Genomic DNA, 55,786 nt, shown 5'->3' with positions numbered 1-55,786 from the left:
TATTTACTTTTAGACAGAGGGGAAGGGAGATAGAAAGAAAGGGAGAGAAACATCAATGTGTAGTTGTCTCTTGTGTGCCCCCTACTGGGGACCTGACCCAAAACCCAGGCATGTGGCCTGACTGGGAATCCAACCTGTGAACCTTTGGTTTGCAGGCCAGCCCTCAATTCACTGAGCCACACCAGCCAGGGTGATCCCCACTCTTAAAGCAACCTCCAAGCCATATCCTCTCACAGAACCCCATTCTTGTGGCTTTTCATGTAGTTTGTCATGATCTATTTATGATTTACTTGTTCACTGTCTTTCCCACAATTTTATTCACTGCTAGACCTTTAGCACTTAGAACTGTGTCTGGCACAAAGCAAAGCTTGCTTACATATTTGAGGAGGAACAAATGGACAGATGGCTCCTTTCCCATAAAGCACTGGGGGTGGGGGCTTGTTTGCACAGGCAGGCACCTTCACCTGCAGGGCCAGTTGACACACAGCTGTGATCAAGATTTAGGGGTGTAGGGATTTGGGCCAGGAAGGAGTCATCATCTCAGAGAGAGGTGTGGAAGCAAGAAGGGGCACAATGGCATAACCTCTTCCCCAAACCTCCATGAGTACTCAGTTTGCTAAGCACCTGTCATGGGACAGGCTGAGGGCGAGGCCTTCCTGCTTGGATGGCCTAGGAGAGGTGGAACTGAAACTAAACTGGGTGTACATATAGATGGGCAGATTTCAATCAACCAAGGCCAGAAAAAGGTAGTAATTAAACAAAGGGGGACAAATTTTATATGTATCATCAGGGCAGGGGGAGACCACACAAATAAAACCAAGACTTAAAAGGGACTGACTTTGTACAACTTTACAATAATAAATATGCAAAGCTCGATGAAATTAAAATATTTCTTAGAGAATATAAAGGATTAAAACTGGTACAAAAAGAAATGGCAAATCTGAGTAGGACAATAACATGAAACAGAGAGTTAAGCCCTCTCCTCCCCAAGACTGATTAAGATCCTGATTTTATGGCAAGATCTGCCAAAGCGTTGGGAGCAAGTATTTCCCAGTTCATAGGAAGTGCAGCAGATCCTAACCAGAGCTGGAAAGCCTATGGCAGCTCCTGTCCAAAGAGGCTCTTGGACAGCACATGTGCTCAGGGGCCCCGTGGATTGGCAAGCACACTGTGGTACCTTCATGGCAAACTTCTTAGGAGTGCTTTGGGGGAGCTGTGATGGCTCAGTGACTAAAAGCTCCTTGAGGACAGCAGCACAGCCACTGTTACCAAAACCAGCAGAGGATGGCAGAGAATCACAGAGAAAGATGCCAAAGTTCTGAACCCAACAGTGGCCAATGGGAATGGAGCACCAAGGAGGTGGACAGAGGCTGACAGATACGGTAGGATGGGGCAGACAAGGGTGGAAAGAGAAATGGAGAAATTGTACCTGTCGACCTCAGGGAGGATTAGGATTCTGGAACTCCCCACCCAGCAATCTCCCTGCATGGGAAACTCCCTGATGTAGGCACTGGACAGAGCAGAAAAGCCACACCTGAGGTTGCCCAGGGACTTGGCTTTGTCCCTGGAGCGTGAAACTAGGAAACAGATTTGATGAGCTGAAGTGTAGAGAGGTGGTACAATTACTCACCCTCTACAGACAGCCCAGAGAAGGCAGAAGCTCCTGGGCCTCTGGGTCTGGGATGCCTGGTTCTGGGTAAAGCCAAGTGTTCAGGATCTAGGTGGAACTCTGGGTCCTCCAAGGGGAGTGGGCCTTGTTGTCCTTGTTTGAGCAAAGCCTGAAAACACGTGCAGTTTCTCACCACACCTTGGCACCCACACACATAACTCTGCCACCTCTACTTGCTCACACCCTGCACATTCTTTCCTGCCTGGCCTTCCCACTAGCAATCCCACCTCCACCCCCTCTCTCAGTCTCTCCCCTTGGCACCAAAACCCAAATATCTTTCACCCCTGCGCCCAACTGTACCCACCCACTGGTTCTTGTCCTTCTGGTGTGTGCATCCCTCTAAACTAGCTCCAGATAGGTATTCTGCCACAGATCCACCATCCACCACCTGCCCTTCCTCCTGATACACCTCTTCATACCTAGCTCAAACTCCCAGCTGTTTCCCCCTCCAACCCATGCTGCCATTTCAATACTAGGCTTCAGGTGGGCACTAATGAGTCTCCAGGGAGAGGCAGTGAGGAAGAATGAGATCCTGGCCCCCAGCCCAGGTTCTGGCTGACAGTTTCCTGTTGCTCTGGGTCTTCAGCTCCTCCCCATGGCTGCCTCAACCGGCTTTTCAGGAGACACTGCGTCCTGTCCCAGCTCATGGCAATCGGCCCCCTGCCCTTGCCCAAGGGCTGGGAGGCAGGAGTCTAAGGTTCTGTGATGAGAATGTGATCCTGGCCTCACAACCTGCAACTCTCCCCCTAGTACCCTCTGAGGACCCAGGCACCCTCTCCCCCCTCCCTGGCACCCTCTGAGACTCAGGCCCAGGCCTAGCCTCTCTTTCCTTGGTTTCTTCTAATCCATTCATTTGCTCAATCTGTAAATATTTACTGAACTCCAGGCAATGTGGTAGAAATTGGTGATATAGCAGCAACCAACAGACAAAGGCCCTGTCCTCTGGACATTTATAAGCTTATAGGTCAGACAGATAATAAAAAGGTAATTTTTGACTGTGGTAAGTGCTATAAAAACCAAAGGATATTACAGAGTATAATTGGGGACAACTGGGGAAGGTTTTTTGAGAAGGTGACATTTGAGCCAAAGACAGAATGATGAAACTGCCATGCGAAGGTCTGAATTCTACATATCAGACAGAGGACAGTAAGTGCAAATGTCATGAGGAAAGAATGAGCTTGGTGTATTTGAGGATAAGGGAGAAATCCTAAGTAGCTGGATCATTCTAAATAGTAGGGGAATCAAGAAGAATAATAAATACAAGATCTGATGATTCCCTCAACTCCCTGAAAGTGCTCCCTTCCCCTGACTACACCTCCCATCTTTCTAGAATCTTAGTGCTTGGAATCTGGATCCTTGATTCCATGAGAGTGAAGATGCTGAGGAACCAGGGATGGGGGTGGGGGAGGTGGGATTGGGAGAGAGGAGACATGGCTAGTGGGTGAGGAATGAAAAGAGGAGGTGGTTGGAAGGGCAGACATCTAGGCTCTGGGGTGGAGGGCCCGAGCTGGGCAAAGAGCAAAGATGCCATGTGAGTATTCTTCATTCATGACTCACCCTCTCTTCCTCCTCCTTTCCATTGCTCAACCCCAAATCTCCCTGGGAAATACCTCCCTGACTGGGGACCAAGTCAGTGCCTCACGGAGGTAACTGAGTCATGAGGGGTGGAGAAGAGGGAGGGAGGCAGAGGATAAATAGCAGCCTGGCTTTGCTGGTTCCTCTCTGCATCTTCTCTACCCTCCTAACAATATGCATCTTGCCAGTTTGGTCAGTTCCTGCTCCCTCCTACTGCTATTGGGGGCCCTGCCTGGATGGGCAGCCAGTAATGACCCCCTTGAGAAGGTCATTGAAGGGATCAACCGAGGGCTGAGCAATGCAGAGAGAGAGGTGGGCAAGGCCCTGGAAGGCATCAACAATGGAATCACTCAAGCTGGAAGGGAAGTGGAGAAAGTTCTTAATGGACTTAGCAACATGGGGAGCCAGGCCGGCAAGGAGCTGGACAAGGGCGTCCAGGGGCTCAACCACGGCTTGGACAAGGTAGCCCATGGGATCAACAATGGCGTCGGACAAGCAGGAAAGGAAGCAGAGAAGCTTACCCATGGCGTGAACAATGCTGCTGGACAGGTTGGGAAGGAGACAGACAAAGTGATTCAGGGGGTCCATCATGGGGTCAACCAGGCGGGAAGTGAGGCAGGAAGGTTTGGCCAGGGGGTCCACCATGCTGCTGGGCAGGCTGGGAATGAGGCGGGGAGGTTTGGCCAGGGGGTTCACCATGGCGTTAATGAGGCCTGGAAGGAAGCAGAGAAGTATGGTCAGGGGGTCCATCATGCTGCTGGGCAGGCTGGGAAGGAGGCAGAAAAGTTTGGTCACGGGATTCACCATGGCATTAATGAGGGTTGGAAAGAAGCAGAGAAGTTTGGTCAGGGGGTCCACCATGCTGCAGGGCAGGCTGGGAAGGAGGCAGAAAAGTTTGGTCACGGGATTCACCATGGCATTAATGAGGGTTGGAAAGAAGCAGAGAAGTTTGGTCAAGGGGTCCACCATGCTGCAGGGCAGGCTGGGAATGAGGCAGGGAGGTTTGGCCAGGGGGTTCACCATGGCATTAATGAGGGTTGGAAAGAAGCAGAGAAGTTTGGCCAGGGGGTCCACCATGCTGCAGGGCAGGCTGGGAAGGAGGCAGGGAGGTTTGGCCAGGGGGTTCACCATGGCATTAATGAGGGTTGGAAAGAAGCAGAGAAGTTTGGCCAGGGGGTCCACCATGCTGCAGGGCAGGCTGGGAATGAGGCAGGGAGGTTTGGCCAGGGGGTTCACCATGGCATTAATGAGGGTTGGAAAGAAGCAGAGAAGTTTGGCCAGGGGGTCCACCATGCTGCAGGGCAGGCTGGGAATGAGGCAGGGAGGTTTGGCCAGGGGGTTCACCATGGCATTAATGAGGGTTGGAAAGAAGCAGAGAAGTTTGGCCAGGGCGTCCACCATGCTGCAGGGCAGGCTGGGAATGAGGCAGGGAGGTTTGGCCAGGGGGTTCACCATGGCATTAATGAGGGTTGGAAAGAAGCAGAGAAGTTTGGCCAGGGGGTCCACCATGCTGCTGGGCAGGCTGGGAAAGAGGGGGACAAAATAGTCCAAGGAGTCCATCCTGGGGTCAGCCAGGCTGGGAAGGAGGTAGAGCAGTTTGGCCATGGGGTCCACTATGGGGTTAATGAGGCCTGGAAGGAGGCAGAGAAGTTTGGTCAGGGGGTCCACCATGCTGCTGGGCAGGCTGGGAAAGAGGGGGACAAAATAGTCCAAGGAGTCCATCCTGGGGTCAGCCAGGCTGGGAAGGAGGTAGAGCAGTTTGGCCACGGGGTCCACCATGGGGTTAATGAGGCCTGGAAGGAGGCAGAGAAGTTTGGCCAGGGAGTCCACCATGCTGCAGGGCAGGCTGGGAAAGAGGGGGAAAAAGTGGTTCAAGGGGTCCACAATGGAGTCAACCAGGCTGGGAAGGCGGAGGAGCATTTTGGCCAGGGAGTTCACCATGCCGTTGAACAGGCTGGAAAGGAAGCAGACAAAGTGGTCCAAGGGTTCTACGATGGGGCCAACCAGGCTGGGAAGGAGGCAGAGAAGTTTGGCCAAGGGGTCAACCACGCTGCTGGCCAGGCTGGAAAGGAAGCGGAGAAACTTGGCCAAGGTGTCCACCATGCTGCTGGCCAGGCTGGAAAGGAGGTGGACAGGTTGCAGCAGAATGTTCATAATGGGGTCAACCAAGACGGCAAGGAGGCCAACCAGCTGCTGAATGTAGGTGAACAGGGGCAGGGGAAAGGGGAAAAGGGGATTGGGGAGGGAGAGGTTAAACCCTTGAGTTATTTGGGGAGCCCAGGTAGCTTTTACAGGGTGAAAGAAGCTTAGGCAGATGTATAATTGTGTCCTCCTTCTTCCTCTCCTTCTTTACAAAGAAGCTGGTGGTTAGCTGGTCAGATGGATCAAGCCATCTTATCTGAAAGCTTTATACTAGACAGTATGAATGTCACCCAGCCCCAATTTCAGGGAGCTGCCCTCCTAGTTAAGGAGTTCTACAGGGAGAAACATGAAGCCTCTGCTGGGGAACAGGACACAGTTGCTGAACCAAGATCTATTACAGTGGGAGCAGAATGAGTGTTGAGAAAATGCAGAATATCGGAGTGTGAGCATGAGGAATAGCTTCAGAGATAAGCCCTTTTCTGTTTAATTTGAGGTAGTCAAGGTAAGGAGGTTGACGCGATTCCCTAATTTTCAGATAAGGACACCTGAGCTCAGTGAAGTTTAAGGGGATTTGCCAAGGTCATATGGCTAGCACACATCTTTGGCAAATCTCAGGTCCAGGCTTTCTCTTCCTCCATACTGGCCCATCAGAGCAGGTCTTGTGAAGGATTTCTGATCCCTAATTATGTAGAGGGAACAGACACTGGAGGGCAGAAGAAGTAAGCAGCACCATGCACAGCTGAACAGGCACCAAGGAGGGGGCATGGCTATAAAAGGCTGAATCCTGCCTGCCTCAATTCTCTCCTTTTCAATCTTCATGACGACTCTTTGGGACACCCTCTTGAGGACTGGCCCAGGCCTCAAAGCCCATAGCCACACTGGCTGCCAGGCAGTGAGCCAAGAATGGTGGGTGGGGAGGAAGGGAGTATGTCACAGGTGGCAAACGCAAGGCCTGTGGGCCGAATCCTGCCCTCCACCTTGTTTTATCTGGCCTTGCACCTTGTTTCTACCCGGTGGCAGTGCCAAGCTCTCACTTAACTGTTAAGGAGTAGTTACATTTATACAGTCCTAAAATTACATTTGGCCCTTTGAAGGCAACCGTGAGGTTGATGTAGCCCCCAGTGGAAATGAGTTTGACACCCCTGGACTATGTAGAAAGTGTGTATGAAGGGGGAAATGGCTCTGAGACAGATGGCAGGAGAGGGAGGTTTGTGATAGGACTCTGGGTTGCAGTACTGCTGAGTGTCTGGGATAGGATTAAAGATTGGGATCAACCCAAGTTAGGGATCAGGCTCATGTATATGTAGAAAGGGTAGAGTTGAGGTCAGGGCTGAAGTTAATTATGGTCCTGGTATTTGCATGGGTCCTCTGGGTTCCCTTTCTAGCCAGGCCTCTTCTCAATGATTAAGAGCCTCTCAAATAAAATAAAAGGGAATTGGGGAAAGATTAGTCAGTAGGGAAAGATGTCCTTCCTGGCTTTTCTCCCCATCTCTCACAGAATTACCATGGTAACAGGGCCTTTGGGTTTCTTTCTGGACAGTGAGGGGGTAGGAGGTTAGTTATCCTAGAGGGCAGTAGGTAACTGGGGAAAAGGAACTTAGGAGACCTTCAATGGCTGAGGGGTTGTAATGATGGTCTGGGTTTTGTCCACAGGGCGGTCATCCAGGCGGATCTACCGTCCATCACGGAGGGGGCGCAACCACAACATTAACATCTGGAGTAAGTCTCCCAAGCAAAGCATGGACTTGGAGGCGGGGCAGTGGACGCCCTCCTAGGATGGTGGTGGGATGGATGCTGGGTACTGACTCTTGTCCTTGAATTTTAGGCTTCAGTCAACAAGCCCTTCATCAACTTTCCAGCTCTGTGGCAGGTGAGTGCCCATATGGTTTCAGCTTTCTGCTCTATCTTGGGAGATATTTGTACACCCTCTTTTGCATTGCTTATTATTCATGGACAACTTCACTGTGGACAGACTCTCAGCCTTTCAGAGATCATCCAACACATTCTCCAGCTCTGCTTTTCCCTTTCTTCATTTATTCCTTGCCCTTCACATCCTGATTTCATCTTTTGGATACTTTTAATTCCCACTGAGGCAAACATAGGCTGGCAGAAAAGACCTCCAGGGGTGTGTGTATATCTGTGAGCCAGGGAAAGAGGGGAGATTGAAACCATCCCCTCCATGTGCCCACCATCTGTCCTCATCCTCTCTCCTATGAATCCTGGCTCCCCATTCTTTCTTAATCTAGGTGCTACCTTCCTTAAGATATTCCCCAGAACATAGGCAATTTCTTGGCCAAGGTAGCCAGCTTCCCTCTTGTTTCCCAGAGGGGTGGGGAGATGTGAGAGCAGAGATTTCAGTGCCTCCATGACTGCACACCCTGCATTCACTCCCTATCTCCTTCTCTCTTCCAGAGCGTCGCCAACATCATTCCCTAAACTGATGCCTGGCCTTGCTGAGCAGACTGATGTTCCTGTTGTCATAGCTGAAATGACTTGAAGAAGCTGGGGATAGGGGTTGGGGTAGATTTTGGGAGTCCCTTATGGGAATGGTACTGAGATTTGTGAATAAATAAGACACAACCTACTCTCATCATGGTCCACATGCTCCCTAAGGAGGGCTGTGAGTGGGGAGGCTTGTCTTTTCTCTTCTTCCTTCTTTGCTGAAGGAGCTGGGAGTGTGATGTACAGGATGGGTTAAGCTGGAGATTTGGAGGCTGATCAGATCTGGGAAAGCGGTTACCGGAAAAACCATGTTTCATTAGTGTGCCAGGTTCATGGTGAACACTGGGAGGAGTGTCACACAGGGAAAGCCACTCAGGCCAGTGGTGGGGCAGAGACACCAGGGGAGAGAGGTCAGGAACCCAGGGAGAGTCAAATGGGGCAGCATTCTCATTTAGGAGATGTTGCACCAAAGGAATAACAATGATCACTTGGATTTATTATACAATTTAGTCCTGTTAGGCTCTCTGACAAGTACTTTATATGCATGACATTGCTGAAGCCTCCCAACCACCCATGAGGTAAGAGGTACTGTTATTGAGAAGCATGTGGAGGCTTGCACAGGTTAAGAAACATGACCAAGGTCACATAGTCAGTATTTGGAGGGAGAAACAGCCTAAGGGGTACAAGGGATATTCTGCAAACAAAGGGGTCTTTCCTTGTTTAGCATCAGTAGCTATGGGAATCACTGAATAAAGAGAGAGAACAGAGATACATTCGGGAGACCCTCTCACAGGGAGGACCAAAAGCTCAGAGGGAAGGCACGCTGATGGCAGGAGGAAGAGCTTCTTTATAAGGACAAGAATAGTGGCTCAGGAGGCCCAGTTTTCAGATCTGTGGATGACTCAAAGACCGGTGGAATCATCATAGCAGCTACTATACTGAGCACTTACTAGGTCCTAGGTCCTGTGAGAAAAGCTGTTCATGCTCTGTAACCATTTAAACCTCCCCCAACCCAAAGGCAGAGTTCTTTTATGATCCCTATCATATGGATGAGGAAACAGGCTCAGAGGGACCAGGACACTTGCCCAGAGTAACCCACAAGAAAGCAGCAGGTGTTTCTAGTGCCAGAACCTAACCTTTCACAGCTGCCTATAAAGTCTCTAGAACACTTGCCAAGCACTGGCCCTGCTGCTGGGACACCTGCATTCCAATCAGGACTGTGTGCCTGTAGGCAGGTTATTTCCCTTGTAGGGGCCACGGTTTCCTCCTATATAAAGCAGGGACCTTGTGTCTGCAGGAGAAGATTATAAATACACCTTCCAGCTTCAAAATTTCATCAATTGTGGGACCAAAAATAAGAGACAGTGTTCTTGCTTCTGGGGAATTCATAGACTTCTTGAGGAGACAAGACACATGAACAGAATATGAAAACAAATACAAGGCAATGCAGCAGTAAGAACTAAACGATACGATGGAGGGGGGTAAAAGTGATGTTCCTGGAACTTTATATTCATTACATTTTTCCTTACTTATAGAATACCATCATTTTATCACTTATATTCCTTCTTTTCTCCTGCAATAATTATTTTGAAAATATTTCAAAGTTAGCACAAAGGTGAAGAGCTTCAGTGCGGATACCTGCAAATCCACTATTTAGATTCCATCACTAACATTTTACTATGCTTGCTTCACCACACATCCAACCAGCATACACATCTCTGGATCTAGCCATGTGTCAAAACATTTTTGATGCATTTCAAAGTAAATTTCAGACATCTCTTTCCTGCATTAAAAAAAAGCATTCATTCATAGCACACATTGAAGTCTACTCTGTGCTAGATATCATTTCACATGGATTGGAGGGCTCCCTTCTGAAATGGGAATATTCAAGAGAATCATTCTTTCATAAAAAGTAAAAGCTTTCATTGATTTTCATCTATATGCACATTTTCTTGCTGGGTTTGTCAAAGAGATATGGAATAAATCAATATTTACTGGAGTCAATCCTGGGAAGCTTCTGGAAAAGAAGAGCTTAGCTGGTTTTGAAGAGTAGAATAGGCACAACACGTTCTTGCCTTGAGTCATTGCATGCTGTTTCCTGTGCTAGAAATATTCTCTATATGCCCTCCATTTTAATTAAAGTATGATGGACAATTTGGGACAACATGGATGGACCTAAAGAGCATTATGCTAAGTGAAGTGTCAGAAAGAGAAAAATAAATACTGTATGATTTTACTACATATGGAATCTAAAAAGCAAAACAAACAAAACAGAAACATGCGTAGAAACAAATAATAAATTGATGGTTGCTAGAGGGGGGAGGGGTGGGGCGCAGGTAGAAAAGGTAAAGGGGAATTAGAGGTACAAACCACCATGTCCCTTTTGTCCCTTGTGTTGGCTTCTCCTCACCCTTCAGGTTTTAGCAATCTTGCCCACCCAATCTGAACAAAGGGCTACCTTTGTTATTCTTTCATGGCACACTGATATTTTTTCTTCATAGCACTTATGACAATGTGTAGTTGTATATTTACTTGTTCCATACCCATTTTCTCTCTAGATTAAGAGATTCAAAAGGTGAGCTCAAGGCCAGGCACAAATGGCTGGCAACTGGTAGTGGAGAGGCTTGAGCAGACCTGGGAAAGGCCTTGGGTAAGTGTGAGCAAGAATGAGGCAGCTGAGACAGATAGGTGGAGTTGAGCTAGGGAGTAATGAAGATGGGAGGGGCCAGTTTCTGCAGACGCAGAACAGGGAGAGGGGTTTGGGCTGGACCACACAGCCATTTTTGTTGGGTGCTTACTATGTCTTTGCTAAGCACTTACAGACATGATTCATGCCATTCTCACAACCTCCCTGTGAGGCAGGTACCATGATTATCCCCCTTACAGAGGATAAAGTTGAAGCTCAGAGAAGGGAGAGAGTTGCCTGATAATCTAGGAAGTGGTGATAGTGGGACTCTCTCAAGAGCACTTCCCTGTTGGTGATCTCTGCTAGTGACGTGGCATGCTTCCCTGGGGCTCTTGGGGAGTGGGCTGCTTCAAAACAAGTCCTCTTTAAAAACAAGTTTCTGCATTTGGCCTTTTCAGGAGGTGTGTGTGTATGTCTCAAAATTAATCAACTGCCGAGAAAGCCTTCCAACAACATTAATGTGCCCAACACTAGCAAGAACATATATTGAGTGCCCTGTGTTGCAGGTACTGCTCTAAGCTCTCTTCATAATTACCTCATTTAACCTTCACATTCACCCCTCTTATAGATAAGGAAACTGTTGTACATATGAATTAAGATCATGGCTAGTAAATAGTGAAGATAGAATTTCAACCTAGACTCCAGAACAGGCACTGTGGACAAGGTAAGACAGTAGATGTCACTTTGAGACCCAGACCCCATAGGAGGGAGCAGAGACATTGCCCATATGCAAGGCCTCATCTCTTCTCTATACTTGAGTCCAGCCTCCACACCTGCCCCAAGTCTCCTCCCTGATCTCTGTACTCCCCTCTTCCCATAACGGTGTGTTCCCTACAGGAATCCTGTTAACACCCCAGTCAGATCACAACTTCCCTCAGTTTCAAGCCCTTGGCTGGTTCCACTTCATTCAGAGTAAAAGTCAGTCTTCACAATGGCTACCTCTTTTTGAAATATATCAAGAACTGATACAACTCAACACCAAACAAAAAATCCAATTAAAAAATGGGCAGAGGACCTGAACAGACACCTCTCCCAAGAGGACATACAAATGGTGAACAGATATATGAAAAGATGTTCAATTTCACTAGCTATTAGGGAAATGCAAATCAAAACTACAACCCTCACACCTGTTAGGATGGTAATTATCAATAAGACAGGTAAATAATATGTGTTGGAGAGGTTGCAGAGAAAACAGGATTCCTCCTTAACTGCTGGTGGGAAAGTAAACTGGTATAGCCACTATGAAAAACAGTCTGGCAATTCCTCAAAAAATTAAGAATAGAGTTATCATATGACCCAGCAATCCCTTTTCTGGATATCTACCCCAAAAACTCAAAAACATGAGTTCACTTGCAAGGATATATACACTGCTATATTCATTGCAGCATTATTCATGGTGGCTAAGACATAGAAACAGCCAAAGTGTCTTTCAATAGAGGGCTGGATAAAGAGGGTGTGATACATATATATACATGCAATACTACTCAGCCATAAGGAAAGATGAAATACTGCCATTTGTGACAGGATGGATGGACCTTGAGAATATTATTCCAAGCAAAATAAATTAGAACAAGCTAAGAATCATAAGATTTCATTCATATGTGGGATATAAACTGAAACGCATAGACACAGACAACAGCATGGTGGTTACCAGAGGGAAGGGGGTGGGAGAATAGTCAAAGGTAAAGGGGGCCAAATACATGGTGACAAAAGGTGATTTGACTTTGGGTGGTGAGCACACACTGTAATATATAGATCTAATATCATGTAAATGCACACTTGGAATCTATATGATCTTGTTAACCAATGTCACCCCAATAAATTTGATTAAAAAGTGATTACCTCTTCAATTTCAACTGCCACTTTCTCTGTGCTCCAGCCTCAGAGCCTTTGCACTACTGTTCCCTCTGTTGGAATACTCTATCCCTAGATATCCTCATGGCTCAGGCTCTCACTTTTTGGGGGTCTCAGTTCATAAATCACATCTTAAAGAGCCCTTCCTGACCACCTGGTTTAAAATTTCTTCCATATTATGCATGCTTCCCCTATCACTTTGGGGTCTCTACCTGCCTCTTCCTATACCCTTCTCTGGCTCCTCTCTTCTCTGTTCCTTCACTCCACTGTGTTTTTCTTCACAATGCTAATCACCACCTGGTATGTTTACTGTCCAACTAAACCCACGATGAATGTGAGTTCCCTAAGGAAAAAGATTTTGATGAACTTGTTCCATGTGGTATCTATCCCCTGTGCCTCGAACAGGCATGACACAGGGTAGATATTCAGTAAATATTTGTTGAATAAATAAAGAAGTAAATTAGAGAGATAAGCTAAAACCAGAAGGTCTTGCACATGATGTAGGCATGTCAGATTTGTGGATGCTAAAACAAGGGAGGCTTGGTGATGTAGGAAAAAAGCTGTTTGGAGTCAGACAGACTTGGGTCAAATTCTGACAACTCCATTTTACCATAATCTTTTTTACATATGATTTTGTGTATGCACTTAACACTCTAGGCCTCAGTTACCTCATCTGTAAAATGGAAATAATATCCACCTCAGGTTATAGTGAGGATTAAATGAGATCATGAATGTGAAAGCACCCCATCTTTTATGGGGTTCATGATGGATACTTAATAACTGCGCCTTAAGACTGATTTCAGGTGACTCCTCAGGTCCAGAGATGTCTGAGGGCAGTTTTTCTCCAAAGGTAGAACATGGGACTGCTGGTGGCAAAGGAGAATTTAGGTGGTCTGTAAACGTAGTCTGAACCATGCAGTGAGAAACTCTTTTCTCCATTTTTTTTTTAAATCTTCTGACTATGTTAAAAAAGAAGACTCAATTTCCATGCTAGCGTGCCTTGAATATCTCTCTCATACTTGCTAATTTCCCTTTTTTAACAAAGAGGATGCAGGAACTGCAGCCATGTATAATGTAATACCATTTGTTTCTCACTATGTTTTCCCGGTATTTTCTATTTATGGGCAAGTGATTCTGGCTTTCCACTTTCAGCAGCAATATAAAATATTCTTAAAATATATTAAGAAAGTAAGCTAGCTTAAAGAAAAATATTAGTAATAGAGGAGGGAGAGGGCAGCTACATGCCATTGTGGAGGTGTCCCGTGAGGGAAGTGTGGGAAGGAGTCTTAGCAAGCGGTCTGCCTGCTGCCTGCAGTCCTGTCCTGGGGAAGTGGGAATAGGTCTAGTGTCTCCATCACCAATTCTGGAGCCCCCAGATATACTTTTCCCTCCTCTTCCCGCCCTGCAACAAGGTGTGGTGCAAAACCAAAACTGATTCTATCCAAAGAAGAATGAGGGCTTTGAAAAGCAGGGGGAGGTCTGAGACATGGAGGTGACAGAAAATACTGGAGGTCAGGGCTTAGACATGAAGGCAGGCTGGGCTTGGGCTTTGGCCCCACCGCACATTCACATGTGCTCTCTGAACCTCAAGTTCTCCATCTCTAAACAGGGTAAGAAGACTGATCTCCAGGGCTGAGAGAGCTTTAAAGTGCTTAAACTCCTGTGCTGGACACATAGAAAGCCTTTTACAGACTGGAGCTGCAATTTATTATTATTATTATTATTATTATTATTACCATCACCATTTATTATCATCATTAGAGTCAGAAATAACAGGGAGGTAGGAGCAGCTGAGGACAGACAGGGATTTTGTTTACATGGTAAGAGGTATTGAATGTTACAAGTTGGGGTGTGGGTGTTGGGGCGGAGAGAGAGACTGACTGGGAGACATTGAGAAAGGCAGATGGAAACTGGCCCCTCCTAACTGAGTGATGTATCACAGTGATACAAAACAGTGGCAAGTGGGAGGGCCTGGGACTCCTGGGAGTATAGAGGCAGCCATGCTTGCTAAGCAGGGATGAGACCTGGGGAGGATGCCTGAGTTCTACATCCTGAGCTGAGACCCAGGAGAGTATTATGTTGCTGACCTAGGGCTCCTGCCCTTGAGCTAACTCCTCTTCCCTTGCCAGTGCCCTCCTGGCCCCTGGGGGAGGCTGGGGGTTGGGTGGGGTGAGCTGGTACCATCCCAGCCCTCCCAGAAGGCCATGAACTCACAAACATGTCCCCTCCATTATGGATAAACAGGATGGCTGCCTGGGTCAACCACTCCCTCTCTAGGTCTTTCCCTCCTACTCATTCCCTGGGGGTGGCTGGCCCGCCCAGCTCCACTGCTCCACACCCAGCTTCCTCAGCTAAGAGCCACCAGGATGCTAACTAAGACACCCTGATGACCACTCTCAGAGGTGTGACCACTTCCTTCCCAGATGTTTGGGGTCCTTACTGGGAACTGAGACCAATCTCACAGCTCCCAGGCTCTCTGTAGACTAGAAGGTATTGAAGAGGGTGAGGGCCTCTTCCACACCTTTAGGAGAGAGCATGGGAGAGGAGAGAAATGGGAGAGGCAAAGGCCAGCTGAAACTGAGAGAAAGGCCAAGAAAGGGCCCCTGACCTAGGCTGGCTTACACCTAGGGTGGGCCCTGTTCTACTTGGTTCCCTATCCTTGCCCGGCTGGCAGGGCCCAGCTTGTGACTCCCTTCCACCTGCTGCCTGTAGGAGACACCAACAGCCTATCTCTTCAGATGCCCCCATCCCCACCCTGTGCCCCAAATTCCTGGGATTGGGAAATTGGAACACTTTTGCACCCATCTCATTCCATTTCTCCCTCCCTCCCTCCTGATGCACAAGCTCCCTCTCTGTTTCAACACAGACTCTTGAGACTCACAATTACAGCTCATTACCTTATCGGTGGCTGGCCCTGAGTCAGTGCGGGGAGGGACTCTGGGCTGCCCAGCCCTGTCACCTTCTCCCAAGCTATGTTATAAGGAGTAGTGGCAGGGTGGAGGACTCTGGGAAGGCAGGGGAGTTGGGGAAAGGAGAGAGAAGGCTGCAGACCTAGAGGGAGGGAAAATAAGAAGTCAGAAGGAAGAAGAAAACGGAGGAGGGCACACATACTCAGAGGAAGAAAAAGGGCCAACAGAAAGAAACTTGGGTGGGAAGTGAGGCAGAGATGAAGTTACAGGGGTCCCTGGCCTGCCTCCTGCTGGCCTTGTATCTGGGCAGTGGGGAGGCTGGCCCACTGCTAAGTGGAGGGGCAAATGCTGGAACAGGTATTGGGGAGGCCATTGGCCAAGGGGTTGGAGAGGCAGCCAGCTCTGGAATCAAGGAGGCCATGGGCCCAGGGATGGGCGATGCCTTCGGCCACAGGGTGGGTGAGGCCATCCGCCAGGGTGTTGAAGCAGCAGCCCATGCTTTTGGAGACACTGGGAGTGAGGCTGGCAGACAGACTGAGAATATTATTCGACATGGAATAGATGCTGCCCACAGCTCCTGGCAAGGGATGCCCAGCAACAATGGTGCTTGGGTGAGTGGCTGAAAGGAAGCTGGGTGTGGAAATGGGAGGCTGTGTGCAGCTGGGTTGAGAATCTTGGGGATCAGTTGAAAGGAGGAAGGAGTCTCTTATTTGTGACTGTCTGGGGCAGTTTTCTTCCATATTATGCATGCTTCCTCTATCACTTTGGGGTCTCTACCTGCCTCTCCCTATACCCTTCTCTGGCTCCTCTCTTAATTTCTCTGCCTGGCTCCCACCCTACTCCCATCACAGAGTGAGAAAGTCACATACACTAAGCGCATGCATGTTGTCCTTGCAGGGAACCAATGGTCAGCCTCCATCCAGAGGCCATGGCATCTTTGGTTCTCAGGGTGGCCTGGGATCCCACAGCCAGGGCAATCCTGAAGGTCCAGGGACTCCCTGGGGCCATGGACACTCTGGAAGCTCAGATGGCAACTTTGGAACCAACTCTCAGGGAAGTTCCTGGGGCCAGGGAGGCAATGGAGGGCCATACGACTTGGGGACCAATGCTCAGGTAAAGCACCCCAGCCCGGATCCTGCAGCCTCCCTCCCTCAAGCCCACACTCTCCACCCCTCCCTCAATCTTTGGACCCCACACTCAGTCTCACCCTCCCTGCAGGGAGCTGTGGCTCAACCCGGTTATGATTCAGTGAGGGGAAACAGCAACCCAAATATGGAGGTAAGAAGAAGAGTCTGGGGAAGAAGAGGGTGTCTGGGTGTGTGTGACAGAAAGTGGGAGAGACAAAAAGGAAAGAAAGATGGGGAAGGCAGAGCTTGAGGTAAGAGGCAAGACTGGCCAGGAAAGAGATGCACGTGAGCAAGAGACAAGGCAGAGAGGGATATAAATCAGATGGGGATGGGGGAGATACGCGTGAGGAAAGAAAGTAAAGCTGTAAGAAGGAGAGCCTGGCCTGTGGCAACAGCTCTAACTGAAATCTTAAAACTCACCTGCCCCATTTCCTCTGCAGTGCACCAACGCCCCGCCCTCTGGTTCAGATGCAAGCTCTAGCAACTCTTGGGTAAGAGGATGGGCAACCCGAGGCATTTGGCACAGGGAGAAAACAGAAACTCTGCGTCCCTCAGACTGGGCGGGGATTATGCCAAGCAGGAGCGCAAGGGGAGGGAGGAAAGCGGTGCTGGCGTTCTCATTCTTAGTCCTCGCTCTGGTCTGTTCCTGCCCCTCAGGGGAGCAGCAGCAGTGGTAGCAGCAGTGGTAGCAGCAGCGGCGGTAACGGTGGTGGCAGCAGCGGCGGTAGCGGCGGCGGCGGCGGCGGCAGCGGTAGCAGCAGCGGTGGCAGCAGCGGTGGCGGCAGCGGTGGCAGCAGCGGTGGCGGCAGCGGTGGCGGCAACGGCGGCAGCGGCGGCGGCGGCAGCGGCAGCGGCGGCGGCGGCAGCGGCGGCGGCAGCAGCGGCGGCAGTGGTAACGGCGGCGGTGGTGGCAACGGCGGCGGCGGTGGCCGCGGCGGCAGCAGCAGTTCCGGGGGCAACTGGGTGAGTTCTGCTCCTTTGTTGAAGGATAGATGGGGCTGAGGCCCCTGGTGGTCCCTGCTGAGGAGATGCGCTCCAAGGTCTTCCTGAAAGCTGCCAGCCTGGGCGTGGGTGGCGCGGGTAACGTCACTGGCAGTTGTCATCCTGTGGCTCCTTCAGCTTCTGTTCCCCACCTACCCAGCCCCACCAAGCAGGGTTCCTTAGATATGCACTCTACTCTTTCCAGAAGAGGTATCTTCCCTCCTTTCCCTCACTCTGTCCCTTATCTCTGCTCCATCATGGAGGAGACTATTTCCTGTCACCCTATTCCTGAAGTCGGGGCAACTTGGCAACTCTGACTACAGCTGGGGGTGACAAATGGAAGAACAGAAGTGGGCACAGAAACATACGATACTTGTTAGGGAAGTTCCCCGAAGAATGGGGGCAGGCCCACACTGGTGGAGACTTAAGGACATTTACAGAGCTATGGCATGGATGAACTAATAAATATAGAATGCACACATGAAGCCTTGCCACCACAGACAAAAGGGCCAGGAGGGGGCCACAACCTGGCAGCCGAATTAGGGGGCAGGTCCAAGAGGGGCCCTGCAGAGAGAGCATTGCTGGCTTCCTTAGGGGTCTGAGAAGGGTGTCATGCAAGAGGAGGGAAACTACTAGAACAAGCCAGGTAACATAAGCTGCTTTAATATACTGCTCCTTGTGCTACCTGCTTTTACTCCATCTAAGAGTGACCCTTCGAAAATTCTAGGAAGTTTGATCAGGCTCTCTTCTAGTGGCCCTCCCTCTTCCTAGGTCCAGGAGAGGGTGAGAAGAGAGGAAAGACAGGGGCAAGGCAGAATAGGCCCCAGCCTGCCCTCTGGTCTCAGTGTCACGGCTTCTGTGCAGTTAGGCTCCAGGGGCCTTTTCACCCTTGGCATGTGGTGAGAAGTGGGGAGCTCAGAGTTGGCAAATTATCCCCCATTTCCATGTATACTTGGCCACACCTGGCCTTCTCTGTGCTCCCAAAAACTTCCCTCAGTGAACAACTGGCTGAAGATGGGAAGGAATGGAGGTTGGGAAGAGGGGGGTTAAACACACACACACGCAAGCACACACAACGTGGCTGGATCTCTTCGGTTCCTTCCAAGTGGTTCTAAGACACAAGCTGGACTCCTTGTTTTCTCTTACAGGAACATGATACGAGCTCTTCCTCAGGTAGCAGCGGAGGAAGTGGAAATAAACCTGGCGTGAGTTCTAGTGTTCACACCTGCACAGATCCTCCTCAGACCATGGGAAGGAAAATAAGGGGCCCCTCAAATGATGGGACAGTGACAGCTGGGACTGAGAATGGGGGGTGGACTGCTGCTGAGGTGGGGCTGATGTGGGTTAGCCTTGGCGTTAAACAGCTGCAGTTCGAAGGCCGGAATTGGTGTCTGGGTAGGGACTGAGAGTAAGTCTCCTTCTCCCTCCCACAGTGTGACAACCCAGGGAATGAAGTCCGAGTATCTGGAGGATCTGGGGGTCAGGTGAGAGTCAAACTTGTGGTTACTATAGTTCACAGGTGGCAAACACAAGGCCCTCAGGTTGAATCCGGCCCTCTACCTTGTTTTATCCGGCCCAGCACCTAGTTTCTACCCCAAGGCAGCACGAAGCTCCTTGCCCCTAGTTAAGGAGCAGTCACATTATACAGTCCTAAAATTACATTCGGCCCTTTGAAAGCAACCGCAAGGATGATGTGGCCCCTGGTGAAAATGAGTTTGACACCCCTGCTATAATAGTTCATCACGGCAGCTGCCCACTCCTCCTAACTCAACTCTGCTCAGCCCCACTCCTAACACTAACCTCCATCCCAGCCCCAATTTACAATTTAGGGGGAGAAATCAAGCTCATAAAATTACTAACAATCTCCAAAGTAATAATTAATTGCAAATTCTATGGGAATATCCCACTTTATAACATAGATGGGGCTGTGAAAACATTGTATAAAAACCAGTCCTTTCAGAAACACAATCGTTTCAAATGACCTATACCTGGCCTGTAAACAGACCTATACCAGTGCCTGTAAACAGACCTATACCAGTGCCTGCAACACTGACAGAGGAAATGTTACAGTAATGTCCACACGAATCACCTAGAGGTCTTACGCAAATGGGGCTTCTGGTTCAGCAGCTCTGGGGTGGGGCTGAGATTCTGGTTTCTAACAAGGTCTGGGTGAGGCTGCTGCTGCTGCTGCTCTGTGCCCTGGTGTGAGAGTCACCTGCAGGGAGAGGACCACGACCCTATGCTGCTATGTCCACAAGGCTCTCTGAAGAGCTCCTAAAATATTGCAGATACTCACCTTTTATGGGTAGATAGGTTTTAAGAAATCTCCCAGTTTGTAACTCTATTTTTAGTTTTTTTCATACCAAAATCTCTTTTTCTATGGTTTCTACTCTTGATAATAAAAGTCTTTGTTTTCTTCTAGCACTACCAATACTTCTGTAATTTCATTGTTAAATTTAACTCTTTAATCCATCTGGGCTTTACTTTGCTGCGCACTATCTAGTCCCACTCCTCAATCCAACTAGGCAGACCCTACACTTCAGATCAGATCTGTATGCTCCCTCATGAGGGGAAAACAGATAAAAAACAGAAGGGAGGAAACTGGTAAGTTATAAATAAGTTTTGCCCCAAATAACTTAACTGGTATTGGAGCCCCGTGTATTGAATCATTTCTACTACTGATTTAAAATATCATTTGTAAATACCTTAATATTCAAGGAGAGCTTCCGGGAGCTCAGAGCATTTGGGAGTTCTATTTTGTTAAATCGATTCATCTGCTCTGGGACAGGAACCACACTGCTTCACTTATGGTACTCTGCAGTGTCTCATATCTGCCAGTAGAAGTCCTCCCTTGCTGCTTATCTTTTCCAGTCTTCTCTTACCTATTCTAAGTCATTTATTCTTCAAAATAAATTTCAAGATGATTTTGACAAGTTACAAAAGAAAATTCTATTAGGACTTTAAGAGGAATTGTATTAAGTTATACATAAATTTGCAGGGATGGACCAAGGATCTAAAACAATGATCAGTGTTTCACTGTCTTGTCCCTCAGGGTTTCAGAGGACAGGGAGGTTCCAGAGGATCTGGCAACATCAAGGTAAGGAGACAACATGTCTTGAGTAGGGACTATGGCAGCAGTAAGTGGGGGTGGAGGTCAACTCTCCAGCAGAAACAGTAGCAAAGCAGATAGTCCCACATCCTGGCCTGGTCCAGATTTTAGCTCTGGGAACAAAGAGGTGATGACAGGCTGGGATCCACCCCAAACAGTGAAGGCGGGACTCTAGAGGAGCTGACCTCTATATAGAAGGAGACTAGGCAATCTACTTCTGTACCACCTCTGCTGCCCTGACTCTCCAGCTAGCATCACCTTTCTGACCAATGCAAAACATCAGCCCAGACTGGTCCTGCAGCTTGAATCAGTTCAGTACAACAGCCTGGCTGGTTCCTGCTTCAATACCAGGGGAAAATTCTTTGGTGGCAAAGGCCTTTCCTATTGAATTTTGGGCAGCTTGTAGACATGAATAGAAACAGAGGTGGTTGTGGTACTAATCAGCATTATAAGTGAGCAATAACCTGATCCACAAGGGGGTGGAACAAAATTTGCCAGGGAAAACAGAGCTATCCAGACAGAAGGGCCTCTCTCGGGGTCTTGGGAAGTCCCTAGTCATGTTCCCGCTTCAGTCCCTTGATACAGGAATCCTTCACCTACTCTACCCCACATCCTGCCAGTTTCCCACCAACTCTTCTTCATTTTCTCTCTCTCAGGAGACAAGCAAGGAGGGTAGTCGCCTCCTTGGGGGCTTCCAAGGCAATTATCAGGTGAGTAGGAATGGCTTTAGGGGAAGGAATGGTAGACTGTGGGGTCAGAATGCAAAGGGCCTGGAAAAAGAAATAGAAATACCAGTTTCTTCTTGCCAGCTGCTCTGAATCTGTCTTGGTTGATTACCAGGAGACCACACAGGGGCCTGGGAGCCCCATGATCCTCCTTGACTCATCCATTCTCTCCCTCCTTCCAACTGCAGTCACAGCTGTATTACCTCTATGAGGGAAAAAGCTGACAAAACTAGCAGAAGAATGGCCAAGGGGATATTTTTAAAAATCATACTTAAGAAGGCAGTGTTGATAAGTAGAAAGGAAATGAACTTTGAGTTAAAAATGGGAGTTCAAATGCCAGCTGGATCCCTTGCCATCTGTGCATCTTAGGCATGTCAGTGGACCTCTCTGAGCCTGGCCTTCCTCTTGGGTAAAATAGGGCCAGTGAAGCCTAGCTTCCTCACTGACCGCCGCCCCCCCCGCCCCACCAGTTACTGCAGAGTTTTCTACATCATAATCCCACCAAGGGGGCTCAGGGTCCAGACACTGAAGTCTGATGTGGAGAGAGATCCTGAGGCAAGCTGCTGGACAGCTCTTAGTTTCAGTTTCCTCATTTGAAAAAATAGACATATTCCACAAAAGATCATAGCAAGCTAAGGCACAGGGCTTGGCCAGTAGTGGGACTATTCATTGGGGAGTAGGTAGACTTATTCTAGGAAGCAAGTGATGAGTCATTCCAGGAAGACTTTTTGGCGGTACGGTTCTTAGGTGCTCGGTAAAGAAGAGAGGTGGCTTTACAGATGGTACATGGTGCTGGAGCAAAGGCAAAGATGAGTGGGCCAGGAGTAAGCTGATGGATGGTATGCATGACAAAATGTATAAGCCTTGAACATAAGTGTCCTTTTTCCCCATCCAGGGACAAGGGTCCAGTGGGGGAGATGAAGCTGTCAGTGGAATCAATAACTTGGTGAGTGGTGACATCACCCCACCTGGGACTGGGACCCTCCAGACACCCATAGCTCCTGCCCCTGCCTCATGCTCACAGAATGGGTTCTTGCTCTCATTTCTGTTTATTGTTGGTTCCTTAGAACTCTCAGACATCTCCTGGGCTCTTTGACTTCGACACTTTCTGGAAGGTGAGTTCAGCAACACTGCTCTGCTTATTCTTTCTTGGAAAACCAGAACCCTGTCCCTTGTTCCTACAGGATGAAGTCCTCTTTCTATAACCTTCAGTGGTGACCCTTGACCTCTCTCATCTTGAGGCTCTGTGCCAATTACATTATCAGCCAATTTAGCCAGTCTCATTTTTTTTTTCCTGCAGAACTTTAAATCCAAGCTGGGTTTCATTAACTGGGATGCAATAAACCAGGTAAGGGCTGGAAGGCCATGCCATTCGATCTTTGTGGGAGAAGAATATAGAGAAGAAAGCTAAACCTCTGCTTGGTGAACTAAGGAAATAATGATGATGGCAATGAAGAGCATTTTGACAAGTGCTTTAAAAAATACAAACAGGAGGAAGTAAAACAGAGATCTAAAAAGAGAGGGAGAGTTTGCAAACAGTTGGGAGTTGGGGATGAGAAATGAATGAGCCTCTTTCACATCTTAATGTGCAGACCCAGACAGGCCTGAACCATGGTTTCCCCTTTGAGACCTGAAGGTTAATGGGAGAACAAGTAGGTGTAATCCTCAAAAAACCAGAGAAGCAGCAGAGGCCAGAGTTAGGGGTTGACTGAATAGTCAGGTGGAGCTAAAAGGCCACATGAGGACTGACACAGAGAGGAAGAAAGAAGAAGTGAGTATCTGCTGAGTGCCTGATGGGTGCCCTGTACATACATAATCTTAGGGGACACTTGGAGGCTAGGATCCCTTTCTTCTTCCTCCCTGCCCACCCCTTTCTCTTGTAGGGGAGCCTGTGGCCAGGGTGACGTAACACCAGAATAGTAGAGGGAGTGGACTAAAAGGAGAGAGAGGATGAGGACAGACAACCCAAGCAAATACCAAAGGTGGAAGCTGTGATTGGCAGGCCAATGAAATGTTTTGTTTGATCCATTAAAAAAAATCTGAATTAGTTGCCAAAGTTTAAAAATTGATAGACCTCACAAACTGACTTGGATTTCTGACTGCTCTTGAAAAAATTGGCAACACAGGGCCCCTTTCCATGGGCTACATAAACTGAAATGAGTAGCAGCTGCTTCTTGCAATGGGGCTTGCTCTCCAGCAGCCAAACTCCCCCTGCCCAGCACCTGACCGACCCCTGTGTGTGGCTGAGTTTCTAACTCTTAGCGTAAAAGATTGGAGACTAGGATCCTGCTTCCCAAAACTTGTGGGGAAAAGGAGGTGGTGGTAAGAGGGGCCAAAGGGGCAGCCCAAACTTCAGAGAGAGTGGAAAATAGGAGATAAAGATGTTTCCAGATGCAGCACAGTTCTGGTTTGCACAAACTAAGTGAACAAGATAGACTCTTTCTGTTTTAGAGAGACAGTCTCTGGAGCAGCAAGACTCTTTACTATGAATCATGGGGAGGCCAGGCCCCTGAGCATGGGGGACTTGTGGTCTAATAGGAGAACCAGGGCACAAACAGACACTTCCCAGGGGGACCAGGACAGACAGCAGTGTTTTTGCACATCTGGATCTGGCGGGGGCAGAGGTGAAGTAAAGTGCATGCTTGCAAATAGGCAGGATTCATTTGGGGTGGCTTTCTGGAGGAGTAGATCTCAGAAGAAAGGCAGGACAGAGTTGGGCAGGGAAGAGAATGGTGAGCTCCATCTCCTTCATAGTCAGAGATGAGGGCCTAAAGACTTCCTCCGGAGTGAGGAGTGAAGACAGGGGGACTATACATAACATTCCTGGCAAGGTATGGGGGTTTTCAAGCCCAAGCTGGAATGAATTTTACTGGATGATAACAGTGGGCAGAAAGGTCCCTGCAGATTTCTGAAGCAGGGGTCTAATCTAACCTTGATTTGGCCCATTACTCCCTGAAGTCCTATTCCTCAAGCTCCCTCTTAGAGCCTACTTTTTTTTTTGCCCAGGACCAGAGGAGCTTTCCCATCCCTTGACCTCCAGACAAAGAGCTGACAGATGGTTGGGAGTTTCCCACCTGTTATAAAAACAACACTATCTCTCCATTAATCTCAATCTTTGCCCTTGCAATAAATCTTAGCTGCCCCGCACTCCTTGCCTCTGCCCTTTTCTTACATCTTCACTGTTATCCCAGGGGGCCTTGGAAAGGGGTGACTTCAGCCCCACATCTTTGGGAAATGGGCTGGAGGTGGCATGGCAGGTGAAAAGGCAGGAAGCTCTGAGTGCAGGTCTTCATCCTGAGGTTTTGCTGCAGTTACGTTCAGCCACAGGAGGGAGAAATGGGATAGAGAAGAACACTTTGTATGTACTAGGGGCGGGAAAGTGGTTAATGACACAACAGATCTAGTTTCTCTCTTCTTCCACTTGCAAAAATAGTTTTCTAGTCCTTAAAGATACCCAGCTTCCCCCGCCCCCCACGTCCCCTCCAAACCTTTGCCAGAGCGCAATTCTGAAGACTGAAAAATGCTGGGAACGGGAGTAGGGGTTTAGGCGATCAGGGCGTCAGACTCCCTGCTAACCTGCTCCCCACTTTTCATCCACAGGGCCAACTCCCATCTCCCAGCACTCGAGCCCTCCTCTACTTCAGTCGACTTTGGGAGGTAGGACAATTATCATTGTTTTAAAAAACTGGGATCCTGGTCATCCTGTCTCTCTCTCCACCTCCCTCAAGGCAGCCAACCCCCAGTTTGAGCCTACCTTTCACAAAATTCTCCCTCTTTTTATTTTTGAGATAGGTATTATCACCCAAATCTTATCACTAATACCACCAGGAATTCTAACACCCTTAATAAGCTTATCTTCATCTACCTTCAACCAAACCTGGGCTCCTAAACCCATTCTTGTATGTGGTCTTGAAACTTTCCCAGTGAGCTGCTGCATGCACCCTCTGAATTCTGTCTCCATGTGGCCCACTCATCTCTCCTTCTTCCTCCAGGATTTCAAACACAACACTCCTTTCTTGAACTGGAAAGCAATTATTGAGGTAAGGGTGGCAGAACCTCTTGTTTCAGGGTCAGGAAGCTCATCCCTTGGGAGGTGGGGCTCTGGGTTCTTGGCAATGGCTTGCACATTCTGTACCAGTTCCATATCCTCTTGGCTGAGGAAGGGTGCCTCCCTCCTTCCCACTTTCCTTTATGCAACTCTGAGTGGGAGTGGAGTGGGAGAGAGAAGCTGTGAGTCACCAAAGAAGGAGCAGGGTGGCAGATCCTCCCTGGAATAAAAGCCCAGGCTGAGGGTTGGGGCCCTGACAAGCACAGGAACATGAAGCTGGCTACTGTCTCCACTTTGCTGCTGCTCCTGCTAGGCTTTGCTTGGCTTGGGAGGAGCCACAGCTGACTGGGTACTGCAGGGTGAGCAGGTAGTGGGGATCATGAGGTGAGGAAGGACCTCGGAACTGGAAAGGGGGGCACTAGGAAGGAAAGCTGAAGACAAGTAGCAGGTATAGGGGTAGGGGGTCATGTCATTGTCAAGTGTAGGCAGATGCATAGGGTCTGAATATCTGGGTTCCGGGAAGGATGGGCAGGATCTCTGGGTTTTCCAGAAAGCCATGCCTCAATTCTTCATGGTCAGTGGCCTTTGGGAATCAGATCCCTTAGCACTGAGGCAAGGGTTACCCACTCACTCATCCACATGGGCCAGGCATCTGAGACTGGACAGGTGGGGCCATGCAAAGAAGGAGGTCAAGGCCTTCCAGCTGAGTGTTGTCATGCACCAGTGTAGCTACATCACCTGATTCTCCAAGAAAAGTTAGAAATCTGATTTTTAATTGCTCACAACTAAATTAATTAAAAAAATGCAAACCTAGTAAAAAATGTCCAGAGGCATGTGGTCAACCAGTTTGTGACCTCAGTGTTAGGGCTAATAGTGGGGTTAACACCCGGTGTCAGGTGAGGAAAAAGTAGAGAGTTGTCAGAGTTAAGAAGAACATCCTAACCGTGAGTATATGAGAGATGGTGGTGATGGTGTTCCTAGTAGAGAAGTGATGATGGAGGAAACTTAACTTCTCTCCCACTGCTTAGAAATTTCCCCTTGCCTCAACTCAGGGAGGGGAGGTGGCAAGTGCATCTATGGTGTGTCTTAAGTACCTTCATCTGCTTCCTTGTAGTTCTTCCTTTTCTTTCTCTTTGACCCTGAGGTAATGTTATACACTTCACTTTGCCTCTGTAGGAACAGCACTTGTGAACAGGGATAACAAAGCTTGTGACAGAAGCGGGGTTTGGTGTCAGCAAAAGGTGGACTGGGGCCCAGGGGCCTGTGTGGACACCCCACATTTGTCATTCTAGCTTGGTCTCAGGCCAGGCTGCCAACGTCCAGGTGTCTGGATGGGGATGGTGTTGCTAAACCCAGATCTCGACCCTCGATCCCCAGCACTGAGTGTGGAAATCTGCCTGTATCTATCTGGGCCATCAGTTTCCTCTAGGCTCACTGTCTTCTTTGCAGGCAGCACTTATCATGGACCCCGGAGATGGGTGGCATGGGGTAGGTGAGATGCTGCTGCTCCGAATGGAGGGCAGAGCATAGGCAGCAGGATGTTGGAGTCCCAAAAGTCTAACAAGGCCTGAGGGACCACGGAGACACCCTAACTGTGGCTCCCTCTTCCTTACAGGGTGTCAATCCATCATCATCACTCCAGAAGAGGGCAGGCAGTGCTGGTCAGGTAAGTCTCTGTCCTCAGACTGACCTAGGAGGCCCTTGGTCCCTCTCAATCTTGTTCCTGGGTCTGGCCAATCTGAAATTCTCTTCCTTTACTCCTCTGCTCTGTAATTTTCTCAGCCTGGTGCAGGATGGCCAGAAGTACCAGCTGTAACTTCTAAGGTAAGCTATCTGCCATGCGACCACCTGATTTAGACCTCACTTCTTTCCCTGATCTCCTTCCCTTACCTCCCAAGTAACGCTTGAGTTGGGAGAGGAAAGGAGGCAGAGCCATGTGGGCTAGGACCATAAAGAAGTGAGGGTGTGGGCTATGGGTGGCTCAAGAAGATTCTAGAAAACATATGACATGGGGTGTGGGGGGCAGGGGCAAGGGCTTTGAAAAATCTCCAGCCAGGGCAGGGAGGTGGGGTGTTTATTCCAGAGCAAAATGCCTTCATTCCTTCTGTGCTGTCCTGCCCCCACCCACCACCCACTGTCCTCTACTTTCTCCTGCAGAACTACAATTATAACCAGCAGGCATATCCTACTCCCTCTAGTGGGCAATACTCAGCCAAGATCCCTGCTAAGGTAAGACTTGCAACTGTCCTGTTTTCCCAGTGGGGTATCTGCATGGAGGGGAAAGGGGAAGCTTTTGCTACCAAGGTCCTCTATGTGGGTTAGCTAGAAGGTTGAAGGCTCTTCACACCCACATTCAGAAAAGGTTACAAGAAATCAGTGGCTACATTATGGAGAAAACTGGGAACTACTATTCTCTGAAAGAGAAATATGCTCCTCAGAAAAATCACATGAAACATGGCAAAACAAATAGCTTTCCTTTGTAGTATCGGCTCTCTTCTTCTTTATCTGCTGTCCTTCTAGAGTTGCTGGGGGTAGAAGAGGAGGAGGGTAGGTGAGGCTAGCCTAGGAACTCTTGGTTGGTGAGAAATAAATGCTTCATTCCACTAAGGAAATAAAAGGAAAAACATTTGAGAATTTTGTTGCATTCAGTTGCAAAGAAAGCAATCTTAATTTATAATAGATGTGCCAAACACTAATTGGGCTGGTGAAGCAAACAGGTGGTATTTCCCTCCACCTCTCAGAACAATAAAGCCCTGACCTCGCAGAGAGGCCTTCCACTGAAGATCAGAAACTCTTTACTGACAGGTGATGAAGAGGCAGTCATACTACCTGTGGCTATCCACTTTGCCAATTATTGGTGGCCAATTTCCATCCACCTTGTAGGCAGAGGGGGACCTACCTATTTTTGTTCACTCCCCGTGGGCAGTGTGTGCTAAAGGACCACGTTCATATCATCTTGGGTAAAATGTATTTAGGATGATAAGTTCTGCTATGAAAAAAATTCCATGGGCTGAATGTCCGTGGTCATTGAGGTAACCTGGTCTGAGCCTGCCCCTTCTACTGGGCCCTTCCTGAGCTCTACAGACATGGCAGAATTCAGAAAGATCACTGTAGTCTCCACATCACCTACTCCAATCTTCTCTTTACAGGGGGGAGTCACGGTTTCTTCCTCGGTAAGTACTGGGGCAAAGGAAATCCAGCTTGTGAGAAAAGGGGCCTGAGGCCAAAGTTTGTGCAGGGGACAGTGTGATGTCTACTCAGACATTCTCCCTGTCCTGCAGGCTTCCCGGGTGCAACCTGGCCTGCTGCAGTGGGTGAAGTTTTGGTAGGTGAGTGTTAGAGTAAGCCGTGTTCAGTTGCATCCAGGAGTTGAGGCATGGTCACCGAGGGGCAGGGCTGGGGTTGTGGTATTTCCTTTGCTCTGGGTGGATGCTCTAAAGGTACTGAGGAGGGGAACCCAGTGTGGAGAAAAATCATAAGATATGACCTACTCAGAAAGCACCTGCGTGCTGAGTGAAGGCCTGATAGAGTGGGACCATGCAGGGACAGGAGAAGGAGAAGAATGGCACGCTAGGTTAAGGAGAGGGACTGGATGGGAACTGTGCAGGGAAACTGCAGAGAGGTGAGCCTTTCAGGTGTAAAGTGTCAGAGGCAGGAAGAAGAAGTGAGTCCCCCCGAAAAAAAGAAGTGAGTCGGGGGGAAGGGGTTAGGGAGGTAATAGATTAACTTGGTAGAAGGACACAACCTGTTTTAGGGGATAGCACAGTGAGGGATGGCAGGTGAGACAGGTGAGGAGACACAATGGAACTGTGGGGATGCAGAAACTGGATGGGAAGCTACCTGGTTTCAAGTCACATTCTACCATTTGCTCTTTGCTTTTCTTCCAGAAAATTACCCCCAAACACGCCTGAGGCCCTGAAAAACTTCAGTGTTCAAGGAGCCTGACTGCGCCCCTCCCCCAGCCCTCCCTCTGTGCTAGGCTTGGTCTGGGTGTTGACATCTGCTCTTTCTAGGTTGGGGACCTGGTCTCTCTGTCCCTTGTCCCTTCTCCCCACTCTGTGTGGTGTCTCCTTGACCACCAGCCTCTTCGAATAAACCAGCCGCTTTTTCTACCTACTCCATTTGTAACCTGAAGTCACTGACAGTCCTTCAGGAGAAGCTTCCCACTCTTGAATTTCTCTGTGGAAATAAAACATGGATCTTGTTGCTCTAAGATTTCTTGACTACTATACTGATGGCCTGGATCAAGGAGGTTGGAAGAGTGGTTTAGGGACAGATAATCTGCCTTCCTCCTGAGACTTATGTACAAAATGGTGGGCTGAGAGAGATAAGACCTGAGTAGTCCTGACAAGAAGTAGCTAGTGGATCTTACTAGGCCTCAGTTTCCCCATCTGTAAAAAAATGATCTTTGCCCAACCTATATCTGCATACCGTGCATGCTGCCCTTGAAGCAGCCACAGGTGTTTTGCTAGCCTAAAAAGCAATGAGGGGGCTATTCATATAGGAAAGTGGGAGTAAAGAGCCTGTTCAAAGGGAAGACACCTGTCCCAGAGGGCTAGGGAGGGGGCAGGAACAAGAGCAAGGGGTGGGTACAGAGTATGCCTTGGCCTCATAAATGCACTGAAGGGTGGATGAGGGGACAGTTGGGTTGACATGTTTAGAAAGATGGGGCAGTGGCTCCTATCCAGCTTCTTCTCACACACAGCAGCCCTGTGTCTCCAGCATGCAGAGGGGCAGCAGAACACTTGTACTCCACCAATGTACCAATGAGACAGGCAGAGGTTCTGGGCACAGGCTGAGCCCAGGCTTATTATAAGCCCAGGAACCCCGAGGACAGGGCTGGAGAGTCTCCAGTTAGTCTCTGAGCCAAAGTCCCATTTAAGGTCATACTGTGTGCCCATATTAAGGAACCCTCATCCCTCATCCCTGACATCCATGCAGAGACACAGGAAGTAAAAGGAGGACATACAACAACCCTGCTAACACGAGCGACTCTCTGAGACTACGAGGTTTCTGAGGATATGACCTGTTTGCCTTGGTCACTATTCACAGGGTAGGACAGGCCTCAAATATTGGTAAATAAATGAAAGAAAAATGCCAAAAATGGACTTTGGGAAAGCAACTCGATCAAATCCTTCTGGCTGGGAAAAAGGAGAGGATGACTCCTTTGCTCTACATCCTATTTTCACTTATCTCCCTGAAATTGTGGCTATTGCTTTGTACAGTCTTGGGTTTCAACTGTATAGGGACAGCCTTGCAGCACCCCCTTGTGGCCACAGAGGGGAGAACACAGCTGTCCCAGGGCCAACGGTCAATCCTTCAGGGTGACTGACAGCTAGCTTCCTGGAGTGTGGGTGAGATTTCAGAACTGGCTGGAACTCAGATCTCCTGGAGCCAGTCCCTGAGGGATTGAGGAAGAAGCTGGCATGCTCAACATGGCTCTGGACTCTTGGGGCTGAAAGCAGCCGTTTAAAGTACCACCGGAAGCAGGGTAAGGCCCTCTCGTGTAAAAGACTTCCTCCTCTTTGGACCTCTGAAGCAACTTCCCAATGTCCTTTCATTCCCCCCCCCCCGCCCCAAATCCATTCTCCCATGACAGCCAAGGAGGATCCCATGCTCAGAATCCTCTGCAAGGTTTTCATTAGCCCTAGAATAAAATTCCAACTCCTCACCATGGCTCAGGGTGATCTGGCTCTGACCTCCCTCTCCAATGTCATCCTGGACCTGCTAAGACAGACCCTTGGTGAACACTGCTATTATCTGCTCCTGGAACCCAAAATCTTCAGCAGTTTGGAGCTTTAGGTCTAAATTCAAATGTCCTTCACCAATCCAGCTTACTTGAGGATACGTACATAATTACAATCACATCACCCTATTTTAGCTGCTTCACAGACTTTTTCATTCTCTGAAATTATCTTGTTTCCTAATTTTTTGTTAAATTCTGATCTGTTTCTTCTACTAGAACATAAGCTCCACAGAACAAGTACTATGTCCATCTTCAATTCCCAAGAGCCAAGTGGCTGTTCTATTCATGAATTAGAGAATGAAAGGGGAGAACAGAATTAAGTTGGATCAGTACAGGAAGTCTTTCTGAGAGAAGTTTAAGTAAAGGGTACACAGAGACAGAGGGTGGACAGCAAAGGAATAAACCTGACCGGCTGCGACTGCTTCCTTGGGTGTGATAATAACGTTGACAGGGGGTGGAGAGGATGGGACAGGATACTCTGAGCTATGCCTCTCAATATCCCACATAACTCCATACTCCACATCCTGGCCCCCTTTCTCTCCAAGGCTTGTCACCTGGGTGTTCACCAAGGCCCTGATACCCCAGTGTGCATCACTTCAAATCCCGCATTCCTTCCCTGAACCCAGCAGGCCAGCTCCCAACTCCTAGGTTTGCCTGTAATGTAGCAATCAGGGCTGGGCCTTACCTTCTACCCACACTCAAGTTCTGACAGACCTGTGGTGGGGTAGGGGCAGGCCTGTGGAAAAACATGGGTTTATTGGTATGTTCAGAAAGGGAACTAAGAGATCAACCAGACTTGGAAATGGGTGGATGCAGAGCCAGCTCTGTGGCTCTACCTGACCATTAGCCCGACGTGCTGTACCCAAAGAAATGCTAAATCCCAGGTTGATTCTCCTGCCAGCCATTACTCAAACTGCTGGGACTCTCTCCCAGTGAGAATCCTCCTACCTGCCTTCCCACTGGACACTGGACATTCAGGAAACACAAACTCACTGAGACAGTATAGATGGGGGAAGGGTGAGGAGTTTGGAGAGAGACATTAATTAGCACTTACAGCATGTCATGCAAAACCAAAATTGTCCTTGAAATTCCATCAGGAACATACCAAATTAAAACAAGTTATAAGTCTAGCACAGCCAGTTTTTTTCTCCAGCACAAGAACAGAATTTCTTCAGTTGCACACATGAAGTAGCTGGCTTGTGTATAGAGGCATTATAAAAAAGTACCTATCTTTAAACAATAGAACTAGAACTAGGAATATCTTGAGGTACATACTTGGTGTAACAAGATGCTCATACTATATGAAGCACCTGGAAACTAAGGCAATTGCAGGTTCATTCTGGGGCATATGCTCATTGAGTGTCACTAATCTCTTAGCTCTCTCTTTTCATTTTGCCAGGGGTGTACAGTTTAATTCATTGGCATTGATACACATATGCTCAGAGCTGACATCTATGGCTGTGCAGGCTGCATATCACAAAGGACACCTGAGTAAGAAGCTAATGGGGACTAAATGCAGCTTTCGTCCCCTATCTCTCAAGGCATGCGTCTAATTCACACAAGGTGTATATGGGCTGACTGAAGCCCTTTGTAGGATAATACTCCACAGGATAGCAAAGAGGCAATATGAATGCAAGCTCTGGAATCCTGGGGTTTGAACAGTGACCTTGCCACACACTGTCTGTGTGAACTTGGGTAAATTACTTCACCTCTATGTGCTGTGGTCTCCCTATCTAAAGAATGTGAATAATTACAGTATCCACGTCACAGAATCACTGGTATTTCAGTGGGATCATACATTTAGAGCACTAAGCACAAGGCTTCCACATAGTAGGACATCAATAAATTGGCTAACATTATTATTAGCAGCATTAGTATTAGGTGGAGAGGAAAACAGGGAAATCAGTTTATTGCTAAAGAACTCTAGAGCCAAATAGATGGTGTTGGGTGGTGTTGGGATCATCTGTTGCTTTAGATGCCAAAGTGTTCCTGCATTACCATGTCTAATTACAGTTGATTTTACAACAGCAGTTCTCTTTTTGTCAACTCTTCATTCCTTTTGCTCCTGGAGTTGACTCCAGCATTCTATGCTGACAGAATGGCGGTTAATAAGCTCTTTCAGTCACTGTTAACCAATTAGTAAGAATTCATTACACATAAAAACTTGTGTCCTCCAGAAAATGTTTTGGGAGGCACTCCACCCACTGCAGTCATTTTTTTCACTTGTCCCCTCCAGTAGCACCAACTGTATGTGGCACCCATTGTCACAGGTCATCTGTGCTTAGTGAGTGTCCCTCAAGCATTGTCTCCTCAGGTAGCTCTGAAAAGGGGGAGATGTCATTACAAAAACAGAGAAGGCTTCCTAAGTCTAAAGAGATATAGGGTGTCAGGTACTGGGGTGTGGGTGCATCATTAGAATTGAACTTAAGTGCTTCTGGAGTTCATAAGAATTGTTCATGAATGACTGTAGCCCTCCCACTCTAGGCCTGCCATCTAGTGTGCATTGCATTAGGTTGGGTAAAGCAGCCCACTCTTAAATAAGGGCTTGTTTTGTCCTGGTAGCACTACTCCATGTTCCAGCACCTCCCTGTTACACCAGGAACCAGTTAGGCCACCTGAACCTCATTGTGGAGAAGGTTACTTGATTAGGATGTTTTGTCACTTTGAGGTGATACAGCTTCCAAGCTGGGGGAGTGAAGGGGTGGGTGGGATTAGTCAATGAGGTGAAGTAGGCACTCACATTTCAGGACGTAGATCCCATCTCCAGTTGGTTAGCTCTAAGACCTGGTTTGCATTTTTTTCTTCTATTCCTTGTCTTAGCTTGAAACAGTCATCTCTCTGAAGATCCAAGAGTAAAAGATGAGAAATTGGATAATGGGAGGAGACCATCCCAAAGGAAGAAAGTGTACAACTTGGTGGAAGGATGCTTGAATTCTAACATATCCAGTCTCCAAAATATTCATTTCACCTGTACTCTGTGCAAGGTGCAGTGCTTGGGGCATATAAAAGTGATGAAAATATACCATAGTTTCTGACCTCAAGGAACTTAATATCCTAAGAGGAAGATAAGAGAAGGACATAAGTTACTCTAGACACAATGCCAGAGAGATACAAATGAATTGATACAGCAATTCTGAGAAGGGCAAAATGTGTAGGGGCAAGGGGATGGGAGACGCTGGAAGAAATCAGGGAAACTTCGTCCAGGATGGCTGTTGGGTTCTGAGAATTGGAGATGAGAGAGGAGCATTTTAAGAATAAGGTACAGCATGTGCAAATGCTTACAGGAAGAAAAATAAGAGTATATTTAGTATGGAGTCCAGTTTGGCCAGAATGTGAGGAATGTGCAAAGGCAGCATAAGTAGAAAAAGTTAGAAAGGCAGATTGAGACCAGAGTGTGAAATGTCTTCAATGCCAGTCTAAGGAGTTTACACAGAACTGGGTAGGGTGGGAAAAAAGCCTGAATTATAAGAGAGGAATGAAGGACATAAGGAAAAGAGACAGACAAAAGGAGAGGTGCTTGGGTGCCACTGACAATCCCTTGGAGAGACAGGTCCAACCTGTCTCCATCCCAGATCCATTTGCATGAAGAATCCCATTGCCATCTCACCTTCCTATTGCCTAGGGCAGAATGTGAATTGAGAAATCCAAGGTAAATGGGGAACAGTCCACACCTCCCCTCCCAGAGCCCCAGGGGTGGGTGGCAGGATCTGGGGGTGAGTCAGTGGGGTGGGGACACCATTTCTGCTCACATCTGCCTCCCTGGGAATATAAAGGGAAGCAGTGAGGCCCCGCCTCAGAGCACCCCAACCTTGACACCATGAAGATCCCAGTTCTTTCTGCTGTGGTTCTTCTCTCTCTTCTGGCACTTCACTCTGCTCAGGGGGCTGCCCTGGGTAGTTCTAAGGTGAGCACATCATCTGGATTCTCTTTTTCTTACACCTATTACCTCACTTACTCTTCAGTTTCTTTACCTTCTATCCATTACTGGATAAGTGGTTATTACTTTTTAATATTATCAGGGGTTGAATGAGAAGGTGGGGCTTTGAGGAAGGAAAGAAAGGAGGAAGGAAACAAAACATTCCTGGGAAGACCTGTAAGGAGGGAGATGCTTATATTTCTGGAAGGGGTGATGAAGTATGGGGTGGATAAGGATAAGGAGGTTGGGGGAAGAAGCAAAGGATCTGGGAGGGAGAGTGAGGACAGTGAAAGGAGGATAAACCTTCTTCCCTCTTCCCACCAAAGTTAAAGGAAATCTCAACTACACAGGCTGGACAACTGAATCGTGGGAGGAGACAGGGGCTAAGGCTGTTTGTCTGGGTTCAGCTTCACCATTGTTTCACTTGTATCCCTGGGAGTGGCTTCCAGGTGACTGGAAGCTCTCTACTATCTCTGGAGCCTAGGCCATAGCAAAAATCCTTATGAACCAGTCTCTAGCCAGGAGGAATCCTGAGGCCTCTCTATTCCCATCTAATTACAAGGTGGAGGGAGAATGTGCATGCTGGGTTTAAAAGTCTGTGGCAGGGATCACAAACTCAATTGCTTAGGATCCAAGCAAGTGATGTCAGTGAGCAAGAGAGCTGGTGGAGCCTCAGGGGAGATGGAGCAAACTTGCCTGATTTAAAAGGGGACAGTCTGTGTTCCATCTGACTGCTGCAAAGTGGGAAAAATGTACCCAGTGTGGCTGGAGTTTTGAAATTTTTAGGCATAACTGGAGATCTGATTTATGAATTCTTACTAATTAAAAATGTTTAATTTAAAATAAAAACCCTTATGAGGTTTAAACACTTTGGTCTAGCCAGTAGGTTACCTGTTTGTGACCTCTGGTGTGGGAAGAAAGGAATAAGAAATAAAAAACAATGAAGCTGGGCAAATTGGGAGAGCAATAAGATGGGCTGCACTGAGGCCTGGGGAGCTGCCAAATGGAGGAGAGGAACAGAGGCTAGGACTTTGGTGGCAATAAAGTCACAAAGCAAACCAATGTCAATCAATTCAAGGCAGGCAGGGCACTTCAGCAACTCGGCTTCAATTAGCATGTTAATATCCCACACCCAGCTCTCTGGGTGAAGCACAGGTGTCTCAAGAACACCCCAAGTCAACTAAACAACACTAGCTCATTTTTCTTGGGAGGAGTCCTCTTTCTCCACCTTTTCCACCTGATGCATGTCTTGGTGTTTTATTTCTCTATCTTACAAATACCCTTCCCTTCACCTTGTACATCTGTAAGCCATCTGCCTTGCTGAAGCAGATTGGGTTAACTGAGGCCCCACGTGGAGAATGGGCTATATGCTTGGGGACTGGCCTGTGGAGGAAGGCAGAGCTGACTGAGAGGGTTTGGGAAGAGGGATTGCTGCCATGTGATCATTTGCCTCCTTTCTCCCTTTTCCAGGAAGAAACCACTATTGGTAATTATGCGAAAGGACCTGAGGTAAATAGCTATTTTCTGACACTCCAGACATGAGTTTGTCCCCATATCTTCATCTTCATGCTCCTTAGAAGTTTTTCTAATACACTGCTTCTTTGCCTAGGCCTTTAACACTCCATTCCTGAACATCGACAAGTTACGATCTGTAAGTACACTTCTGTAGGGCTTCCCCCACAAGTATCCACATCGGAGAGATCAATGCCTTAGTAGAGAGCTTGCAAAGCTGCCATGGTCCTTTCACCTTTACCAGAAGGCTAGGGGCTAAGCTCTGTACTACCCTGGAACTGACTCTCTTCTGGTCTCCCTCTCCCCACAGGCTTTTAAGAATGAGGAATTCCTGAACTGGCATGCCCTCTTCGAGGTAAGTGCCTGGGTACTCCTTATTCTCCTTGATTGCTTGCAGTCTATGCAGGGTAGTGGCAACACGTACCAGTTCTAGCTTTCTGGATTCTTTCCTGCACTCTAGGAGAGAATAACTGCCATGCTTGGATGCTGTCCAGTGTACAAAGTTTCCCCAGGAGGCTGTCATGGCTGTATCTTATTTTCCTAACATGGTAGTGGGGAAGCAAAGCCATAACGACAATTCAGAAAAAAAGGAAGACCTTAATCAGTCAAGAGTTTGTTTGAATCCCCTCATCCTCTATGAAGAAACTGATATCCTAAGTTGGGTGGCTTAACCAAACTTAGAAGGCTAAATCAGTGACAATGCTGGAACTAGAGCTTGCATCACATGATTCTGCACACACTTGCTATGTGCCCACATGCAAATATCTTCAGTGCTCTGAACCTCAGTTTCCTCATTTGTGATGTGGGGATGATCACAGTACCTGCCTCAAAAGGTTTCTATGAAGACCAAACAAAATCATAACTGTAAAGCAGTTAGTACAAGGCAGATACAGAACAAGGGCACAAAAAATATTAGTTCTTACTAATTATAAAACAATAGCACCACTGCAGAGAGCTTACTTAGTGAATGCTTACTGATCCATGCTCACCTGACCTGTAACACAGCTCTCATTCTCTTTTTCTGTTTTAGACTATCAAACGAAAGCTTCCTTTCCTCAACTGGGATGCCTTTCCTAAGGTAAGAGGTAGTAAGCATTAGGAAGATAAGAAGGTTAGGAGTGGGGGAGAAGCAGAGCATCTGGGAGGGAGAATGGGGATAATGAAAGAAGGATAAACCTTCTCACCAAAGTTAAGGGAAATTCAACTATTAATAGTTAGAGAATGGGACTTAGACTGGCACAGAAATTTCTTTCCATCAGTGCCCCACCCCATCTTGGGCTTCCTTATGGAGGACTCCAGCTCCCTGCACCCAAGGGTCCCCTTCTGACTGCCCTCTCTCCCTCTAGCTGAAAGGATTGAGGAGTGCAACTCCTGATGCCCAGTGACCATTCCCTTCAAGACCCAGCGCTGCTGATACCCACTGGAAGAGGGGGCTAATGTGGGATCCTACAATCACTCTTTCCTGGCTTGATAATTCCAATAAAATATTCTCCAACCAAATAGCTCCTGTATCTGCATCTCATCCTAATGGCCTCTAGAAAGGACCTAAGATGGAGTGGGCTCCAAGGCTGGTGGGCAAAAATCTTGAATTCTGATTGGGTAATAAGATAGAAAGAATTGGGAAGGGCACATCAAAATGTCAAGAGACCCCTTGTGTCTTAGCTCCTTAGTTCTAGCTGACATCTGTGAGGAGCATGGAGCTGTGAATTGCATGGTAAGTTGCCCAAGGAATCAAACCTGCTCCAGAACTACTGGCACCCTCTCCCTCCTGCTTTTTCAGAACCTGATTCCCCTGGTGGTGGCAATTTGGTACAACACTTACCTGGAATCCAAGGCTGAGGACGCATCTTAAATCATATGAGTCATTTGAAATCCTTTTGTTTTTTTCTAAATTAGTTAGGTTATGAATAAAGAAAGCTAGTAGTATGACCCTGGGCCTTTCTAAGCAACCACTTCTTCATCTGTGGAAATAAATAAGAATGATGACAATGACCTTTTAGTGTGGTTATGAAGGTCAAATAAGCTAAGGTATGTGACGTCCCTTGCACAAGGCCAGTATGTAGTAGGTATTCAACAATAACTTGTTCCCTTCATTCTCCCAAAGAGCTGCCACAATGACCAGATTCATTATTTACTCAGTTCCTCACTCAACTGTCTGTCCATCCATCCATGGGAAATGTCTTCAAACATGAAAGGGATTCAGTTTCAGTTCCTGCAGTCTTTTCTGAATGGAATCTCTGTGTCCTCTGTGCCTGCTCTGTGTCTTAAAATGTTGAATTAGTTGGGATTATTTTTGGGTTCTCCTGAAATATGGGAAAATCAGAGAATAATAGGCCTGTGATTGGCTTAAGTCTGAGTAACAGCTGCCCTCCTTGCATAAGACATGGTCTCTAGATCAGTGAAGTTCCACCTGGCCAGTTTCACTCATTTACATATCCTTTGGCCCTACAAGCAGCTAAGTCTGCAGACTGTGGTGTGTAACTAACTTGAGAAAGTGGACTACAAAGGGAAATTAAATTGTGAAGAGGCAGGAAAAACTTTCTTTTACTCTCAAGTTCTGTGGCTGGCTTAGGAAATGAACTGACATAAGACATTAACAGGAGAAAAATGTAAAAATTCGTTTAACATTTTTACATGTACATTGGAGTCTTCAAAAGGCAAATAAAGACTCAAAGAAGCTGTGATTCCTAAAAGCTTACATACCTTTTAATACAAAGAGCAACAAATTGTGGAGATGTAACAACACAAAGGGGCTTGTACTAGGGACAATAAACTGCAGAACATTGACTAGGAAAGATATGAGGGAAACAAATGGTAGATCAGGGTTATTTTAGTAGGTTTGTTTGTATAGAGCTGAGCTGACTCCAAGACTCTGGTGATTAGATTGTTCTTCTCTTCTTGGTATAGGGAAGGCACTTTTCTCAAGGATGATGTTATGACCTGCCTTTAGGTAGAAAGGGGGAGGACAGAGACCTTCCTGCATCTTCTGTGTCTCAAGTGCCTTTAGCTCAAAATCATCAATGTGCCAAAGTGGCATATTTTGGGGTGGCATATTCTGAACCTCTTCACTTCATTCCTGCTTTCAAAGAGTTTACAGACTAGATGACTAAGACATGTAAATGTTGCTCATACTCTTCCTACTGGTTAACTAACAATAATAGATAGACACACACACACACACACACACAAATGAGAAGCAAGTTATAAATGGGATCATGAATAGAAAAAGGAAAAAATTGAGACTGGTCAAACATCACAATCAATCAAAATATATAGCAAAGATTGAATGCTCATAAACTGGGTGATAGAAAATGGTGGAGACAACTATAGTTGAACAACAATTTAAAAAAAATGGAGTAGAAGAAAAATGAGGGGAGATTCTTAAGACACATTTATGAAGTGGCTAGGTTTTGGGGAAGTACCAGAGTCATCATACAGAAATCAAGACTACCTTTGAGGTAAAGCAGTAGTTCTCAAACTGTTGTCCTAGGATTAGCAGTAGCATCACATGGAAACTTAGAACACCTACTGAATCAGAAACTGCAGGACCCAACAATCTATGTTTTAACAAGCCCTCTAGGTGATTCTGATGCACTAGAGCCCAAGAACCACTGAGAAAAGGAAAGCCAGAGAATGACTAATGCGAAATCTAGGGTAGTAGTTACCCTGTTGGGGAAAATGGAGGAGGAGGTGGGTGACAGAAGGCTTCTGCTATTAGTGTTTTTATTTTTTCCTTAAGTATATTGTAGGAAAGGAAAAAGTAACTTTTCCTTCTATGCTTCTAGGTTCTCGGCTGATTCTCTGTAACAGAAGATAGATTAACAAGAGAAAAGCACATAAATTTATTTAATATAAGTTTTATGGGACACAGGCACCTTCATAGGGAACTGAAGACCTAAAAAAGAGGTTAAACCTGTATGGGTTTGTGCTATGTTTGATGAAGACTGGAAAGTCATGGAAAAATGTGTTGGGCCAAAGAAATATGAGCTCAGTGTAGTAAACTTTGGGAAATTTAACAAGGCCTTCTTTCAGATTCCTCTCGGGAGTCTTGGACACAAAGATGTTCTTTTCATCAGGGTGAAGAGAGGGCACTTCTCACCTGAGGGTGTTATGACCTGCTTTAGGGGAAGGTCAGAGAGTCATTCCTGCATCTATTTTCTCAGACTCCTTCAGCTTGAAAAATTCAAGATGCCAAGGCATTATATTTTGGGGTGGTATGTCCTGTACCCTGTCAATACATGTTTTATACACATGTATGAGATCTGTACAGAAGGTATCCAGCCACCGAGTATGAAAAGTAGAGGCATTTATTGAAGATATAAGATACAAGAAATATTGTACATGGGGCAATGATGCCTCAGTCCCCTTCAGTGTAGACACATTGGACTCTCACACAGTTCTCTCAGCATCTCTTCCACTGTTCAAAACCCTGAAAAATCTTTTGTTAGAATTACCATCAGCTAATGTTATATTTTCCTAAATCTCATCGATGGTCTGAAATCTCTTCCCTTTCAAAGGTGACTTTAATTTTGGGAAAAGCCAGAAGTTTCAGGGCATCAAATTTGGGCTGTAGAAGTGTTGAATCACCTGGGTGATATGATGCTTCACCAAAACACTCTTCAGGAGACATGATGCATGAGCGGGTGCATTGTCATGATAAAGCTGGCAATTACCAGTAGCCCATAACTGCAGGTGTTTTCATAGTACTGCATCTCTCAACCAACAAAGAACATTGAGGTAGTACTACTTATTAATTGCTTGGCCTGGATGGGCATACCCATGAAGGACAACATCTTCCCAATCAAAAAACACAGTTGACATGCTCTTGATCTTGCTGTGACTTTTCCATGCCTTCTTCAGACATGGAAAACCAGGTGACTTCCATTGGAATACCTGGGACTTTGTTTCTGAATCACAGCCATAGATACATGATTCATCTCTGGTTATGACCTTCTTGAGGAAATCTGGTTCATTGGTAGCTGGTTGAATCAAATCATTAGCAACTGCAGAAGTTCCTTCTGCTCTGGTAGCAGAAGCTGTGGAATGAATTTTGCCATGACATGTTTCATGCCAAGATTCTGCATCAAAATCTAGGACACAGTAGTTTTTGAAATCCCCAGATCAGCTTCTAGTTCTCACACTGTCCATCACCCATCTTTGTTGATTGCAGCCCATACACATTCAACATTCTCAAGTGTTCTGCTTATTGCACACCTTCCAGAACATGGATCATTTTCAACAGATTTTTGACCATCTGTGAAGCATTTATGCCACATTTTTATTTGCACTGCACACACTGCATCATTCCCAAAAGCCTTCTCAATCATCTGAATAGTTTCTGCAGAGGAATGTTCAAGTTTAGTGCAAAACTTGATGTAGATTCCTTACTCTACTCACTCAGTTATTTTAATGCCATGACCACACAGTACACATGATCACTTAATGGCATCTACTGCCCCCACTGACTAATACAATGAAGTCATCATTGTTCATACATGTGCATTCCAGTCCACTCTCCTTGGCTGCCATGTTACATAGATGTTGTGCAAACTGTTCTCATTATTTTAGCAATGGCTGGACTTTTTCTGAACAGACCTCATATGTGTATTCTCAATGATATATTATTAAAACAAGAGAATGTCTTTGAGTAACTTGTGAGTGCAAAGGAAATAGAGAGTAAAGACACAATTTGAGTCTAGGGAGACTGGAATCTCTAGTCTAGTCCCTAGACTAGAAAAATGTGTAGACATGATTGTGTAAATGAGTGATGGATGTATTCTAGATCAAATGAAACCGACAAAACTACAGAGAATTGAAAGAATGGAAGATAAGACACCTGCTCTTTCTAGGGAATGTGTAGTATGAGAAAGAAGCCAAGAAATAGTCACTCTTCACTATATACTTCATAAAAACAGCCAATGCATCTTGTGTGGACACTACACCACCCATTAAGAAAGATGTAGAGATATATATTGAAATACAGAACAATCTCTAAGATATAGCAAAATGAAAAAAGTGGCAGAGCAGTGTGAATAATATGTTAAAGAAGAAAACTGGAACAAATATATGCTCTTATATATATAAAATGTCTCTGGTATAAAACTCAAAAGGTAACAGTAGCCCTGACTGGTGTGGCTTAGTGGGTTGGTCATAGTCCCATAAACCTAAAGGATGCCAATTGGATTCCTAGTCAGGGCACATGACTGAATTGCTGTCCTGGTCCCTAGTTGGGGTCATGCGAGAGGCAACTGATTTATTGATGTTTGTCTCACACATTGATGTTTCTCTCCCTTTCTTTTTCCTTCCCTTCTTCTCTCTCTAAAAATAAATAAATAAAATCTTGTTTTAAGGAAAGAATTAACAGTGATCATCCCTCTGGGGACTGATGTATTTTCACTGGGTGCTTTTTGGAATTTATGAAAAAATATTTATTTTTTTACAGTGTGTACTATTACCTATTTGAAAGAATAAATTTAAAAACTAAAACTATATACCTGAAAGTAGTGTAATATATATTAAATACCAGTTATACTTAAAAATAAAAATAAAAATAAAACTTTCTAATAACACACACACACACACACACACACACACAACCTTTGCATTTTAAGGTAGCAATGCCTAACCCATGAATTGACCCAGAATTGGCACTTCTTACTGAACAAATGAATAGATTTCTTACATTTTAAGTGTGGTCCTTGAACCAGCAGCATCAGCATCATCTGGGCTTGTGAGAAATGAGAATCTCAGCCCACTCCAGAGAAAATGAATTAGAATACGCATTTTAATTAGACATTTTCCCCTTCCCTGCCATGTTAAATGCTATACAGACTGCCTTCAAGGAACTTATGACCCAGCTGAATAAAGAGGAAGTGCACAGGTAGAAAGTGCTGGATACCACTAGAAAAGATGTGCTTAAATTAAATTCAGCAGAAAGGAGAAATGCCTTTAGATTCAGGGTAAGAAAACTTGGGGAAATAGTTTTTGAGCTGGGTACTGAATAATTCATAATGGTACTAAAAAAACAACAACAAATTCATTGGTTACCTTTAGAGAGTGCAAGGAACCAACCAATTCATTATTTTGAAAATTGATAAATAAAAAGAAGGGATCAAGTATTCATTCTTTTTCCTGTATTAACTGTATCTTAAGGCAAACCAAAAAGTTTTTCTTTATATGAGGATTTGCAGCTAATAAATGCAGATGGAATGATAGAATTATAATATTACCATTTTGCACAACTAATAAAATAATGAATCTAGGCTAACATCAATGAGTACTAAAACTGTCAGGTAAAACACTGACAAGGAACCTTAGAATGGTGGGTCAGACTGACAGTTGGTGAACCCATGGATCCACCCAACACTGAAAGAGACAGGACAAGGCAGAGAGCACCACCTATGAAGTGTTCTTGCCAAAAGTTAAACCCAAGTCTGTTTCAGACCTCTAAAACCTAGATCTAACCTCTGATTAAACCTCTAGAATCTAGATCTAACTATTAGTTTGCCAGGGGGAAAAAAGGTACAGAGGAACCTGGTAAAGGGTCCAGGGAGAAGAAATTAGCCAAACCTCCTTGGTATTTTCCATGGGAAATTTTAGAGGCCTAATGGTCCCATATCTTCAACAAAAAAAATTGTAGGAGAAAAAAAGAAGGGGGTAGAAACTTAAACATAAGACCAAATTTAAAGATTATATCACATTTTAAGGTATATTTTATTGATTATGCTATTACAGTTGCCCCATTTTTTCTCCCCTTTATCACCCTCTGCCCTGTACCACCCCTCCCTCCAGCACTCCCCTTCCCTTAGTTCACTCATTAGTCATACATATAAGTTTTTTTGTTTCTCCATTTCCTATACTATTTTTAACCTCTCCCTGTCTATTTTGTGCCTACCAATTATGCTTCTTATTCCCTGTACCTTTTTCTCCCATTCTCCCTGCTCCCATCTCCTGCTGATGACCCTCCATGTAATCCCCATTTCTGTGATTCTGTTCCTGTTCTAGTTGTTTGCTTCATTAGTTATTGTTTTTTTTTTTTTAGGTTCAGTTGTTAATAGATGTGAGTTTGTTGTCATTTTATTCCTCATAGTTTTGATCATCTTCTTTTTCTTAGGTAAGTCCCTTTAACATTTCATATTATAAGGGCTTGGTGATGAACTCCTTAATTTGACCTTATTTGGGAAGCACTTTCTCTGCCCTTCCATTCTAAATGATAGTTTTGGTGGATAGAGTAATCTTGGATATAGGTCCTTGCCTTTTTTGTGACTTGGAATACTTCTTTCCAGCCCCTTCTTGCCTGCAAGATTTCTTTTAAGAAATCGGCTGCTAGTCTTATGAGAACTCCTTTGTAAAATAACTGTCTCCTTTTCTCTTGCTGCTTTTAAGATTTTCTCTTTATCTTTAATCTTGGGTGATTTAATTGTCATGTGTCTTGGTGTATTTCTTCTTGAATCCAACTTCTTTGGGACTCTCTGAGCTTCCTGGACTCACATGTCTAGGTCCTTCACCAGACTGGAGAAGTTTTCCTTCATTATTTTTTCAAATGTGTTTTCAATTTCTTGCTGTTCCTCTTCTTCTTCTGGCACTCCTATGATTCCAATGTTGGAACATTTAAAGTTGTCCTGGAGGTTCCTAAGCCTCTCCTCATTTTCTTTTTTTTTTAATTATTGTTTCTTCATTCTGTTCTGGTCAAATGTTAATGTCTTCCTTCTGGTCCAAATCATTGATTTGAGTCCCGGTTTCCTTCCCTTCACTGTTGGTTCCCTGTATATATTTTTTATTTCATTTTGTATAGCCTTCACTTCTTCCTTTATTTTTGTATCCGTACTCAGTCATTTCTGTGATCATCCTGATTACCAGTGTTTTGAACTCTGCATCTAATAGGTTGGCTCTCTCCTTGTTGCTTGATTCTTTTTCTGGAGTTTTGATCTGTTCTTTCATGTGGGCCATATTTCTTTGTCTTGGCACACTTGTTACATTGTAAGGGATGAAACCTTAAGTATTCACCAGAGTGGAGCAATGCACTTCACTGAGTTGTGGTGCTATATACAGGGGAGGGATCAGAGAAGGAACAGTGCCACTTGCTTGGCTCTTGCCCCAGTTTCAGTCACTTCCCTCACTTCCTACAAGTGGATTGCACCCTTTTAGGTGCTGATTCCCAGGTGGGTGGGCTTATGTATGGTGTAAGATCCTGTGGGCCCCTTCTGCGGCCTCTCCTGTGACACTGGGAGTTTCTCCCACTACTGCAACTCCCACAGGTTTTTACTGCCAGAGGTTTCGAGACTTTAGTTCCTGTGCTGGAACTCTGGGTTGCATGGTCTGTCTTGCTCCCCAGTTGCTCCTCTGAGCTTATCTGCACATGAATGTGGTATATCCTGGTCTGCCAGCTGCCACCTAGGCCTCCCCCGTCCACCAGCTGCCACCTTGTCACACATCCTCCCCGCCCCAGCTTCTCATCTCCACCCCTCCAGCCAGTCTAGGTGAATGTTTCTTCTTTAACTCCTTGATTGTCAGACTTCCATACAGTTAAGTTTTCTGGCAGTTCTAGTTGTTTTTCATTTTTAAATTGGTTGTTATCCCTTTTTTTGGTCATGCAAGGAAGTGAAGCATATCTAACTACACCTCCATCTTGGCTAGAACAGGATCATATCACTTAAATGCACCATATAGACCTTGTCTGTATCCTGATTTTAACAAGTCAACTAAAAAAAGATTTCTGAGGTGATGAAAAAACTTGAACACTGATAAGTTGACATTAAAAAATTATTTATTTTTTAAGATGTGAAAATGGTACTGTAGTTATGTGTTTACAAATGATGAATTTACAGAAAAATGACAAATTAGGATTTGCTTCCAAATAATCTAGTGGGGTGAGTATATTGGAGTATACATAGGAAATAAGGTCAGTAAGTACTAAAGATAGGTAATAGATACATGAGAGTTCCTTATACTAGCTTTTTACTTTTGCATATTTTGAAAATTTCCATAATGGAAGTTTTAAATGCTATTTTTAAAAGCACACTTTCATACTTTTGGATCAAGAAAGGGGACAAGGGGGGTGCCCCAGTGGGCACACATATACATAGAACTGGTAGTGCAGGATAGTGGATTGGGGACCTAATTCAGCTTGTTATAGTGTAGGTGTTGAAGGCTAGAAATGCAGGTTTGGACAGGTGATGGAACACAAGGTCATGAACACAAGGCTGAGAAATTTTCACTCCATCCTGTGGTCAGTGAAGAGTCGTGATGGTGATAACAATCACAGCCATAATTGCAACTACAGCCACTCTTATTTGGTTCTAAATCATAAACCAGGCTTTATGCCAAGTGTTTTGCATATATTATCTCAGTTGATCCACATAACAACGCTATTAGGTTGTCATCATTGTCCCTATCTTACAAATGAAGAAACTGAATATCAGAGAGATGAAGCAATTTGTTTAGGTTCAGAGAGCCACTACCCCTGCTTTAATTGGAGTAATTCTAACTTCATTTGCTTTATAAACTGGGGTTCCATATATGATTTTGCTGGACAAAGTGCTTCCACTCCTTAGAAAAAGGTTTGGAAACAATTGCTGAGAATGATGGGCAGCTGCTGAAGTCACTTAAGGCAATATTGTCTAGTGTCTAGAACACAATTTTTAAATCAGTTTGACCTGGTTTCAAATTCTGTCCCTACCACTTTATTAACAACGTGACACTGAATAGCCATTCTATCAGGGCCTCAGTTTCATCATTTGTAAAGTGAGAATAACACCAATAGTTCATAGGAGTTAGAAAACAATAAATGTTAGCCTAATTTTATTCATATTCACAAATGATAGCTGTTATGATTTTGCTGTATAATTCCAGTCAGATCATGATCCACACAGATTCTTACTTAGAGAACAGATATTCACAATTGCACTCATTTGCTCTCTTATAATGGATGAGGAAACTGAAGCTCAGAAAAGTGAAGTGATTTCCCAAGGGCATCCAGAGGGGAAGGGGCAGAGCCATCCTTTATACCCACGTTCTGTTATATGAGAGTACTCCAAAGCCCGAGTGAGCTTTTAACCATTTTACTTTCCTGTCTCCCTAAGACCAAAGGGTCTTGAGTGCCTACCAGGTATTGAGTACCTACCTTGTGTAAGATACTGTATTAAGTACTTTACATTCATGTTCTTATTTAATTCTTACAACTTTATGAAGTAGCTAGTATTATCATGTTCATTTTACAGGATGGAAAATAAAACTCAAAGGGACAAAGCATGGCTGGGTTTAACTTTTTGTTACTTAAGTTTCTCATCAGATTCCTGAATGATAAAGCCAGGACTAAAGTACAAAGTTGTGGATATGTGCACCCCTGCAACTATTGTCCTAGGAATACTCTTCTAGTGAAACTCTTGCATTTGTATACAAAGAGGGAGATGTAATGATTTTCACAGCAGCAGTGCTTGCAATGGCTCAAAGATGGAAGCCTCCTAAATGTCCATCAATCAGGGAATGGAAAAATAAAATATGGTATATCCATCTAGTCGGATGGTAGGCATCCAGCAGTGAAAATGAGATAGAGTTACATGTATCAACCAGACTGAGTCTGGGAAAACATGTTAAGTGAAAAAAACTGTCACAAGACAATTCCTATAGTGTGAAACCATTAATGAAAAGCTTGAAGACATGCAAAGCCACACTATATGTTTGTAGATACATCCATTTGCAGTAAAAGTGTAAAAACATGGATGGAAAAATCCTTCACCAACTTGAGGATTATGTTACCCCTGGAGAGGGAAGAAAATAGGATCAAGAAAGGAATGACTAAAGCTTTAGCTCTATCTGCAACGTTTTTAGTTCCTAAAACAAATCTGAAACAAATAGGTCAAAATGTTATGATGAATAAAAATGGAGGATGTGTACCCTAGGCTTTGTTAGTATTGTTTCTCATATTTTTATGTATGTTTGAAATATTTCATAATAAGATATTTTAAAGTAACAATAATAAAGACACCTTAATTTTAACTTGCCCCAAACCATTCAGCCATGAGGGAATTCTGTGGCAGACACAGAACTCCTCATGCTACCTCCTAAACACAGTCCTTCCTGAGAGCCTGGTTCACTTCATTACAAACAAGGGCACTGTGGAGGTAGCCCAAGCACTTCAACAGATGAAATATCCTCAGTTGCTCCTGTGAACACACACTGCCCTTGATGACTATCCTCCTATTAAAACCTCCCCCTGCATTTCCTGACACCCAACAGATGAACCTATGATAACATTCCTTGCTGCTCCTCCCCAAGCCAGTGACAACCCAAACAAATGAAAAGTCCTCAGTCCTCTTCCACTAACAGAGCCCTCACATTTCTCCTTCCTCATGGAAACCTGAGTCTGTCTCCCCACCACCTGGTGACTTGAGATCATATTCCTCAATGCTCCCTACTGCAATTGACCTCCTTTACGTCTACCCTCCTATCAGACCCTCCATCACCCATGGATACCTAGTTATTTCCCAGGAGCCCTGAAAGCCCCCTCTTTTTATGTTAAACCAGATCATGGAAACTTTCCACTCTCAAACCTTCAAAGATTTCCAATTACTTCCAGAATAAAACCTTATAGACTTTACCATAGGTCTCATCTCCTACTTCTCTCAATTACCTTGCCCACTTCGGTTCAGCCATACAGCCTCCTTGGAGCTCCTCAAACAGTCCAAGCTTGCTCTCTGCCCTGCATGATTCATCCCCTCCTTCCCTTGCTCCCTCACTTCCTTCAGGTCTCCTGAGATGACACCTCCTCAGTGAGGCCTTCCCAGTCTGACCACTCTACCTAAAGTGTCACCTCCATTTTTGATCTTCTAACCCTGCTTTATTTTTTGTTATAGCATTTATCACTACCAGAAACATCTCTGTTAATTTGTTTTCTTTATAGCACTACCTGCAGTGTCCAATATAGTAGGTATGAGCCACATGTGGCTATAGAGCACCTGAAATGTGTCTAATCATAACTGAGATATGGAGCAACTGTAAAACACATACACCACATTTTAAAGACATTGCAAAAAAAAAAAAGGAAAAAATGCATCTCACTAATATCTTTACATTACATGTTGAAATAATATTTTGGACATATTGAGTTAAATAAAATACATTAAAAACTTAAATTAATTTTACCTGTTTCTTCTTTCTTTTTCAAAATTTGGCTATTAGAAATTTTTAAATTATATATGTGACTCCCGATCTATTCTATTAGATACAAATGGTCCAGAGGTCAGTCCTATGAAGAAAGGAACTCTTTTATTCCCCACGGTACTCCTAGTACATAGTGCCTGACACAGAGCGGGCACTCAATAGGCATTGTGAATTGAACGAAAGACCTAAGTCTACATCTGGGCATGCACAATCAAACCTCCATCAGAGACTACTAAACAGTAACTTCCTTTCAGAGAGCCCCCTCTCCAACACATCACACAACCTTGGCCCTACAATAATGGCTTCAACATCTCCTATAGCATGAACCTCCTTTCATATTATTCTCCAATAAGCACAGAACTCTACCTTATAATCTCCCAGCACCTTTCACCTGAGGCTCTGCATTCCTGATATGATGTGTGGTCACAGAGTCACTGTGACAGTCTCAGCCAGAATGACAAACCTCCCCCACCATGACAAACCTCACTCTCTACACACAGCACTCCTCTTTACTCATTCCAGCGTAGCATCAGGGATCAATGTGCCTCTACCACTGGTGACCTGATGAAGATCTCTCGAGACATCCATTTATCACAAATCCCCTTTACAGCTTACTCTCAGGAGCCAGGGAAACTTACCTTTAACTCCTTAAATCACTTTCAATTGGGATTTTTTTTTTCCAGAGAGCTACAGAGACAGGATGACTGGATTGAGAGATGGAGGTCTCATTCACTTAGAATAAATTTAGAAGTTGTGCCCTATTACTACATCACCTTGTTATTTCTTGTAAATCGAATTGTCTACAAAATCATATTGCCCTGGGTATGTTTTTGTATAATTCGTTCAATGTAAACCTTTAAAATATGGTACTTTTTTTGGTAACACATTTTACTTTGGCATTGACCATTCTCAATAAAACTCAAAGAAACCTCCCAAGGTCTCTCTTGATCTTGAGGAAGCTCTACCCAGCTCCCTCTCCACAAAGACCCTGCCCAGGAATAAATCCTCCTCCCAAGCTTACAGTTCTTACATCCTTAGTGAAGAAGTCAATTTCCAGTTCCAGTTTGGCTTCAAACACCAGCGCTAACTTCTCTTCTGGCTCTGTCAGTTGGATGGCCTGGGCAGGACATCGAGCTTTGAGCTTTGTGATCTGGGTCCCTTGGCTTCTTCTTGGGAGGGCCACCTCTGCCTCTGAAGGTTGTGCATGTCACTTCCCATCTTTACTCATGCACTTCCGGTCATAGCGCCTGCTCATGCTCCCTGGTTCTGGAGTTCCTTCTTGGCTGTTTCCTACCCACTTCCAGTTAAGACCCCTGCCGACTTGCCCCTTGTCACATCTGCTTAAGTGGACACCTACACAGGAAGGCATTTTAAGGCCTCACCAGAGGAGCACCTCCTGCTTTCTCTTGATGCAGTCGCTGATGGGCAGGTGCATGCACACTGAGAAACATAAAGAAAAGGCAGTAAGGTTTAGCTGCAATTTGAGGACATTGCAGCTTTGGCCCCAAGTGAAAGCCTATGAGTCCCAGACTTTGAGGCACCACAGAGCTCTCCTGGACCCAGAAGGAAGATGGGTGAGGGGTGGGGATTGAGGAGGAGGGAAAAAAACAAAGTAAAAATGTTCTTTTGCAGTCAATTGATGAGAAGTTAATACTTGGAACATGTCGGTATTAAATAAAACATATTACTAATGTGGATTTAATGTTTCTCTTTACTTCTTTTAATGTGGCTATTAGAAAATTTTAAATGGCTTACATTACATTTTTATTGGACAGTGTTGGGGGTGATAGAAGGATACATTGCAAAGCTCTTAGCCCAGTGATGAGCACGAAATAAAATCTGATAAATTCTCCACATACCCTTTTACAGATTGCTTCCCTGAAAAAAGCTTTCTGCTGGTTACTGAGAATTAAATTATGAATAAAATAGAACTGCCCTGTAGTGCTCAGCTGTGAGTGGGAAGACACACATTAAGTGAACACAGAAAGCATTTTCAGATAATGATAAATAAGTGCTCTAAAAGAAATAAAACAGGAGGTAGAACAGCAGGCATTGGCAGTATACCTTTAATTAAGGTATCTGGGAGGGCTTCTCTGAGCTGGTAGCATTTGAGCTGAGATCTGAATGACTAACAGAGGGAGCTGGCCTTAGAAGCCCTGGGGACAGCGTTTCCAGGCAGAACAAACAGCCTTTGCAAAATTTCTGAGGCAGGAATGAGGCTTCTATAAATGAGAAACAGAAAAGAGCTCTTGTGTTCAGAAAAAGGTTAGTAGAAAAACGAGCCTGCAGAGCTGGAGGTGCGGTGGCTGGCAGGTCACAAGGGCCTCGTAGGCTATGCTCATTGATAGTTGAGGTGTGACAGGACACTTTTGTAACCATCTCCACCTAGTTCTTGGGGAGAATTAAGCCCTAACACTGTAAGGCATCCACTGCATGTGAAGAATTAGGTAATCTCTTATTGTATTAGAGAGAGAATGGTACTAGCTAGCATTATCCTTAGGAAAAGGGAGAAAACTGTCACTCATACCATTCTTTGCAGAGCTCAATTCACTCCCAAGACCCTGATAAAGGCCAAATGAGAGGACATTTAGCAAATGTGAAAAAGATCACATTGACTGCAATATAGAGCGTATATGGGATAGGGGCCAAGAAGCAGGAATGGAAGCATAGAGATTGGTGAGGAGCCCTTCACAGTGGCCTAGGTGAGAGATGGTGGTAGCTTCCACTGGGGCTGCAAGTAGCTGGACAGTGATAAATGAGTATGCATTTTGGAAGCTGGAACCAAATGGAACCAATGGATTAGACATGAGGGGGGAAAGGAAAGAGAAGGAGTCAAGGATAACTACTGAGTTTTTGGTCTGAGCCACAGGGTGGATATCAGTGCTAGTGTGGTGATCTGATTGAGTTCTAGTCCCATGTCTGCTGGTTGACTCTGGGCAAGTAAGTGCTTCCTCATTGCTGAGCCTCAGTTTCCTCATCTATAATATGGGATTGCCATGGAGATTTGATGAGATCATGTATGAAAAGCACAGGTCTGGGGCATGATTAGCACTTAAACTTCTATTATTATCATTGGGATCATTCCTGCATGACTAGTATACTAAAGTAGGTAAAATCATGAGCTCTGAAACCAGTCAGGCCTGAGTTGAATTCTTGTATTACTATATGACCTTGGTGAGGTCAGTTGACATCTCTGAGCCTCATGTTCCTCTTCTGGAAAGAGGGTTAGTGAAACTTCCCTCCCTCCAGACGTGGTTGTGGAGATTTAGTGAAGTCTTGAATGTGAACTGCTTAGCACTCAACAAAGTACATAGTAATTGCTCAGTAAACAGGGCCTAAATGCCAGAGTAATTTTCTTCTCTGTGTGTGTTTGGGGAACAGAATTATTACTTAAAATAAATCTTTATATTTTATTATTAAATAATATGTGCTCATTGGAAAAATGTAAACAGTACAGAATTATGTAAAGTAGAAGATGAAAGTTGACCTACCTCCCCTTTTCCTAACTCCCTAAATAACCACTGTTGACACTCCTGCATACATACATGTTATGTTCTTCTTAGGGAAGCAGTATAAGATAATGTCTGAGAGTTCAGACTACAGAGTCATATCCCTGCCACGTTTTTGCTATGAGATATTGGGCAAGTTATTTAACAATCACTCTAAGTTCAATTTTCCTTTTTGTAAAAAGAAAAGTGGCAGTGCTGACATCGTGCTTTGGGAGTTGCTAAAGAGTGCAGAGGCATTAGCACTGTGTCTACATGTCGAAGATCTCAGGACGCTTAGATGCTATTGTTATTCTACATGCTTGTTTTAACATTATGGACAATACTGTTTTCTTTATGCCCTTCTGCAACTGTTTTTGTAGCTTAATAAGATGTCTTTAGCTTCTTTCCACACCAAGACTCATTTTTATCTGATGCAAGGTTGAGGAGGTGGACCCCTTGCCAACACCTCATCCTAAATTTCTGCTTCTGAGAGATTCCTGGCTGCAGGTGGGTAACAGAGGCCTTAACCTCTGTTGTGCCTGGTCCTCCCAGGCTTTGGAGGAAGGCAATAACCTAATCTACCCACAAGGTGGCAGGCAGGTTCCAAGAGAGGACAGCAAGTAGCTCAAGCAAAATATGGAGCCCTTTACAGCCTTTAACCTCTGTGACCTGTGTGACTTGGGGTGATTTCCAAGGCAACATCTTGTTTCTCTGAAGGGGACCATGCACGCTGATTTCACTTTTCACTGAGGGGCCTCAGGCAGAATTTAGACCAAGTTCGTCTTAGGGCCCAAAATCTTGATTTCATTGTTTTACATCACCTGCTGTCTAGAGTAATTTGTAACTGGCTTTATGATTATATTATAGTTTTTCTTTTCATTTTTGAGAGTCTAGTGATTATGGTAAATGGTTATTTTCATCACATCTCTTTCCCCACAACACACAGACTGCTCTTCAGTTCCAGGACTCACTCCCTCTCCTTCCAGGGTCTAAGCTGCCTCCCAGTACCAACCTCTTCTCTATCTTCTACTAATTTGGACAGTCCCACTTTTTTTTTCTTCCTCAGACATGTAGAACTCAGACATTCTCTTTGCTCAAAGGCTCTTATATTACTATCCCATGTCTGTACCTGTTTTCCTCCTATGAAAGAGCTGGTCTTGGATTCTTGAAGACTATTACTTTGAGAGATGACAAGCTTGAATAGTCCCATTTTCAGAGGATGTGATAGGAGGGGCAAGACAAATGACAGTGGCCTGAAGGTCAGGAACAAGGTTGGTGATTCCTTTGGTACAGGATAATTCTTGCCGGGCAAGGATCAGAACCATAACAGGGCCAATAATAATTACTTTTCTATATGGTCCATTGGCTGTTGTCACGATCATATGAGATAAGATCCTGAAACCACTTTGTAACATGTAAAGCACTTTATAATTTGTTAGGTATCATTAGTTAGCGAAATCACCTGAATCCCACCCATGCTGTAGAAGGAAGGGCACAGGATGGAAACTCAAGAGACCTGAGTCTTCTACCAACATATTGATAGAGAGCAGCAAGTTTTCTTTGCCAGCAAATTAATTCAGTCATTTGTTGAATTGTTTTGGATGCTGGGAATGAACAAAATAGATAAATTATCCTAGAACCCACATTTAAGAGAGGAAGACATAATAAACACATAAACAAATAAATAATAATAAAGAAGTACTTGAGACTAAGGAATCAAATATACCCATCCTTTGGCTCCTTCCTGAAATCACACCATAATGATAGTAAAGAGATCATTTAGAAAGGCACTAAACCCATAAGAGCAGAAAGAAGAACAAAAGAGGAATAATGACACCAAAATTTTGAAAATTGGAAAGCAGATGAAAGAGTGGTAACTAGTAACTGACTTGGCAGACCTCTGAAAGTTGATTCTTAAACCAGTATGGGAATATCCAAGATTCAACCAAGTTTCTACTGCAGGGTCCACATAAGGCTCATGAGGCAACAATCACCTCTGGAAATGAGGGCAAAGGGCAAGCTAGCATAAGGAAGAATGGTTGGAAGTTTATTTGAAAAGAGTCCTCAGATCTTTTCCCCAGTTTTCTGTGTGAGGCAACTGTACCTCACCCAGGAAAAGATTGGAGTTTTATTCTTTAGAGAGGATAATACAAAGGGTCTTTGAAATGTAGGATACCAGGCATATTTGCAAGAGGGAGCAATATAATATAAATAAGAGATTAAAAGAATGTTAGATGTTGAGATTCTCTCCCTGACCCCATCCACACTGGGTCCCAAGCTCTCTTTTCCATTTGGCTCCTAAATTTCTGGCAGTACAACTTTCACCCTCCAGAAGACTAGAATAATTTATTTTTCTGGGAAATATGATCAGCCCAAGAAGAAAATCACAAAGTATTGACAGTGGAGTTCCCCCCAACTAAACGACCCAGCTAAATCACCCTTCAGTGAAGCCTAATACATGTGTTCACAGCTTTCATTCATTATTCAGTACCACTGGAGGGAGCCCCCAAGATGGCCCCAGCAGTGCTACCCCCTTGCAGTCACACTCTTATATCATTCACTCTTCCTTTGAGAATGAGATGCGCAAAAGCAATGAAAGATCAGGTTTATAAAAAGATTGCCTTCATCTTGTCCTCTCTTGCTTTGTGGTCTGGTGGAAGACAGCAGCCCTATGGAGAGGCCCACCAGCCCACAGC

General features: G+C 45.4%; 3 protein-coding genes across 5 annotated transcripts; all 3 read left to right on the top strand.

Annotated features, from left to right (window-relative positions):
* The first annotated feature begins 3,369 nt into the window (after positions 1 to 3,369).
* On the top strand, positions 3,370 to 7,970 carry SBSN (suprabasin). Its single transcript, XM_045846694.1, has 5 exons — positions 3,370 to 4,474; positions 4,526 to 5,443; positions 7,040 to 7,105; positions 7,212 to 7,256; positions 7,799 to 7,970. The coding sequence occupies exons 1-5, from the start codon at positions 3,419 to 3,421 to the stop codon at positions 7,820 to 7,822; spliced, it is 2,109 nt and encodes a 702-aa protein (XP_045702650.1). The 5' UTR covers positions 3,370 to 3,418; the 3' UTR covers positions 7,823 to 7,970.
* Positions 7,971 to 15,382: 7,412 nt separating this feature from the next.
* On the top strand, positions 15,383 to 29,471 carry DMKN (dermokine). 3 transcript variants are annotated; one of them, XM_045846691.1, is made up of 20 exons: positions 15,383 to 15,888; positions 16,175 to 16,390; positions 16,496 to 16,555; positions 16,845 to 16,895; positions 17,062 to 17,367; positions 18,534 to 18,590; positions 18,819 to 18,869; positions 20,438 to 20,482; positions 21,151 to 21,204; positions 22,115 to 22,165; positions 22,287 to 22,334; positions 22,520 to 22,567; positions 24,820 to 24,876; positions 25,212 to 25,259; positions 26,883 to 26,933; positions 27,050 to 27,091; positions 27,425 to 27,496; positions 28,417 to 28,440; positions 28,549 to 28,592; positions 29,155 to 29,471. In XM_045846691.1, coding segments are annotated over exons 1-20 (1,680 nt in total). In that variant the 5' UTR covers positions 15,383 to 15,534; the 3' UTR covers positions 29,156 to 29,471. The 3 variants fall into 3 exon arrangements, with proteins under 3 accessions (XP_045702647.1, XP_045702646.1, XP_045702648.1); XM_045846690.1 differs by having other exon boundaries at positions 28,549 to 28,596; XM_045846692.1 differs by lacking the exon at positions 28,549 to 28,592.
* Positions 29,472 to 34,811: 5,340 nt separating this feature from the next.
* Positions 34,812 to 37,932, top strand: LOC123823891 (keratinocyte differentiation associated protein). The gene is made up of 6 exons (XM_045846941.1): positions 34,812 to 34,917; positions 36,400 to 36,438; positions 36,539 to 36,580; positions 36,752 to 36,796; positions 37,472 to 37,519; positions 37,788 to 37,932. Exons 1-6 carry the CDS (start codon positions 34,831 to 34,833, stop codon positions 37,824 to 37,826), a joined length of 300 nt encoding a protein of 99 aa, XP_045702897.1. The 5' UTR covers positions 34,812 to 34,830; the 3' UTR covers positions 37,827 to 37,932.
* The last annotated feature ends 17,854 nt before the right edge of the window (positions 37,933 to 55,786 follow it).

The sequence above is a fragment of the Phyllostomus hastatus genome, unplaced genomic scaffold, assembly GCF_019186645.2.
Source record: "Phyllostomus hastatus isolate PE091 unplaced genomic scaffold, TTU_PhHast_1.1 phas_contig_5, whole genome shotgun sequence".
In the NCBI taxonomy this organism is placed as follows: Eukaryota; Metazoa; Chordata; class Mammalia; order Chiroptera; family Phyllostomidae; genus Phyllostomus; species Phyllostomus hastatus.
This window is presented reverse-complemented; position numbering and strand designations above follow the sequence as displayed.

Excerpts from the sequence above, each read along its gene's own strand:
- SBSN (XM_045846694.1), top strand. The coding sequence starts at position 3,419 with ATGCATCTTGCCAGTTTGGTCAGTTCCTGCTCCCTCCTACTGCTATTG. Across the intron at positions 4,475-4,525 it reads CAGGGAGGTTTGGCCAGGGG|GGGGTCCACCATGCTGCAGG; the intron begins GTTCACCATGGC and ends AAGTTTGGCCAG. Across the intron at positions 7,257-7,798 it reads ACTTTCCAGCTCTGTGGCAG|AGCGTCGCCAACATCATTCC; the intron begins GTGAGTGCCCAT and ends TCTCTCTTCCAG.
- DMKN (XM_045846690.1), top strand. The coding sequence starts at position 15,535 with ATGAAGTTACAGGGGTCCCTGGCCTGCCTCCTGCTGGCCTTGTATCTG. Across the intron at positions 18,591-18,818 it reads GAAGTGGAAATAAACCTGGC|TGTGACAACCCAGGGAATGA; the intron begins GTGAGTTCTAGT and ends TCCCTCCCACAG. Across the intron at positions 28,441-28,548 it reads GAGTCACGGTTTCTTCCTCG|GCTTCCCGGGTGCAACCTGG; the intron begins GTAAGTACTGGG and ends CCTGTCCTGCAG.
- LOC123823891 (XM_045846941.1), top strand. The coding sequence starts at position 34,831 with ATGAAGATCCCAGTTCTTTCTGCTGTGGTTCTTCTCTCTCTTCTGGCA. Across the intron at positions 34,918-36,399 it reads CTGCCCTGGGTAGTTCTAAG|GAAGAAACCACTATTGGTAA; the intron begins GTGAGCACATCA and ends TCCCTTTTCCAG. Across the intron at positions 36,581-36,751 it reads ACATCGACAAGTTACGATCT|GCTTTTAAGAATGAGGAATT; the intron begins GTAAGTACACTT and ends CTCTCCCCACAG.